Below are 56228 nucleotides of genomic sequence, written 5' to 3' on the forward strand. Positions count from 1 at the left end.
AACGACATAGTATAGTAAGGCGTTTTGAGGCCGAAAAAAACGACATGGTATAGTAAGGCGTTTTTAGCCCGGAAAAAACGACAGTATAGAAAGGCGTTTTTAGGCCGGAAAAAACGACATAGTATAGTAAGGCGCTTTTAGGCCGAAAAAAACGACAGCGTATATATAGTAAGGCGTTTTTAGGTGAAAAAAACGACATAGTATAGTAAGGCGTTTTTAGGCCGAAAAAAACGACATAGTATAGTAAGGCGTTTTTTGGTGAAAAAAAACACATAGTATAGTAAGGCGTTTTTAGGCCGAAAAAAACGACATAGTATATAGTAAGGCGATTTTTGCCCGAAAAAAACGACATAGTATAGTAAGGTGTTTTTAGGCCGAAAAAAACGACATAGTATAGTAAGGCGTTTTTAAGCCGAAAAAAACGACATAGTATAGTAAGGCGCTTTTAGGCCGAAAAAAACGACATAGTATAGTAAGGCGCTTTTAGGCCGAAAAAAACGACAGCGTATATATAGTAAGGCGTTTTTAGCCCGAAAAAAACGACATAGTATAGTAAGAAGTTTTTGGGTGAAAAATACGACATAGTATAGAAAGGCGTTTTGAGCCCGAAAAAAACGACATAGTATAGTAAGGCGTTTTTAGCCCGAAAAAAACGACATAGTATAGTAAGGCGTTTTTAGCCCGGAAAAAACGACAGTATAGAAAGGCGTTTTTAGGCCGGAAAAAACGACATAGTATAGTAAGGCGCTTTTAGGCCGGAAAAAACGACATAGTATAGTAAGGCGTTTTTAGCCCGAAAAAAACGACATAGTATAGTAAGGCGTTTTGAGGCCGAAAAAAACGACATGGTATAGTAAGGCGTTTTTAGCCCGGAAAAAACGACAGTATAGAAAGGCGTTTTTAGGCCGGAAAAAACGACATAGTATAGTAAGGCGCTTTTAGGCCGAAAAAAACGACAGCGTATATATAGTAAGGCGTTTTTAGCCCGAAAAAAACGAAATAGTATAGTAAGGCGCTTTTAGGCCGAAAAAAACGACAGCGTATAGTAAGGCATTTTTAGCCCGAAAAAAACGACAGCGTATAGTAAGGCGTTTTTAGCCCGAAAAAAACGACATAGTATAGTAAGGCGTTTTTAGGCCGGAAAAAACGAAATAGTATAGTAAGGCGTTTTTAGCACGAAAAAAACGACATAGTATAGTAAGGCGTTTTTAGCCCGGAAAAAATGACATAGTATAGAAAGGCGTTTTTAGGCCGGAAAAAACGACATAGTATAGTAAGGCATTTTTTGCCCGATAAAAACGACAGTATAGTAAGGCGTTTTTAGCCCGAAAAAAACGAAATAGTATAGAAAGGCGTTTTTAGCCCGAAAAAAACGACATAGTATAGTAAGGCGTTTTTAGCCCGAAAAATACAACATAGTATAGTAAGGCGTTTTTAGGCTGAAAAAAACGACATAGGTAAGGCGTTTTTAGGCCGAAAAAAAGGACATAGTATAGTAAGGCATTTTTAGCCAGAAAAAACCGCCATAGTATAGTAAGGCGTTTTTAGGCCGAAAAAAAGGACATAGTATAGTAAGGCGTTTTTAGGCCGGAAAAAACGACATAGTATAGTAAGGCGTTTTTAAGACGAAAAAAACGACATAGTATAGTAAGGCGTTTTTAGGCCGAAAAAAACGACATAGTAAGGCGTTTTTAGGCCGAAAAAAAACGACATAGTATAGTAAGGCGTTTTTTGGTGAAAAAAACCACATAGTATAGTAAGGCGTTTTTAGGCCGAAAAAAACGACATAGTATAGTAAGGCGTTTTTAGCCCGGAAAAAAACGACAGTATAGAAAGGCGTTTTTAGGCCTGAAAAAACGACATAGTATAGTAAGGCGCTTTTAGGCCGAAAAAAACGACATAGTATAGTAAGGCGTTTTTAAGCCGAAAAAAACGACATAGTATAGTAAGGCGCTTTTAGGCCGAAAAAAACGACAGCGTATATATAGTAAGGCGTTTTTAGGCCGAAAAAAACGACATAGTATAGTAAGGCGTTTTTAGCCCAAAAAAAAACGACATAGTATAGTAAGGCGTTTTTTGCCAGAAAAAAACGACATAGTATAGTAAGGCGTTTTTTGGTGAAAAAAACGACATAGTATAGTAAGGCGTTTTGAGGCCGAAAAAAATGACATGGTATGGTAAGGCGTATTTAGCCCGAAAAAAAAAACGACATAGTATATAGTAAGACGTTTTTAGCCCGAAAAAAATGACATAGTATAGTTAGGCGATTTTTGGCCGAAAAAAACGACATAGTATAGTAAGGCGTTTTTAGGCCGAAAAAAACGACATACTTTAGTAAGGCATTTTTAAGCCGAAAAAAACCACATAGTATAGTAAGGCGTATTTAGCCCGAAAAAAACGACATAGTATAGTAAGGCGTTATTAGCCCGAAAAAAATGACATAGTATATAGAAAGGCGAATTTTGGCCGAAAAAAACGACATAGTATAGTAAGGCGTTTTTAAGACGAAAAAAACGACATAGTATATAGTAAGGCGTTTTTAGGCCGAAAAAAACGACACAGTCTAGTAAGGCGTTTTTAGCCCGAAAAAAATGACATAGTATAGTCAGGCGTTTTTAGCCCGAAAAAAACGACATAGTATAGTAAGGCGTTTTTAGGCCGGAAAAAACGACATAGTATAGAAAGGCGTTTTTAGCCCGAAAAAACGACATAGTATATATAGTAAGGCGTTTTTAGCCCGAAAAAAACGACATAGTATAGTAAGGCGTTTTTAGCTAAAAAGAAACGACATAGTATAGTAAGGCGTTTTTAGCTAAAAAGAAACGACATAGTATATTATGTCGTTTTTTTTGGGCAAAAAATGCCTTACTATACTATGTCGTTTTTTCCGGCCTAAAAACGCCTTACTATACCATGTAGTTTTTTTCGGGCTAAAAACGCATTACTATACATGGTCGTTTTTTTTGACTAAAAACGCCTTACTATAACATGGTCGTTTTTTTTCGGCTAAAAACGCCTTACTATACATGGTCGATTTTTTTCGGCTAAAAATGCCTTACTATACATGGTCGTTTTTTTCTGCAAAAAACACATTTCTATACGTGGTCTTCTTTTTCGGCCCAAAACGCCTTCCTATACATGGTCATTTTTTTGGGCTAAAAACTTCTTACTATACATGGTCGTTTTTTTCGCTAAAAAAAGCCTTTCATTACATGGTCGTATTTTTCCGGCAGAAAATGCCTTACTATACATGGTCGTTTTTTTTTCAGCTAAAAACGCCTTGTATAAAACCCCTTTTTATACATGGCCTTTTTTTTCGGCCAAAAACGCCTTACTATTCACGGTCGTGTTTTTCGGCTAAAAATTTCTTACTATACATGGTCTTTTTTTTCGGCCCAAAACGCCTTACCATACATGATCGTTTTTTTTGGGCTGGAACGCCTTTCTATACATGTTCATTTTTTTCGGCCCAAAACGCCTCACTATATATGGTCGTTTTTTGTGGCCAAAAACGCCTTACTATGCACCGTCGTTTTTTTCGGCCCAAAACGCCCTCCTTTACTTGGTCATTTTTATCGACAAAAAATGCCTTACTATACATGGTCGTTTTTGTGGCCCAAAAAGCTTCCTTTACATGGCCATATTTATCGGCAAAAACGCCTTACTGTACATGGTCGGGATTTTTTTCGGCAAAAAATTGATCAGCGACATGGGGATGGCTTGATAAATAAAAAATAAAGCGATGCTTTTTCTTCGTCTATGGGCCATTCTGGCAACGGAAGTTTTGTCAGCATTGGTCCCGCTGTCACTCACGGGCATATCATTGCAGACTGATGAACACTATTTGAAATTGTGAAAAATATCAGTCTGGATTTTTAACTTCCTTCGAGTGGCATTTCGGAGTATGAGCCCATTACTCTGACAAGACGGTCACATCGGAACCTGTACAGTCAGAACGTGTTAACGCGTATGTTTTACCCGGACGTCTGTTTTGGCCGTACGCGTCACGCCAGTGTTTGTCATGCTCCTGGTGGATCCCGGTGTGTTCATCGGAACGGCGGCCGACCTTTGGGACAGTCCGGGGTTGGAAGAAGCCGGCATCACTCACATCGTGTCTGTGGACTCCGTGGACCCGGCGCCTCTCCTGCCTGTGGACTCTAGCTATCGCAAGAAATGGATTAACATCCTGGATGAGGTGACGTCGGACCTCTTGAGCCACCTGGATGATTGCTGCCTCTTCATCCAGGAGGCCGTGGACGGAGGCGGGGCGGCACTAGTCCACTGGTACGGGGCAATGTCATCCATGACCGGTCCTATTGCGGCCCGGGCTCAATGACGTCAACGTTCCGTGTGTATATCGTCTGTGTTGACTCGAGTCTCGATCAATTCCATGTACGGCTGGGGGATGAAACACCAGCAAAGAAGTGAGCCCTGAAAGTGTTTGTGCTTCAGCCAGGCCGGCCGGAGTCGCAGCGCCACCGTTGTGACCGCTTACCTCATGAGGAGACACAAGCTGGGCTTTGCTGAGGCTTATCACAGACTGAAGAGTGTCAAGCGGGATGTGCAGTACGTGTCTCGCCCTGCTTCGCGATGCAGTGATGAGCAATGTCACCTGGCCATGTGGCAACAAATGTGATGGGTGTTTCAGGGTCAACAGCGGGTTCGAGGAGCAGTTGTGTCTGTACGAGGCCTTGCGTTGTCAAGTGGACACCAGCGATCCACTGTACAAACAATACAGATTGACAAAGATTACAGAGAAATACCCTGGTAAACGCAAGCGCACACACACACACACGCAAACAAGTGCATTTTCGGTATTTTCTTCATTCCTACTGTGCTTTGTGCATAGAGTTGCAGCTGGTTCCTAGGGAAGTGTTTGCAGCTGACCCCGCTCAATCCAACTCATCTGAAGCCTCCTATCGTTGCAGGAAGTGTCGGTAACTGTTTTTGCTTTTGTGTCTAACGCCTCATCTCCTTAGGCTGGATTTACACTGTGGTTCAAGTGACAATTCAGATTTGTTAGGGTTTTTTTTTTTTTTGTCGCACAACTCACATAAATGGAAAGGCAAGGTGATGGTTGGGTTAGGCTGCGGCACGCCCCGCGACCCTCATGATCAGAAGCGGATTAGAAAATGGCTGGATGTAGAGTTGGGTTGAGTATTAAATAAGCAACCTGACTGAAGACGGCAGCTCGCGAAGGAAATGTGGCGGTTACCCTCATTTACATTAGTTGCGGGAAGAGACATCGGATTCAGAATGGGGCGCTTCACTGGCCGTGTAAATCCAGCAAATGTTCAGCAGATTGCACCCTCAGTTTCCTCCTCCCTATCGGAACAACAATAACAACCAAATCTTGTTTTTCCTCATTTGCAGACGAACTCTGTTCCGCAGCTCCAGTCTCCTCAGTCACCCAATGGGAGAAGGAGCGTCAGCATTCAGCCATAAAAAGTCCTCCAACCTGACTGGTTGGTTCTAATAGGATCGGATTTTTCATTCCAGTTTGTTTTTTTTATTACATTTTGACTTTTGTTTTGTTGCTTTGAATTAGTTAGTTGGTTCCATGAGCTTTTTTCTTGCACTCAACAGATAGGCCAACAACTCATGCTAATAATGAAAATAACAACTAGCAAACCTGCTCTAAAAACAAATTAAAACTCAACAACAAAAAAAAAATCAAAATGAAATAAAAACAAAGAACCCCAAAGTATTCCAACCCTAAGTCGAAATTGTTGATGATCTTTGTATAGAAGGAGTCCAGTGTACATCCTATTTCATTGAACCAGTGCAGTGGATGGAACAAGCGTTACTTGGTGTGATGGATGGACAGGTACCGTATATCACCTTTGGCTGCTCTCTCTGCGTGACACAAAATATTTCCCTCGGGTTCGCTTTTGGTTTGCAGCTGCTGTGTCCCAAATGCCGATCCAAGCTGGGCTCGTTCAGCTGGTGCGGAGATCAGTGCTCGTGTGGCCGCTGGATCACGCCTTCCTTTCAGCTGCACCGAAATCGAGTGGACGAGATCCGGCTCATGAACTTACACCGATGACTTGCGTCACTCCTCGCAGTTGGAAATACGTGACACGTCGTCTCATCTGCACATCACTTTAAATAAAGAAGAGAAAGGTCAAAAAGAGTCACGTCTTATCTGTCCAGTGAGTGAATTGTCCGCTCTAAATTGTCAGACACCATTCAGCAGATTTTTTTTTCTTAAAAAAAAAAAGTGACTAGCGACAAATCGAGCGTCTTTTTCCGGTGTTATTGGAGTCACTGAGATGAAAGCACGCAGAGTTCTCCACATGCAGTGGGTGCTTCCGTCGGCCTCTCCCCCCCGTCCCAGAACACTCACGGGTGGTCCAGTCCTCTTGCAGGGCTAAAGTGGGGAGTGGGCTGTGGGGGGTGTAACCTCGTCCAAGTCCTTTTGTCTACTACGAACAGACCGTTTTTTTGACATCACCGGTCACCCGTTAACACGGCGTACTGTGTGCTACACCTGCAAATGTTCATGCCAACCCAAAGATAAAAGGAGACGGCGTTTGTAAAAACAATAATTAGATATTTATTCAGTGACAATCAGTCAGTCAGTACAGAAGCTCAAGTTTTGTTGGAACACAAAAATCAGACATGACGGAAAATAACATTTTGTTAATGCAAGTTTACGCGGTCCAGACACGACACTCGAAGGACGCCACCGCCAGTACTTGCCGAGTGAAAACAAGCCATTACTTCGCGCCCAAACAAAACTGACCAACTCTATGGAGTAAAAAAATTGCTGTTTATACACGATCAACACACACACACACAAACAATTTACTTTCATCAAGATTTATAAGTGAACTCACTAAACGTCTATAGTATATGTTTTACGGTATAAATTAATACAAATCTCAAACGAATTGTGATGCAAATACTAAAACAAAGTGAACAGATTGAGATTGAACAGTTTGAATAGCGTGAAATAAAATGGACGTCCAGCAGGGGCAACGTTTTTTTTTTCCTCAATGTTAATCACTTGGGCGTGTCTCCTGTTACCCGGCATTGCCTGGTGGTGAATATTCTCTGCGAGTGATTTTCGTGTAGTTCCATTCACTTACTGTCTTTAATGTACACATTTCTATTTGAATCACAATTATTTTCCCTGATGTTGTCCATGCACAGAGGAAAGTTTAGTTTAGACCTGGATTTTTGTTCTCGTCGTTGTTTTCAAAGTTCGGTTTGGATGCCACTGAAAAAAAATCGAAAAGGGTGACCGCAAATGGATTTGAAACAATTCAGCTTTTGCGCATGAACTTGATCCCAATCACAAAGTCAAAGAGCACCGCCCTGATGATTATTTTCACTGATCGACCCTGCACATTTTGAGCAATGCCGCTCGCGTGCACGCCTTCAAGTTCTCCGTTGCTGTATGTTCCCGACGTACGTGTTCTCGATACACAGTACGATGTAGTGGTTGGCGCACGAGCGGGTGTGTTGACCTAACAGGCGTCCGGTCTGAAGCAGGGCGGCCTGACCTGTCACCGCCGCGTCGGCGGTCCTCCAGGCTTCGCAGTAGTTTATGGTTGCGCGGATTCCTCCAGCGCTGGAACCGTGCCAGATCAGCTTTTCTGGCCTGGAAAGGAGCGAGAGAGACATACGCGCCGTAACTGACGGCACCTGGGATAATTTCCGGACTATAGAGCGCACTTGATTATAAACCACACACACTCCATTTTTAAAGGGGGGGGGGGGATGGAAACACACATAAGCCGCAGGTGCCCACCATTTCGGCCACACTCACCACGCCGAGTCAGTCAGCACGTCGCGTCCATCGAAGGAGTAAATGGGGACGGAAGGGTCAAAGGTGCCACCATTTCCCGAAAAGATGGACATCCAGCTTTTGAAGAGCAATTCGCCCTGATAGGCGAGGACAGAAAAAAGCCATCGCAGGTTATTCTACGAACGAGCATATTTTCATGAGCTCACGGCGGCGCGGAACAGGCGTCGTCCTCACCCTGAGATTGACCACAGGCATGTGGGCGCGGTCTGCCTTCCTCACAACGGTGGCCAGGTCTTGGAGGTGCGAGGACAGGAAGGCCCTGTACGTGCCGGTCAGCCCCACAGCCCGTGCCTGCTGGTAGCACTGGAAGTCGGCCCCGCGGATCCCTCGCATGTCTCCTTTCAACGGAGCGTTGAGAGCCACCAGATGGAGCTACACGCAGCAAGGGAGATGACAGAAGAATCCAATTTCCAATGTCCAAAGCTGGATCCAAAATTCTCCCCTTTTTGTTTGACAGGGACAAAACACAATCCCCTCGCTCAGAGAGGGATTCCTTCGGCAATAGGTTTGATGCACCGCTTGATTTGATGACCCCGGGTTTTGACAAACAAGGTTGGCCAAACACACGTTCGGAATCATTTAAAGGAAACAAATCTGTCAGGACGTGGCCTTTGAAAGCGTCAGTGTGATTCCCCGAAAAAAAAAGATGCCGGTCCCCCCCCCGCAAATCAAATTCAAAGAAATAGAACAAAGCGCTCAATGTCACACGGCGAAGTCAAAGATGGATATTCACCCCGGCGACGGCATTGAAGGTCTGCGGCAGGATGTGAAAACTGGGCTGAAATCCTCTGCTGCCCTCATGCAGCTCCTGTCCGACAAATACACAGTCGCTTAGCTTCACCCGTAAACGGGACATTTCATAGCCAGATGTGGCCGGAAAAAAAATTAATTGATGTGCCAAAATACACAACCAGATGTGGATCAAGTTAGCGAAAGGAAAAAGATCCTTCATTTATTGCGAAGCAAATAAAAGGCCGAATGTGCCTCGAGTTGAAATGGCCTGGCCGCACCGTCCCTCTCTGAGCTCCCTGCCCGCTGCCTCGGGTCCGCGGACCAGAGGTACCGAGAAAGAAGCAGAGGTGCCGAGGGGATGCAGCCTTTGGCCGCCGCCGGTCCCGCTGCCCATCTTTCAAACTCGTCTTCAAACTCATTTTTAGTCTTTGGCTTCTGACTCGGCATGAGACTTGATTTTGAGTTGGGCTGTTTCGGCACCTTCCATTCTCTTCGTTATTACTTTATCGCGTAAATTATTTTCGCTCCACGTACGGCACTTTGGATACAGCGCCAGTTGTTTTCAAATTACACTTGAGTTGTGCGCGTACTTGGCTGTGGCTCCTGTGCGGTCGGCTCCATTCGCCAGGTTTGTTGTGGGCTTGAGCTGCCGATGAGGATGACGGTTCGGATTGGATCAACTCTCCAAGCTGATATGGGAACAGGCACGCGCTTACTCAAGTCACATTTCACACACTGGGGCGCCACCCGGGAAGAAAGGAAGGTGCGGAGCGCACTTGGGGCACCCCGTTGACTGGCAGGTCCAATACACACCCGAATTTTGCGCCATCCATTCTGTGATTTGATGTAAAGCTCTCCGCCGCTCTCAGACACATATGCCAAGGTTCCCTCTGGGGCACGGCGAGTCTCTCTGGTCAGAGCATAAATTGTCTCGTGGGTGCTTACCTGAGCACACACATCCGTGTGAGAAGAGGACACGTTTACTTTCAAGAATTCTGACCATGTTTCTTACCGGGTTTGAAAATCCTGGGGGGCCAGGAGGACCGGGAGGTCCTGGGACACCCACACCTGTTGACAACATATAATACACTCATCAAAGACAGCAAGCACATTCAACTTCCTCTGCAGAGGTTCAAGGTTATTTGATTTGATTTGATTTTTTTTCCATCTTCTGCGTGTTGTGCCGCTACACACCTGCTCCAAAATCAGGAAGTGGTCCTGGGGGTCCGGGAGGGCCGGGTAGCCCTCTGGGACCTGGACGTCCAATCCCAGGGGCTCCACGTTGGCCTGTAGAACCAGGAGAACCTGGAAGGCCAATGACTGACTCACCTTTAGGACCCTGAACAAACAAACAAAGAACATTCACTTTTCAGTATACATTTAACTCATTCACTCCCAAAGACGTTTTTAAACGTCTTTTCAGACTTGGTCCAGAATTGGCTGGTACTGAATGAGTTCAAGAGGCCCAACAGAAAACTGGGTCAATACCCAAGAAGCCCACAAAAGAGGTAGAAAAGACTTATTGGGTAGCTTTGCGCTTCGTTAGCAGAACTCACCACAAGTCCTGACCGCCCCGGTAGTCCTGGAGGGCCCGAGTCACCCTTTTCTCCCTTCAGGCCTTTAAATCCCCGCTCACCCTTCACACCCTTCGCAACCCACAAAAACAAACAGACATCAGCCAGGAAAAAGAAGCTTGATGTGTGTCAAACTTTTTATTCCGCTGCCTGTCATCAATTATACATCGATCTGTACTCACCACAGGTCCATTGAGAAAGTCAGGGGCTGACAAACAACAACATAACGCATTCGTGAGAAAATGTTTGCTCGGATAAAATAAAAGACAATTCAAAACAAAAATGGCTTACGAACGAGACGTGAAAAGTTCTTACCAGGTGTCCCTTGCTCTCCGGGTATCCCGACCTCTCCTTTTTCTCCTTTCGCTTTTACGATATTGACCCTGTTATTTGAATCCTACACACGGAAAAATGAACACACTCGTCATCACCCGCATGGACACAACTGAGGCACTTTGAGTGTTAAATACCGGATTTACGCAGACAAACGGTTAGGACGTTCAAAACACAGCGTCGTTAGCGGTGTGACCATCAATAATTTCAGTCCATAGTATTATTGTATGAGTGGGATTCTTCAATATAAGTAATGAGATTTTTATGAGATTAAAATTGACTTGAAATGATGAAAATTGAAACGATGATTATGTATTCTGCTATCTGTCCATTCCTTCAAATGTGTCTGTGGGCAGGCTTGAAATGCAGGAAGTTTCTAACTCACTAAAGGGGTCCAGAAAAAATCCCAAAATATGCCAAGAAAATCACAGCAACAACAACGAGCAGTCTTGGTCACGTGCTCAATCTGGCGCTGCCACCGGTCCTCATAGTAACGAAAGCGGTTTTAAATTGAGAACAAAAACAAACAAAATAAAATTACACACCGTGGCTCATTTTAGACGAGATATATTTGAAGAAGAGAATTCCGTAAAGGTTTCACATTATTTGAAGAAACTTGTTAATTATCCAATTTAGTAAGGCAAGTTTATATTTTATCCCCCCCCCCCCCTCCCCCCCACAGAGACTATGAAGAATCGTTGTTAGAATGTTTCCCCATGCACCCAACACCACCAAAACCGAGTCTCATGAGTGCAAGAAGGAAGATGAGGTCAGCAAAGGAAGTTTGGAGGAAAGGAGAGGGGAGGGGGGCAGATAATAAAGGGTGGCCACAGAGCTGCCATGCTGCTCTCTCCACTCCCCGACAGAACCATCGGATGGCACCCCATTTCAAAACGAAACGGACCAATGAGATGGTACGCCTCAGACTTACGAGTCCCTTTTTGCAATGCGGCCTGGGGCGCACTGGGAACACTGTCTTTAAGAGAAGAGCACGTTATCAGCTTTGAGTCATGGATTCATCACTCGGCACGACTCGCAAAACGGAACAAAATATTGAAGCGGAAAGAAAGGAACGACTATTTTGCAAAATGGGTGAGGACCAAGAAGAAAGTTCGAAATTTGGGGTGTAAAAATGGGCCGATTTATTGATATGTAAAGATGCAAAGAGCTAAACTTGCAATTTGCTCAACGCTGTGCACGTAACGGATATCGTGATGGCAAGGGTTTCACACCGGAACTGATGGTTTCTAGTTTGTCGTTGGATTCGGAGTAGAATTGGATTTGAAAGACCAACAAATCATTGCGAGGCCAACATCGCTGAAGAGTGTTTGAGCTCAGAGATTCCACTGGAAATACCCACGTGTCTGCAGTGTTCAACTACTAACGTCACTCATGCCAACATTTCAGGAAACTCGAGAACATTTGACTCCTGGTAAATAGGCAACATCTCCACAACTAGCATCAAGTGTGAAATGACAAAGACATGATCTGGTTTGAGTCGGTCGAATGAACAGTTCCCGATGCCTCTAACGTTGACATTTGGATCTTCCGAGTCCATCAAGAATATAACCCCCCCACCCCCAACAACTCAAAGATGAACACTTACTCCATTCAATCCAATAATTCTTCCTGGCAGTCCGGGCGTACCGGGTGGACCGGGGGGTCCCTGAGAATATCAGATTGACATCGTGTCAAAGGCACAACCCAATGGATGATCGGTTGTCCGTTTTGCAAATGTAATTGGAAATGAAAACACCTCCAAAACTGATCTGAGTTGACAGCTTGATGTACTCGTGTACAATTAAGATTGCGTAAAGGTGTAAAAACAGACTGCTTACCGGCATGCCAACAGAATCTCCTTTTTCCCCTTTCCTACCAGGCATACCAGGTCGTCCCTGTCAAAAGAGAACAAAATTTTTTTTGGGGTGTACAAACGCAAAGCTCTGTTTTAAAATCCAACATCCATCAGCTACGGAATACGTACGGAGCGTCCAGGAAAGCCATATTCTCCCTTTTGCCCGGGAGGTCCATGTGGGCCCTAAATAAAAGATAAAAGTAACACACCATCTCCAACAGTCGTCTTTGTATCTTTGTTTCTCATGAGAAATCGTGCAACATTGAAGCGCCGCTTCTGATGTCTAAAACCAAAATAAAGACATACGGTTTACCATGTGTGTGCAGCTTTCCCTGACAAAAATAAATGTCGTTGAATATTCGTTGTGTCCGTTTGGATGGACTTACCATGGGTCCTGCAGGCCCAGCCGATCCACGGGCACCCTGTCAAAAGAAAACAGAATGCGGACAAAAATGATTGATTTGGCTCTCATATTCTCCTGAAAGATCATTTTACTTATTTGGGTCCTCTCACTCTCCAAATGACAAAGATATTGCTTAAAACTCATTCAGTACCAGCCAATTCTAGACCAAGTCTGAAAAGACGTTTAAAAACGTCTTTGGGAGTGAATGAGTTTTAAAGTAGAGACTACATGTGTAGGGTCTCGGTAAATCAGGTCATGCTACTCCAGATAAGTTGAATTGAGATAACTAGAATGTGTGCAATAGATAGTTAGAGGGCGAAAGGACAACCTTGATGCCTTTGGGCCCACGGGGACCTCTTGGTGCAGATAAAAGCGATCCATCTGCAGCAATGGTCACTCCCGGCTCTCCCTTTGCTCCCTGTTAAATGCGGGGAAACAGACATTTGTAAGTAACTCTGGCAAAAAAGATTGTACATTTGAAGTGAAATGACTTGGTTTTTTTGGGGGGTTTTTTTTGCTTGGACCAGGACGCTTTTGTGATTGCAATTGTCATTAAGCGAGACTCTCTCACCTTGAGCCCTGCTGGCCCTTGGATACCTGGAGGGCCTACGTCTCCCTTTGGTCCTCGGGGGCCCTAGGAGATCAACAAAGTATGACAAAGGGTGAGTTGGAGGCGAAGTGCTCTTGAAAAGATGACAGATTCATCCATCCCTTTTCTAATCCATTTTTCATCACGAGGGTCGCGAACGTGCCGCAGCCTATCCCAGCTGTCGTCGGGCAGTAGGTGGGGGACACCCTGAATTGGTCGCCAGCCCATCGCAGGGCACACATAGACGAACAAACGTTTGCGCTCACAATCACACCTAGCGACAACTTCTGAGTGTTCCATTAACTTGCCATGCATTTTTTGGGAATGTGCGAGGCCACCGGAGTCCTCGGAGAAAAGCCACGCACGTACAGGGAGAGCATGCCAATTCCACACAGGAAGACTGAGGCCAGAATCAAAGACTGCACCACATCTACCCTGTTTTTTATTTTATTTTAAATGAGCCTTGTGGGATGTATTGAATGTCATTTTTAATATATGTCGCGGGCCACTGAAGAATGGATGGCGCGCTGCAGATGTACCACGGACCGTAGTTTGGACATCCCTGCCCTACAGGAAGCAGAATCACAGGTAACATTTATGCCTGTTGCCTCATTTTAACCGCACTGGAAGTCTAATGAAAGCAATAATTTTCTTTTGCCTTGGATACAACTATGCACAATTTGTGTGCATTACTTATTTCTTCTGAGAATGAAGTGGATATGTCTGCGAAAATGTACTTACAGGGAATCCAGCTTTACCAGGCAAGCCCTCAGGTCCCTGCAACATAACACACACAAAAAAGCGCAAGTGCACGCATCAGGATGTACACTCATAAAAGCTAAAAGAGAATCGGATCAATTATCTTTGATAAACCAAGCTTGCTCATATACAGGTTAACTGTCACAATTAACCAAAAGCGAAAGCATTTCAAACACGCATCATATGCTGTCGCGGATGCAACGTATGCACAGAGGCTTCAACCACACAGATGTAGACATTGAGGGGAAAAAAATATGTGAAAATCTAGTTTGGAGAAATGAGCATGGAACCTAATCAATATTCACTTGACATTGATATTTTCTACCATGAATTTGGCGACTAACCTTTGGCCCTGGTGGTCCTCTGATCTCTGTGAAATTGAATATACTCTCTGTGCCGTTGAGGAGCAACTGCGGATCAAATATAATCATTCACACATGTAACCGATCAATAGAGGACAATGTTGTATGTGTATGTGTTGATTGGCGAAAAATCAGGAAAAAAAAAAACTAAATGTGTCTTTCACTTATATTCATATTTCAATTTACAGGTAAGCATTTTTGGGAATTAACAAGAATACGGATGGAGAAATGTGTGCATACATCTGTCAGATTAATGACAGGGCCGGGAGGTCCGGGAAGGCCAGGTGGTCCGATGATGTCGATGCCATCCGTGCCACGATTGCCCTTGCGGGACGCAGAAAGTTTTGTTTATTGACGTGTCTATGCGGGAACACAAAACTGTGGTTGGGAAATAAAGCACGGAAGCGACGAAACCTACCTTTTGCCCCGGCCTACCCTTTTCGCCTTTAACCCCCTGCGCACATCAAGTAAATAACGTTAGCGAATGTATGTGTGTGTGGGCAGAGAAATAATGAAATAAATGACAGCACAAGCCATTGTCCGCAAAGACCTTCCAGGGAGCACATTTGGCTTCCAACGGAATCAACGGAATTTACTACCGGTGGACTTCAAGAAAGCTGAAACGTGATGCGCCTGACTCACTCTTGAGCTTCCTGGCAAGACTGTGCAATTCTTATGAACATGTGATTTCTTAGTTCTTTTTAGTTTGAATACATTTGGGAAAAAAAAATAATTGTTTGGGAAAAAAAAATAATTGTAAAAGTGAATGATGCTGTTACATAACAAAATGCGGACAAAGTGAAGCGCCGTGAATACTTTGTGGATGCACTGTATGCTACAGAACGCGATATACGTACCCTCGGACCTGGTAGTCCGGCGGGACCCTGCAAACCCTCTATTCCCGGGTCCCCTCTTTCACCCTGCAATAAACCGAGTTTTTTGAGAATTGAGTTAATAACGGCAAACGACTCTGTTTAATATCACCAACGTGAATGTCTTATCATCAAACAGCCCAACTAAGGAATGCTCGACTAAATTGGCAAATAAACATTAAAAAAAAATTCAAATCAATAAAATAATGGAGGGATGTGGGCGGTCGTAACAAGTAGGAGTTGTACCTTGACAGAGGGTCCTGGCGGACCTGGAACTCCATCCTCACCCTTCAAAAGACAGAGAATGGAAATTTGATGCCGCGATACGAGCGAACATGTGATGGAGAACTCGAGTACTGCAAAAATATAGCACAACCTTTGGACCTTGTGAACCAGGAAGACCAGGTGCACCCTAAACAACAGAATGGACATAGCGGATCGAATAAAACTCAGCACAAACTTTTACTGACCCATGAAATGAAACCGACCTGTGGGCCTGGGCCTCTTGCTCCGAGGAACGTGTCACTCTTGCCAGATCCCTCCATATCCTAAAAGAGAAGGCCCGATTTTGAAATGGAAGTGGCATGGAGCCAGTGGATACAAAAGAAAAGCAGGTCACCACCTCAACAAAGAATTTGGTTCCTGCAGGACTGGGGGGTCCCGGGGGTCCCGATGGACCCGGTGGGCCTCTCCTTCCCGGTGGACCGCTGGGCCCTTGAGGTCCCGCTGACCCCGCATTGCCTGCGGTTCCACATTCGCCCTGAGGAGAGACAGAGAAACGGAAACTTCCTTGACTTGCCGACGTTTTTGAACTCAAGTACAGAATATAGAGAATGAGCAGAATTACCTTTGGCCCAGGTGATCCGGGCAAACCTCTGTCACCCTAAAGATTTCATGGGAAAGGACAACAAGAGAGTATTTACGAAAGGATCCAAAATATGGCATGGGGGGGGGCGGTTCATCGGAGCACCGTCGTATTAAGAATATTTGCTTTGGGATATTGCATAGACGCACAAACACCATGTGGAAGTTGTGATTAGCTGACCTTCTCTCCCGCAGCTCCACGGAGGCCCGGAGTCCCATCTTTTCCTGCTCGACCCTAAACAAACAGGCGCAGACTGTCACGGGCAACGTTGCGATCAAGAAAAGACAAATATCAAGAAATAAAAGGAAGAAATAGAGCACAAGTGTCAAACTCTAGTCTTTGAGGGCCACTCTCTTGCTAATGATGGTTAGCAGACTCCTGCAGAGCTTGCTGATGAGCTGATCAGTTGAATCGTGCGTGTGGGAGGAGGCAAATGACTAAAACATGCAAAAGAGTGGGCCTCAAGGAGTTTGACTCTTGTGAACTCCATGGAGATGATGATAAGCCCTTTGCTGACCCCCTCAGCCATTCCCATTCAGGGCCAAATCCAAATGTGAGAGCTTGTTTAGAGGAATATTCAACTTCCTGGTGAAGAGATGAAGCTTACCCAAATTGTACAAAAAATCTTTGAATTCAGCTCATAAAAAAAAAAAAAAGGGAGCAAACACAAGTGCCGCATTTATATTTTTGACCGGTACAGCTCAATCGCTGCATCAAAGCATCTACAAAATAAAATCCAGTTAACGTCTCTTCTCACTGCACTTGTTGAAACGTAGCATGAAGCAGCCCATCATTTTTTTCCTTCTCATCCTTCACGGAAAGCTGACAAGTCATCCTTAAAGATTGCTCGCATTCCTCCAAAGTTTCAGAAACACTTAATTGCAAGGCAGACTGAGATATTGAATCAATAATGTCATATTGTTTCCTTTTCAGTATGCCTTAGAACAATGTGTTCACTGAGAACATGGATTAAAAAAAAAAAAAAACAACAACAAAACAGCGCAAACATGGAATGAGAGAAGCAAAATGGAGTCTCAAAGTGCGACAGCATGCGTGTTTGTGTAAAGTTCCATTCCAGTGATGGCATTGAGCAGATCATGTCAAACGAGTCGGAACCATCGCTGGGTGGAGAAGCGATGTTGGTTTGCACACATCTGCGTGGATGCAGAAGACCACTTCAGGCGAAAAAGAGCCAGCTGTCAGCCGCAGGTTAAGATACCGTTGGAGGACAGTGTACAGTTAGTAGCCAGAGTACTGAGGTCGGGACCTCTTTATTCCTCAGGACAATCTTCATACACAAATGTGTAGAAATATCACTTTTACTGTCTCAGATTAGCAAATATATCATATCATAGAATATAAGTAAATAAATGCAGACTCAGTGCACTGGCTTGTGACTGTAACATTGCATTATGGTTTGCTGTTTCACCATGCAACCCCCCCCAGAAATATATATATCAATATACCTCGCCCGATACCCAAGCAGAGCCAAAGTCAAGCCCAGACCCGGAAGCAAAACTGGACTCAGAATCAGAACTGAAACCAGAGCCAAGGTCAGAGTGCAACTCTGTGCTCAAACCTGAAGCACCAGACCCAGAACCAGAACCACTAAACCAATCCTTAAACATCTGCAACAGAGTGGAGAGGAGCAGCAAATGTTCGATGCGGAACGTCGAAATGGAGGAGGCATATCGGTGGTGGGATGTGAACAAAGACGAGCAATTTGACTGGACACAACGTAAACACGTTAAGGTCACGGAAAGCGCTTGAAGAACACAATGGCAAAAATGGATATTTTGAACAGATCAACACTTCCCTGGTATGTTCACGTTTTACATATTCCTTCATTGCGATCAATGTTCCCTCTCGCTCTCTCACACACGCACACACACACGCACGCACGCACAACTCTACTCTTGTTCCTTCAGTTTTCAAGTTGACATATATCTTTAAATTTGTGACTTACTGGTGTTCCTGGCTGGCCTACAAGTCCATTTTTACCAGGGGCACCATGTGGCCCAGCATACGTGTGAGAGAGGCCCTCGGCAATGTCTGCTGATGATGAAGGCTTAGTCCCAGGGGGACCGGGTGGTCCCGGAGGTCCAGGTGGCCCTGGAGGACCCTGGCGAGCACAGTGACACTTACGCAATTGTGTTGGTGGATCATCTTTGTAGAGTGGATATCACAGATCTCCCTTTACCCGAATGAGCTCAGTATCGCTGTCCAGATCCTCAAACCCAGAACCCAGCGCATCTTCTCCATACTACGGAACAACACAACAAAGAATGGATGCCGATTCATCATACTTCAAGTTTCTCAAGCATCAAACAGCCGTGCTATAAACTCATCACAAAACAGGATTTGATTGCATGACTACTGGATGTTAACATGACTTACAGACACACTGCGTGAACGAGGGGGTCCAGGAGGCCCGGGTAGGCCTGGTGGACCTGGAAAACCAACTCCGGGCGCTCCCTGGAGGTACGGATGTCATGAAGAAAAAAAAAAAAAAGGAGCAGCAGTAAGTCTCCCCTCAGAGAACACAATGACTGACAAAGACAATGGCCCTTCGACAACCACCCGGCACTTCTGACCATTTGGTGGCAAATATTCATTTACACTTTATGCCTGCTGGAAGTACATCTAAGTTTTGGCGCAGATAATCAAATGCAATAAAATACAGGCGTCAACATTCGTGACTCGAGCAAATCAGTTTCTTCTTTTGCCACGTCAAGGTCTATCAGCGCACCCCTCACAAACTGCATTTAAAGGGAACGAGATTGGCAGGGAATCAAGTTGACCTGTATTCACGCCCACAATGGCGCAAACTGCCCGACCCCTTTTTCTTTTTTTTTTTTTTTTTTTTAAAGCACCGGCTTGCGTGCCAATACTTGGTCCAACCCACATCCGTGCAGATTTACACAGGCAGATGATGAAAAGCAGAAATGCTTGCGCACCCACCAAAAAGCAGGTGGTGAGTGCTCTTGGTAATTACTCCCAAAGTGCGCAAAGCTTTGCCACCATTGCTAAGGTTTTCAGACGTAAAGGAAATATTTAAAAATGACTCACGTTTTTTTTTTAATACAGGCCTTCCAACCTGTTTAACTTTGGACTAAGCTGTCTTAGAACAGACCGGGTGGTGTTGGAGTCAACAAAGTGCATGAACTAAGACTCATTCTTATTATGATTCCAATGAGCTAGACCTTATCTCCTTTGACTCCAACATCTCCATCCAAACCTGGAAATCCTTGCGGTCCTCTCTGACCCTAGAACAACAACCAATGTTTCATTGAAAAGCATAACATAAAGCACGTGAATGATGACAAAAGAAAAGTAGTAATACGAATCTTACTGCATCTCCATTGTCTCCCTTCATTCCCTGTTAAATATTTGGTCGAGGTCAGTGGAATGTACATGAACAAATCCGTGTTCGATTTACACAAAGCCCAAACCTGCTGTCCATCTCTTCCTGGCTTTCCTGGGATTCCTGGTGGTCCTTGTGGACCTCTTGACCCTGGCTCAGTTTGCCTCGGAAGAAGAGTGGGCCCAGGGGGGCCAGGTAGTCCAGGCTCCCCTGGCTCTCCTTTCAAAATGTGCTGGACAAGAACCTAAGTGTTCAAAGTTCACAGATGATTTTTTTTTCTGTCCAAAAAAAAAAAGACACAATCAAGCATAGATTGAAACAATATTCATGACTGTGAACTGACCTCTTCAGATGCTTCCCCTGGCTCGTCTGTCTGCTGAGGCCCTGAAAATGGCAATTTATAACATTGTGACCACAATCATGTCAAAATTAGTACATTAACAATCAGGACGAATCCGATTTTTACTTAAAGGAAGCACTAAATTGAAATCATGTAAGGAGCTGCAACAAAAAACAAACTCCACCAAGACGTAAGATGCGCTCACTGAACCTTTTAGGGAGACTTCTTCATTGGCCTCCAGTGAGGTCAGCTGGCTCTCCGAGGTTGGAGGCTTTGCGGGTGGCGCTCGAATTGGGACGGTGTTTTCCTACGCGAAAGGGATCGGTGAATTTGCCATTTGCTACGAAACCGCATCATGCTCAAATTTACTGACGTTTATGAACAAACCGAATCAATGTAAGGCAACTACACACGTGATTCATTCAGGATAAAACACCCAAAATGACAGAAATTCAGCTTTTGAAGGATGTTTCCAGAATTTCCTTTGAGGCTTCAAGGACAGGGTGCTCAATGGGATGTTTAGGGTTAGCCTGACTTCCCAGATGTGGGAGGAAGAAAGATGACAAACAGGCACATATTTATTTGGGTCTGGGTGTTTTTGATAAACCCAGCGCAAAGTAAAAAGTCTTATTGGAAGGCATCGACGGAAACATCCACGCAGTCCTTACTCAGGCTTGCGTAAATAAGTTCAATGTCATCAAATTGCAACCGTGCTTCAGTAACTCTGGACGGAACGAAGAAGAATTGTGTTCCGCATGGTAGCTCATTTATAAATTCATATGGGGAAGGGTATGCTTGTTTGTTTTGGTTTCCTCCTTGATTTTGTTTCCCACATCCAAATCAAGAGAGACTGACCTGCCACAACCACCTGTAACACAGAGAGTAAGAATAAAAATCTTTCAAATACCTGTGCTGCTCCATGTTTCCCCCCTCCTGCTTTTTTTGTGATTTCTTCTTCTGTCTCTCGGTCCTCCAAACCATCATCGCCACTAGCATACCCAGAAGCCTTCAACCATTGCGGCATGTAAAGGGAAAACAAGCAAGAGGAAAAAATGATTCAACAAACAAGAATTACAGTGCGGTACGGATACGAGTACGGTGCTTGATCAGTTCTTGTACTACTACTACCTACCGATTGAACTTTGTTTTATATTCAGAAAGAAGAAAAAAAATTATCATCTCATGCAACCTCACACAGGGCGATGGATGATCAAATGCTTTGCATAAAACCATTCAAATAGACTGTCATTTAGGACTTGAGGAATTGGACAAAAGCATTGAATTATTCACTGTGCGATACAACGTAGCAGTGATCTTATTCATTTCAAATACACATACTGCGCTCGTACTCTTCTTGTTGAGTGAATGATCATTTTATTCATTGAGTCAGGTTGAGTCTGGCCACAGACAAAACTACTGTAAACATCGATGTGTCGCACTGTGTGTATTGCTCACATCAGGATCGTCATCCTCACATTGTTCCTCGGCTGCCCTGGGATCATCTTTGATAAGTAGCTGCTGAATGGATCCCTGGAAAAAAAAATTCAAATGCTTCAGGTATACGATGAAAATTGAGCTCCGGACTCCGGTTTTCTCGTATAACTCAACTTCTCTCTTCTAAAGAAGCAACAACTTGACTGTCACGAAAGAGTTGTGCTCTTGGTAAAGATGCAACATGCATAGCGCCGCGCACACACTCATACATGGCCCCACATTCCATACTGGATAACGATGTCGGGATGCTTTTGATCCTCAATTCTGAGTCAGGCTACATGCCACAAAAGTGGAATGAATGGACAATTACAGAGTCTTCTTTCTATGTCAACAGTTAAGCATTTGTGGCGTGTGTTTATTTTGTGAGCACTGTGCATGGAAAGCTTAACCGACGATGCCAGTCTCAACAAGTTCGTTAACTTGGAACTGGAAACTGTAGTTGGAAACTATAACATACTGTAGAATTATTTCTTGATGCTTTTTCACGAATACAGGGTATGCAGAAACAAACTAGCTAACTAACTCGCTTGGTAGCTAGAAAACTAACTACGTATCTTGGTAGCGAGCTAACTAACAAAGTGATTCACTAATACTGTACGCAAGTGCAAGGAATCGTAACCATGCTTTAAAAAACATGATGGTCTTGTTCTGTGCCAGGATAAAATTGAAAATGTGTATGTGTGGGCTTCTGAAGGTTAAGCTTCTACCACTCACGCGTTGCTCAGTACAGCTGAGCATGCGGCGCCATCATGACATAAAAGACTCCAGAGATCAGTTGTAAAAACGCTGAAAGACAAGCATTCAAGCGTACGCTAATGTGCAAAAAAACTGCGTTTTGCGTGAACGCTGCAATACAATTGTTTTTCTGATCAAAATCTAATTTGTACTGATGCATTCAAGATAATTATTAGCTTGTGTTAAATTTTCACATTTCCTAAGCGTTACAACTCACTCTCCGTGAGTGCATTAACTTAGCATGTGCAAGGTGAATCAGGTAATTCCTCACTTGTTCCTGATTGGAGCAAGTGTTCCAATTGACCCGTGTTATAGTTGTCGCCCGTCTCCCCTGCTTGTTGGGAGACACGATTCCGAATGGTAAAGTTCTTTGAGGGGATTTAAGACTTAATGGCATGTTTGACTTCCTCATCTGGTATCATGAGCCGACTCCCTTCTTCACTCCCCCTTTCCACATGAGACGCCACTCCACTCCACTCCCCGCATACTTCCTCCCTATGTTTGATTTTCAAAAATGTCAAGAAATCTACGCAATAGACATTTGCATTCCTGAGGATCTTTGGTGGTCACGACGTATTTTGGGTCCTGTACAGTTGTAATGGACATGCGCTATGACTGGCAGCACACCCTACATAGTTCATGCAAACCGTGAGTATCAACAGTCCATTAAACGTGTCTATTTTCCACTTACCACAAAATTCTGAAAACCGGTGCTTCCTGCATTTGCGACGAAAATGCCAGAGTTATGTGAGAAAGTGAGTCTTTCTGGCCTTCGACGGAAGGTCGTCCTCTCGGCTTCACCGCAGTCCATGTGGAGACGCACCTCATTGTGCTCCACCACAACCTATCAAGTCAAAAAGACACAGTCCTGACTTACAAATTGCATCCATGGCCTTGAAAATTAAAACCATGTCACCACTTATTAGATGATGCACTCATGCAATACAGGGATTTTTTTTATTTTGAACCGAATAAAGTCCAGAGTGTGCCTGCGTGTGTTTTTTCCGGGTACTCCGGTTTCCTCCCACATTCCAAAAACATGCATGGTAGGTTGATTGAAGACTCAGAAATAATCAAAGCATTTGCTTCAGCAAGTATTAGTTGATAGAATATTAATAGCCGTGGCAACAGGTCTGAGGCATTTGTCATAAGTTTGCATGCAGTTGTTCCAGTGGTTTCAAAGTGTAATTAGTTGAAGTAGATTACAGATTTGATGTACTTGAGAGTAATTTCACAAATATCTTGGTGCGCGACTTACAGTAAAGCGTGTCCACTGGTCCGTCATGTCTGGGACACTGAAGGCAGCGGCTTTCTGGCTATGGGATGGCTGCTCGCTGTCAGTGTAGTATAATAAGATACTCTGCAGACCTGCGTGAACTGGAGTGAGGGCTAAGCCCAACTCAACCACCTTTTGAGGGGCATCTGTTATGGCGAAGAGCATGCCTCCATTCTGGCTGGCTGGGCGGATCTATGGGGGGAAAAATAAAAAAGACGTGTGTGCATTTGATTACCGTTTCACCAAATCAACAGTACACTCAATGACACTAATACAATGGGAAAAGTACCAGATTGATCAGTAATTTCTGCATGTACCATTATCAAACGTTTGGACAAAGTAGAGCTAAGCAGAGAATACAAGAAAATTAACAAAACTAAACTAAAATGGAAGACAATAAAGATGCAAAGAAAATTCAAGAGGGAGAAAATAAACATACAATACCACAAGAGGGCGTAATTTTTTTCAACGTTAAATATGGCATTCGGTTTTGTTAGGGAGCGTTTCAAATCCATACGATTCTGTTCAAACTCTTTGTTACCGTGACAATGATGGCAAAGTCGATGAAGAATGAGCCTGGCACGAAGGTCTTGGTGAGCCTGCCTATGTTAGCTTCGGGCCCAAAGTTGTACGCCGGAAAGCCCTCAAAGCCGGGAGTGAAGGAGACAGAAGGCGGAAGGGGCACGCCAATTAACTCGGTCAAGTCCAGGTGACTTCCGGAGCTTCGCTCTGATAAGACAGAAATTTTTAAACTTGAGGGGTGGTGTTTTTTTTTTTAAGTGTCGAGGTGTTTACGTATTCGTGCAGAAGCGATCGTATCAGTCCATGGCTGACTCGAAGCGTTCAATTTGACTCAGCGGCGGCTCGTCAATAGAGGGCGCTACAGCGCCGCCCTCCAGCCCAGCTGACTCACTTCTGAAAGGCGCACACGTTCATATCATGAAGGGCCAGTCAAACTGTATACTGTACACGATTTATACCTGCAGTCATGCGCACACATTCTCTTGGAGGACTTATTGACATAAAATATTTCCTAATCCCCCCCTTCACCCTTAACAATCACAAATGAACAATTGCAATGAGGCCAATGTTAACCCCGAAACTCCTCTTATTCTTCAAGTCATTATGCGAGATGGGGGTGCCACACACTTTTTTTTCTCTCACCCAAATGAACAAACACTACAGATTACACCGGACACTCCAAAGATTTGGGGCTCTCTAATTTATCAGCCTGACCAACTGGAAACATACCCGATTAGAGGCTTGAGTGTGAATGTGTGTGTCGGTATGTGTTGGAAGAAGAGAGAATGACAGCCGATGTGTCGCTCTACTAACACAGACCATGGTGCACTATACTCTAGTTTACAAGCTTTGCATTTGTAAATGTAATGTTGCAAACACAAAAGGGATGGTGCGCAGTCAATAAAAAAAACGTAAACACAAAGCAAAATTCACTCACTGAATGTCATCAACCAATGCGCTCATGAGTGCTCTGATCTCTGAATAAAACTATAAAAATGTGTCCAATCTTCAGAGGATCTTGCATTTTTCTCGACAGTGGGGGCTAGTCGTCGCCCCCCCCCCACCCCCCCGCCGTCGGGATGGTCATGAAATTCATTCTTGACGTTGGCCCAGCATGAGAGCGGCTTGGATGAGTCGTGCTCATTTCAATCTTTCCCACCAGCACTTGCGCCTGACTGAGGGCATTTGGGTCCACGCGCGTCTGTCTCGATCACACACAACTGTTCCAATGAAATTTGCTTGATGCGCTTTACATTTGTGATTTATTATATTCATGATAAACGCCTTTTGCCAGCAGCCAGGAAGCCGATTGGCAACTTTCAAACCACGAGTGTCAATTTATCCGCAGCGGGACATGAACAATGTGAATTGAAAAGCCTAAAACTAACTTTTGAACGCGTTTCAGTCATCATAAATTGCATCACAACGCCTTCACCGAGACCCGTGCATGTCCATTGACCAATTCAGTTCATTTGTGACCAAAGCTAAGTACTTAGCCTGTCCTTTATGTGTACCAGTGCAACATTTTGATCTTTCGGGAGACTAATTAGGACTCGTACTCCGTCAACCGATGTCAGCTCCATCAGAATCTTTTCATAAATCTGTCCACCATGGAGCTAACTTTGTGCTACAATTTCTCCTTCAAATCTCCACGTAATCCTCATCATGTTGGCCGCATGAATGCTTGAGCAGCTTGGCGAGACTTAAAAAAAAAAAAATCCAGCCCCAGCCCCTCTGTGTTGCCGCGCGTAACCTTTTAAACCCACCTCGACCCTGTCAGACCACACAAAAGCTTCCCGCTGTTTGGCCCACTCCCCCTGGATTTCTCAGGTTCTCAAAGATTTAGTGCAACGCAAATGAGGGGACCTCGATGTCACATACCAGCATGCTACCAGAGCAAATGCGAGAGCTTCGATAAAGTCATAGGTGTGCTTGAAGAATCATTTCCCTCACAGGGCATGGAATCCGTCACAAGTGGACTGTTGCAGCGGTCTTTCGTAGACGTTCCGCCTCTCGTACTAACTGGCTTCATCAGTTCACGCACAAGGCCAGTTAGTACAGCACGAGCCACAACGCTGGCACTCGTGCTGGCCTAACTGGCCTTGTGCGAAAATTGATGACGTCTGTTTAGATGAAAGGTGGAACATCATCAAGGCCAAACAAAAGAGTCCAGATTGAGTCGTTACCCTGAGAAATAAAGCTTGGGAAATTGTGAAAAATTCTGATGTATAAATTAGTGTGTGCTGTGTCTGGAACATAATATTACCCCATGATACAATTCATTTAAAGGCTGCAGGGGGTGGGGGGGAATAGCAATACCAAAAAATACCCCCCCCCCCAAAAAAAAATCTGGAGATTAAGGATCCTGGTTCAAAATGGAAAACACGCTGAACACCACATAAAGGACTTGCCAGAAGGCAACCAAGTTATAAAAAGCATCGAAAAGTTGTCTTCGACACTCCGGTTTGAACACTCACCGCTCTTCCAGCGTTTCAATGGTTTGAAATGGGATCTGGCGTTCGTGATCATCACCCCCGGAGGTGGCGTCCCCCGGAAAGACCCTGCCGGGCCAAGATATGACATCTTGGTGTGGATCACAGGAGTGAAAGCGCTCCCTGTTGTCTTGTCCTCAGGTCCCACCCACGCTGTTGTCCCTCGCATATCCAAAGGGTTCGGTGAAGTTACAGATGGAGGAGAGGGGTGAGGGCTGCTCTTGGGGCTTGCCCAGAAGAAATTCCACCATTGAGCTGGTACGGGTGTGGACAAGAGCAGGCAAAGAGCGAGAGAGGTGCAAAGAGTTCCCATGGTCCTCTGCTGGTGTCACAGACCGATGTGATCCTGTCAAGTGTAGCGATCACCTAGCTACCCGACGAGCCGCACGCGCTGGGGCTCACAGGTGCAGAATCGAGAAAGAGTGAACGGTCTTGTACCTTCTCACTGTCCTCGCTCCATCCACTCGCATGGTCCCGTTTGCCTCTCCCCCTCCGCCTCTTGCTGTAATTAGTGACTCCCCCTACTCTGGCCCTCCACAATGCGGCAGACCTGATTTTCACTCCCTTGTCCCTTTTACTCGGATGGACGGGCAGATTAGAGAGTGTGCTCATCACTACTTCCTTTCGCTCTTTCTAACTTGAGCTACTGCTCTCCCTCCACCAAAAATGAATTACACCGTCAAATTAAAAGAGTAAGTACGGTGGGAACCGAGTCTGCCTTCTTGTGCTGTTCAAAAACCCTTCAAAATATTAGACACGGGCAATTTAAGCCTGCCGCACCATCAAGCCAAAGGTGACCCAATGTCTCGTAATGTGTCCCGTCAGGCAACTACTTTTCGTGAGTGACGCTGGCATGTAACATCATGTCACAACCAATCAGAAGATTTGAGGAGATTAGTTAGCTAGCTAGCTAGCTAGATCTTGAATTGATGCAGATTTTCTTCTGTGACTGTGTCTACCTACTAAATGTACACTTTGTTACGACCATATTTCACGATTAAAAACGCACAAACAAAACAGAAGAAAAACTGTATGTTACAGTACAATAACAATAATCCAGCTATGCATTTTCTAATACGATTATCCTCATGAAGGTGGCCAGCGTGCTGGAATCTATGCCAGCCGTGTTTGGGTACTAGGCGGGGGTGAACTGGCTGCTAGCCAATCACAGGTCACACAGACCAACAAATCACTCACTCTCACCCTCACACCTCGGAACAATTTCGAGTGTTTCGTTAACCTGCCATGCATGTTTTTGGAATGTGGGAGGAAAGCGGAGTCCCCAGAGAAACCCCCACAAGGGCACGCGGAAAACATGCAACACAGGAAGGCCGCGGATGGAATCAAACCGAGCACCTCCGCACTGCGAGGCGGACGTGCTATCCAGCCAAGCACTGTGTTGCCCTAAATGAGTATCATTCATTATGACTTAAATGTACAGTAATAATCTTGCTAAACGTAATGTAATTTTCAAAATGTCAGGAGTGTGTCTCAAAATGGCAATTTGGAAGTAGGTTTGGGCACTTTCCAAAAGGTTGATGGCGACCTCTGCTGGATCGTGTTGCACACGAGAACGCAACCAGAACAAAACGGACATTTTGTCAACCTCTCGCGTTCACCGAAAACAGTGCTAGCAAAAGTTCAATGACGTGATGCAGTATTAGACTATGACATACTAAATACAGGACCAACTTGTGTATACGTATGTATAGAGTACTGTAATCCATTTTGGGTTATATCGTTGCTTCGATTTGTCATAGATTTTTTTTTTTAAATTTGCCTAAAATATGCTGTTTGAAGAGAGGGATACATAACTACAGTTTTATTCAAATGTAAACAATATCTGACGTTACTGTCGACTCTATGACAGTAGGAGGCGTTTTATGGCACACTTAAAAAAACGTAAATAACAACACAGCTCAACTAACTTCCTGCATAGTGTCGCGCAGGAGAGCAAAGCCTACACAGGAAGGCCGGAGCCGAGATTCGAACCACAAACATCTGACCTGTGAGGCAGACGTGACAGCTGCTGTCACTGAAGAGTCAAAAATATGTCAAACAATGCAGAAACATGGGAGGACGGGTGCAAAGGTCAAACAGAGAGCTTCTGTTCTCAGGTAATGGGATACCTCACACTCTCTCTCTCTGTCACTTCTACACTACACACACACACACACACACACACTGTAGCCACTAATCAATGAAGCTAGTGTTGAAACTTTTTCTCATGCACTTCCCCCAGCTTCCTCTCACTTTCTCACTCCCCCTACGATGTGTTTTCATTTCATATTTCTAGGCCATGTTCAGTCAGAAAAGGAAGAACAGCTCTTTTTGGGAAGCCCAGTCCGAACAGACCATCCAGACTTAGAAGAAATCATCTCATCGCGTGGAGTCGGGCTACACATTAAATAGAAACAACTAAAACCGGCATCAGGCATGTCTACAACCATTTTTGGTTTTACTGAATGACTTAAACCACTTTCGGAAAGTCCTTCAAACACATGCTGGCCACAAGCTCAGAGTGACCCGTCCGTCACACCACAAAACAATCAGCTTAAGTTTGGAATCGTCCACGGATGGCTTTCTGGTTTACTTGGTGGAACTCTGCCTCTGGAACATCTGCAACAATGTCTTTCTTGAAACACGAATTATCTCTTCTCACTGGCTTTTCATTATTTGCTCTGTTGATTTAAATATGCATTTTAAATATATCGCCATCTTGCTTGCATCATCCTGAGGCACCGTGACTTTCTGCCCGCCACATTAAATGTGCCAGACAAATTATGAAAACTGACACTGACAAAATGAGCACGGGACGCCATTTTGCCTCTAACGCTCGATGAGACTCTGCGTGATTCATCAACAATCAATTTGACAACATTGACAGAATTCAGACCGATCAAAGAATTTTAATCCATTATGACGGGCGCGTGCCTTTGGAACCCACACTCCAACCAAATCCTGAAAGCAAAACCTGGTGTTAGATGGGAGCAGCTCAAAGACTCGTTTTGGGATACTTTTCAGGTTTTCATCGCTTCCCGGCAGCCTGAGCGACGGGCCACAAAGACAACAGTCTCGGTTGAGATGAACATCTTGTTTGGGACACGTACCGGTCCTCCTTTGCCTTCTCAAAAGGAATAAAGGAATGCGCTGTTTGGACTTTGGAGATCAGAGGTGACCATCTGCAGAGGGCTCGTTTCCGTGACACGGTGTGTCTCGGACGTTGACCCCATCCCGCTTCGCAAATCGCCTGCCATCCTTGCCGTCACCCAAATCTCACCCCCCTGAAGAGCACAAAGAGTCGAGCCGGGGAGCGTTTTGGCCTTGGCTCGTGGCGATGAAGAAAGCCCAGCATTCTGCTTGGTGACAGACATTTACTGTGTGGAATGAAAGACAACCTTCAGAAAAAAATGTCACAGGAAAATATTATCTCATATTTGCCGCAGAGTGTCACTGGCAGAGCCCCATCAGCAGTGTGCTCACTTGACAACGCTCGCCATTGTTGAGAGATCCCGACAGTGCGATGAAACGGTCGCGGGGGCCGATTCAAATGCTCCATCTACACTCAACTGTTTCATATTCTGGCACTTTCGGAAACAGACACCGGAGGCCGGCTGATCCGCTTGGTCCATTTCATTTTCTTTGTTTCCCCATCGTTAAGTTATTCTCCAAGACGGTCTGCTAAATTGTCAGCGTTGGAATGGACAGAATTTTGGGAAACCAATATTGTTGATTTGCCCCCACTCCTCGTTTGGTCTTTTTCATGAAAGCATGAGGTGCGTGAATCCAGCAACAGATATGCACAACCAGACCACATTATTAGGAGTCTTTTGTCATCTGCCCATTTCTGTCTGTGAGCAAGCGGTCCGGCACTTCCGCCCCGCTCTTACGTAACTGTCACACTTCAGTCAGGGGTGTCCGAACGTTTTCCTTTGAGGGCCGCGTACAGGGAAATGGATGAAGCAGTCTTTTTACATGCATTTCATTGACAGTGTTAGACTACTTTCGTGCCAGAAATCTATTTTACGAAAACATTTGCTTCTATTAAGCAGCCATACAGCGCACACAATGGTGAGGTCCATCTAAAAATGACTGGGACGCATCAAAACACGACACTGCATAATTACATGCAGATTCTATACGGAGTCCTTCAATTAGTAGAGCGACATTCTTTGTAGCCATTCTGCCCCGAAGCAGAACTTGTGTGACACACAATGACAACGATTCACGGTTAACTTTTCAAAAGTAACCATGGAAATGCAGATACAAACATCCGCGGCTCACTTTTGGGATTGAATGAACAACATTCAGCAACCAACCTTTCAAGCAGCTGTGGTCAAAACCCTTTTCTACTACTGTACATCTGAAGGTTTAAAAAAATAATAATAATAATACTAATTTCACAACGGTGGGAACTAAGGTTCTGCTTTGTCACATCCCATCATGGAAAACTGTCTTTTCCAAGTCCAGCCTTGAGGCGTTCAAGTTTTCCAGCGAATATGTGTTCCCCTTAAAATCTCACACGGTTGGCCGTAATGACCATTGTGCCTTGGACATTTGTTCCACGGTGCACAACTGTGTTCCGATCAAAGTCAATGTTGCCACATGATCACATTCTCGAGTCCGCCCTGAGTTACTCCGATGCTAATGCTCGGATACTTTCGGCATTGCGGGCGCAGCCTCTCTCATCTCATACGTGACCGTGTGGTGTTCAGAAACCAGGTTGGAGCTGCTACGAATGATGTCAAGGGTGGAAACTGGTTGAAAAGCAGACGGCAGGCGTTCTGTTAAAAAACTGTTCATGAAGGAGGACGGCGATCGTTGGTCTGGTAAAAGCGAGGCAATGTTTTCAACTGCTTAACATGAATTAAAAACGTAGAACGCAAGCGCTGTGCCCTAATTAACCAAAATATCAGTTGGATTACAAATGCAACTGCAGAAGTCACGAATAAATCACGTAGAGTGGCTACAAGTCGAATCCCCTTCATAGCGAGTCAGCCAAGTGCTAATTGAGTTGAACGAGTCAGCGAGTGGAAAACAGAAACAGCAGAATCAAGCGGATACGAGTTTGTGAAAAGGGAATGACTGTCAACCTTCGTGGAGACCTGACGCGGAAAGCACGGGACGCACTTTTGCAGCGTCTTAACTATTGTAGCTCACGTGTACGGTTTAAAAATGCTTCTCCTGTTTCTCCAGATTGCCATTCTTTGCCAGTGCCATTGGTGAATTGCAGATGAAACCAGCTTGGAATGAGAATGAAAACAAAAATCAAAAACACACGTCGCAACAACTCTGATCGCAAGCTGCAATTCTGCTTACCGCTAATAACATCCGGTGATGTATGTCACGGTTAAAATTTAATTTTTAAAATACTTTTTGGCGAAAGTGATATGATTGTATAATGCTTAGGGTGGAGGTCACACCAACACAAAAAAATTGAAGATTAATAACACCCAATTTTTGTTTCAATTCTTTTCCACACTACACTCGTCGCGATTGACTTGGGACCCGTGCGCGGGCGACCGATTGATCGCGATCCACTGGTTGGGCACCACTGGTCGGTAACGACATCCACAAGACCGAAATGAACAAAGAGCATCAGCGGCAGCATGAACGTTACCTTCCAGGAGCTGTGAAGCTGCAGTATGACAGCACAGGAGGACGAGATGCAAAACTAGAGGCCACCTGAGGAGACACATCAGACATGACCTCGAGTTTGTTATCAAGTTGAGAGTTGATCGAAAAGAAAAACGTGGTTTTGAAATTTGTTCGACGAGGGAGCCGCATTCACTATATGATGAGAAAGGTTCGTTTGAATGACGAGTTTGCCAAAGGTGCACTCATGTATGACTGAGGGGCTTTGAGAAGAAATGGGTGACGTCATTGTGATGCAGCTCGGTTAATTTGGATGAATCCATGCTAGCAAAATTGTAAGTGTCTTACCTTTGCAACATTTTCGAAGGAAGGGATTTAAAAATCCAGGAGACAAATCCAAGTGCATGTGTGCGAGGAAATGTGGCTAAATTTGTGCTCTCCCCGCCTGTCTCCCAGATCCCTCTCTCCCTCTCGGCAGGACAAAAGCTCTCTCAGTTCGGAGCCGAGTCTTCAGGCCCGCAGAGTTGGGAAATGTGATTCCCTCGGTGAGAAACCCCACCCTTAACCCACTCAATTGACCCTCCCGCCCCTCACTGGGTGAGCGCTTCGGTCAAATTTTCTCCATTAATTTGAGCCGAATAGGTCCTGCTTCTACTTTAACATGTGACACTTTAATTGTACCGAATACGAATTAATGACTCAATGATGGATACATTTGTGAGGAGAATACGACATCAGTCATGATCCGGAAAACTAGTTTCAGGAAACAATCGGGCCTCCACCCGCTTGCACTTGTTGTGGTTTTCATGTGGCGCAGTGCAAGGCAACACATAACGCCAAACTCGGGATGCTCCTCAAGGTAATTGTAGTACAACTTTAGGTGTGCAATCATCCAGAAAGTCCGTGAGCGCTTTAAAGTGTCTGATGCTTGTTGTTCAAGTATGTAGAGAGCTGGAGCTACTGCTGTAATACTGTCCCACAGGAGCCACTACAGATTTGAGTCACTCTTTAGGGAGTTAATGGCGGAAGGGATGAAACTGAATGTCTGCTGGTTTTGGTGCGCATGGGTCCTTAGCGCTTACCTGAAGAGAGTAGCTGGAAGAGGTGGTGGGCAGGGTGTGCGGGGTGCAGTAGAATTTTCAGTTTCCTTGTCTTGGTTCTTGCAAGTCCTCGAGAGTGTGTAGGCCGGTACCAAAGACTTTCTTCCCCCACAATCTTAACTGTTCGTTGCAGTCGGATTTTGTCCTTTTTGTGTGGGAGCGTTTGACAGCAGCCGAATCCCATCTCCACATTCAGAACCCCTCAAAAAGTCGAACTGAAGCGCAGTCGAAGTAAGACGACGTCACATGTGAAACGCTGCAATCTGACATGACATCGGCACTTTGAACATTAAACCTGATTACTGAAATTTAAAAAAACAGTTTGACAAGATTCAATAATATGCAAAATATATATATTGTAACATTGGATTTTGAAATGAATGAACATTGAAAAGTCAACATTTTTTTACAGTCACTTTAAGGCAACTCGCAAACTAATTCATTGCTCAGGCGGATCCAAATGCAATCAAACTCTATGCGACTTTAAAAAAAAACACCCAAAATGTGTCTACTTCCCGATGAACATGCTTTTGTGCCAGAGGAAGCCAAAGGGCTCAACGGGTTCAGAGGGCGTCGCTCTGAGAATGCCCATGCTGTGATGTGAACAGCCCATTATTAGCAGGAGCAGGAATGATAATGGGCCCTGAAGAAAATCAAACGTGCCCCCCGCTTCCTCATCCTTTGGCTCTCTTCCTCTTTGTGGAAAACATTCCCTCACCGGGCACACCACTTTTGTTTGACCTCTTGAGCTCTTCGCCGAGATGCAGCTGTCAGATAAACAGTCTCCCTCAAGGAAAACGCTACTTAGCCAAAGCATCACACGCTTCACAACAATCAACACCAAGACACCACCTCCACTTTGGTATGCCGGGGCATATTTCCCTTTCCCTTGGCATCGACAACCACTCTCGATGAAAAGTACTCCGTAAGAAACCGTTGCAAGTCATTACCTGAAAGGAAGATCACAATATGCAGTTGTAGGATACGTACCTGGTGAAAGAAGATGCCACTGCAATGCATTTGAGAGGTTTCACAAAAGGCAGGCGTTTTCAATGGACAATTTACAGACACTTTGCGTATGCGTGTGCATGGTTGCGCACCCGATCGCAGGAGGTCAGGGGCTTCACAAGGCGATCTTCGGTCAAAAAGGTTGTGCACCCCTGATCTGAAGAATGGGTTCCTACTAACTAATCACAAACAACACAAAAAGGGCACTTTGATTGCAAAATGACAGTTCATTGCAAGACTAACATTGCACTGATGCATGAAATATGCATGGTCTTGGTATGAACGTTGAACTTTGTGTTTGTGTGCATGTGTGCGTGTTCACATAGACCCTTCTAAAAGTTCTTTTTTGTGTGGTGAATGTGAAAGCAGCTCCTTTGTGCCAGAGCACACAAGGATGACGATGGGATTTTGCCATCTTTTCTTGATTTGAAAAAGCTCCGTCGTCGAGTTACCGACGGTACTCACCACCACACTGCTTTCGCACGCCACATACCGTCTCCGCGCCACATGTGGACCAAGATCTGATCAAAGCCACTCCTGCCATCTAGTGGTGATTTATCATGCTCAAATCATTTCCAAAGTCTTGATACTCACTCGGGAGCTGCGCAAAACCCTTCAACTTTTTTTCCATTTAAAAAACACACACACACACACACAAAAAAAAATACACATTTTGGCATGAAATGAGCTCATCAGTACCCAAGAAGGTTGGTAAGAACACCATCTCTCCCTCATCGGTGATATTGCTTGTTTTTCACCGTAGATGTGCTCAGTTTAATGTGGGAGCAAATATACTCTGGAGTGAGCGAGAGAGAACAACAAAGGTGCAGCTAGATACCGATTACTTTCATCAGACGACTGCTGCCACATAGGTTTTTGTGTTCTGCACTTGCTGACCCAGCAAACTCCATTCACGGGCAGCCAACTGTCAGTGAACAGACAAGGGAGATTTGGGGAAATAATTGATTTTTGGAAACGGGGCTTGCTTGGGCTTGTGAGGTAAGAGAGGACAATATTTGGCAGGGACACATCCAAGAATGTTAGAAAGTGATGACAACCATGAAGCTCCCGATTTAGCCAATACGACGCCAACGTGCATCAAAGAAACAGGAAGGGGAATCACTACGATAATCCAGGCATCTTGTTGCCCTAACAATGTCCAACCATTATTTTGATTCATTTCCTTTGTATATACTGTACACTTCCTGTTGAGCCGTTTCCCGCCTTTTGTCCAACGCAGGGACCGATTGAAGGTTGTCATGCCTAAAAGGTTCCTACCAGGCATGAACATGCTCAGCTACAAACCATGCTCACTTAGAGGCTACGCACTCACTTTGGTACTGGTCAAGTTGGATCAGCAAGACTCCTATTATCCCAAGTGGTCCGACACCCCCACCCGCAGTAGCAAAATACGCCCCATTCCCCAAACAAAAGCCACAAACAGTCCCCTTTAGCGCTGTCTTTGGAGCACCCCGAAACATCTGATCCAAGAATCTGGTGTGAAGGATTAGAATTACGATTGACGTATAGGGCGCCCCTGGCCTAGCATGTCGTCTCATGCTTCCTGGCAGATTCTTGGCTAGTTTTGGCAATTTTCCAGCCACTCGTGGTAGCCTGAGACATATCTGCGGCTCGTGTAGCTTTTCATTCCAGTTTGCATCAAGAATAGCTTTGTGAGATCTCCGAGCAGAGCGTCGATGAGACGCCACCAATTAGGCCAGTGCAAGAGAGTTGCCGGGGGAGGGAGACAACCCGGCGGCAGGACAATTATCTGCCGCTTTTGTGAAAGATGAGGAACGCTGCCAGAGCCTCCCAAATTGAGCTCCACTGTGTATTTCTGCCCTAATGGTAAGAAACAGACATCATGAGGATGGCACGAGTGGCTGACGTCAACAAACGGGACCGTGAAGTTCCTTTCGCATTTTCCAGGGAACACCAAGAATCTCTTCACTGTTGAGAGCCGGGTCACGTTGGGCGACAGGCTCAAGTTGGTTGTGGGAACGGGTAGAGATTGCTCGACTGTTTGTTTTTTTTGGGAAAATGAGAAATGTGAATCCAGAATCCAGTCCTCAGGGGGTTCATGATTGAGGTTTTCATTTATTGTTAATTTGTCCTCAACAGAAAGACTTTATGCACATATTCAAACACTTTCAACCAGAATATTCAATTGATTGACATCTGCAGTAGGATACGTGATTTAAGCCTTGTTGTTGTTGGTTGAAAAGCACCTGGCAGTAAAAGGCACAAGGACAATGTCAAAGGAATGAACATTTTTGCTTCTCTGCATCCAAGCCATTTGTAAGCGCTCGAGACAAGCTGCATTCTGAGGAGAAGTTGTACAAATAAATACTTAAAAAAAAGCTATTTTCAAACAATATAGACTAACATTTGACTAATTCTGATTGGCACACTTGATGAATCCACAAGACGATAAATGGGAGCGTACGCAAGTCGCTCAAATTGCGTGGCCATTCAAAATCCGTTCATATCAAACACTCAAAATAAAATCACAACTTCCAAAGTTGCATGATGGACAAGGTTTTACACAGACATACATTTCTACTTTTCAAAAGGATCTTTCTCACTACCAACAGAGGTTCGGCACTCATTTCTTTGTCACGGTCAGATTTTTGCAGGAAATACATCGCCGTCGGCCAATTCAGATGTTACAAAAATGCCTCTCGAAGGCAAAAGAAGAGTTTGGCCGTTATGCTACTTTTGCGTGATGACATGTAAACACGCAAAATATACTGCGGTTGGGAAAGGGTTTGAAAACATGTGAGCAACCTTTACTGCTGTCGTTTCCCTTCAAACCTCATCTTTACCTTTCAGGACAGTGACATGACTCAAATGAAACCACACATCCCAAGATTGCACAATCGGTACTTTCAAGAAAGGATTTCGCCATGTTGATTCCTTGTTGGCAACAAAATAACTCATCAAATAGACAACAAGTGACATGTAAAAATCAGAAATTATGTGAAGTGAAGTTTGAATTTGTAATCTTATAGTTTACAGCAAGGGTGCTCAACCAGTCGATCGCGAGAGGTGTGTGTGTGTGTGGGGGGGGGGGGATTTGTGTGTCTGTGTGTGTTATTAATATTACTTCTTTTTGTGTTAAGTGTACACTGGACTTGAAGCATCCTCGCCGGAAATTGTTGGGGGGTCAGCAGTCTGCAATTGGAGCTTGCGATATCTCTTTTTTGTCATTATTATTCTCATTCAGTTTGCTTCATGTACAAGTCAGCGATGGCACTGGCAAAGAGTGACGGTCTGGAGCACCAGGCATGTTCGAATGGTGCAAGCGAGCTACGATAGTGATGTTCCTATGGCACAGAAGACGCGGCAAAAGCGCATCCCGTGCCTGCGTGTCAGGTCTGGAACAAGGTAGGCAGCGATTTCCTTTTCACCCACTCTTGTATCTCCTTGATTTTTCTGTTTCGCTCGGGTTCGGGGGCCGTTGTGGCCGTCGCTTATCAGTGCATGCGTGGCGTGCGCCCGTGTATCGGCGTGCAAGTGCGGTCATGGGTCGATCGCGGGAGGTCGGTTGGCTTGGGCACACCCGGTTCACAGTATCGATGGTTCAACAACATCTGCAGAATGGGGCCTTGAGGTGATGCACTGACCTGACTTAGTCCGATTTTCTCATTTCCACAGTCTCTGACACGGATGAGACTCGCGATGTCCATGTCCAACATTGAACCCGTGGACTTGTTTGTCCCCAAACTTGTCACTGTCCTCCACGGTGCTCCTTCCAGTTCAGAACCGCTTGGCACTAGGAGTAGATGGTGATGACCTCCCGGCCACCTCCGCGAACCAATAAGACGCGATCCAGTCCTTCCATGAGCACTTCCAGAAATTCCATATCTTGCGCGCAGTCTCTTAAGGAACGCCACAGTGCACAACACGACGATGCGCAAGCCAGTGCATTCCTTAGCGTGGGAAAAATTCTCTCTGTGAAAAATTGTGGTGTTTAACATAAAATGTGTGTTTTGGAAGCCGACACTAAATGCACAAATTTGACGACAAAAACATTGACTCTGGCTTATACTGTACAATGAAGGGAGACAAGAATGATGTTGCGGCAGCAAACTGCAAGCACAAATGATGAGATCTGTCCAGTAATATGTCATAATCACGGCTGCACATCCAGATTTTCACGCGGTTTCTCAAATGAGCAGCACCAGACGACGCTTGGTAGAAACCTATTCATCAATTTGAGGAAGCTTCAACTCCATGTGACTTTTCAGCATTGCTTCAAGGTCGAGTGAGGCCGTGAAACATCACATCAAGAACCGCGATGAAAAAGCGCTTGGTTTCTGTGCACATTAATCTGTGATTTACACTATCGCCGCCTACAGTAATGGGGTGGAACAGCATTATCTATACATCGATGAAGAAATAGCACCTGTGTGTCTGTTTCTTTTTTTTGAATCAAACAAATTTTTCTTCTTTAATGAAGGAATTAATTGTTTGAAATCAAACAATAGATATGATTAATAGTGTTGGGCTTTGGGGGGAGTCATCACTGTAGAGTTGACGACGATACTACCTCAAGGTATGTGCGATCGTATTTTGGTTCGACAATTGAGCGACGCAAGGTGTCATGTTCAAAAAATGCAAAGAACAACCACGGTCCAAAAATACGAGAAAGTAGCAAATAAAAAGATGACCGCAGCGAAAAAGGATACAGTTTTCATCCCCTTTTTTGTTCTTTGGCGGGCCTGGCATGTTAAGCAATACCAGCTGTGAATCCTGCGATTTCTTCGCCACCACCTCATTCAGTTTTACAGCCGTGTGCATCCTTCTCACGTTGGACTGGTTGCTAAACGAAATCAACAAGAGCAAGATGAGAGAACACGTGACAATATCGGGAGAGCCTTCTATTCTACCCAAGAAGTAAAGTAGCCAAATCCCCTCACAGCAAAGGTTTTGGACATTCATGCAAATAACAACAATGGCATTGAATGATTCATGTCGGAGGGATTGGAAGGATACGTTGCTCAGTGTAGCTTTGGTTTGCAGCGTTGGGTTGTTAAGATGTTTTGTCAAAACGGGATTGCTTTTACTTAAGGGATTCCCATTTGCCCCCCCCCCCCCGTCTCTTTTTCTGTATTTTGGATATGACGAGTATTCTAGACGTATGGAAATCACTTGTGAGTGCTCTCTGTAAACGTGCTACGTACTTTCTTATCAAACTGCAGCTCATCTTATCAAAAGGCCTCATTTTGACGTCATGTTTTTTCCCCCCCAAAACCCTGATTAGTCGCGCTCTGTCACTTTGTGCCCCGTAGTTTATATTTTGGATCTAGTTGACATCTCAGCGGCTTGAAGCCAAGTCTCCAAATCTCCCGTCTGCATTTTTTTACTCTTGTAGAGTTTCCCTAACCCAAGTGTCATGGCTCTTGTTTGGGACACAGATGTTGGTTCATAATCGCTGTCGGTTTCATGTCAAGTGTATTATTGGTCTCTCTGCGCAGTTACCAGCGATGACCATAGTTTTAAACTCATACCTTTCACATCATCACTTGACGAAATATGCTGCGGTATCATCCAGCCGTAGACATTTCTGTCGCGCTCGTCTTCAGCGCAGTCGCGGTTCACCCGCAGGCCCTGCCACTTGGCGGGTTACACTAGGCCGGGCCAACCGCAGGGCTAAATAATACGCGTTTTCCACTTCACTTATTTGTAGTCTCGCCATTTTCTACGTTGAATTTCGGATTGAAATGAAGCTGTGCGCAAGTATTGAGCGTGCAAATCGACAACATCATGCACTTGGGACAGGGTGATTATCATGCACACGCATACACAGAGGGTCATGCTCATGCCAGGTAAGCAAAGTGAAATCCAAAACCACTTACAGATTCTCCCACTCACTAAAGGGCGGAGAAAAAGACAACGTTAATGCCGTTTAGTGTTCTCTGGCAACGGTCAGATAGATAGTAAGATGCTTCCATTGAGGTTTGGAGGTGCAATTCTAAACAATTGAATCCAAATGTTGAATGCAAAGAGTTCGCCACGCTCCACGTGTATCACGACAAACGTACTTACGGTTTCATGTTAAACATGTCTTTGACACCCATTCCTTCCCGGTGTTTATTTCTCTCATTAATGAGTTTCTCTTTGGTCCAGGTCATGTGGACGCGATCAGGTTTGTCGGCTGACGCTTTGGCTTCTTTTGTGGAATGAGACGCTGTATTACGATCATGGATTAGTTGAGCCTAGTAAAATAAAAAAAAAATAAAAAAGTGTGAGCATGGAGCAATTTTCTTGAGCTATTTCAAGACATTTTTTCATGTTTATCTTTGCACAGGCTAGTGTACCTCTCTCTCCCGTTCTGTGCGGGATAACTGCATTTGTTTGAGCATTTGAGATCTCTGCTCCATCACCAGCGTCTTCTCATAGGTGAAAGCCGAGATGTCGCTGTCGTGCTAGGGCGGTAAACATGTTTTAACGTCGGCAGACGCTTCGAGATAGCTACCGTGCACTCGCTCACCATCTCGACCACCTCCACCACCGCGTCCAGACGTAAATGGTACAGGAACATCTGGAGATCTTTCTTCATCTGGATTGAATTGTCATCCATCTGCGCCACCGTGAAGATGCGCATTTTACACTTCCTCCATACCTTCAGAAGAAACATTCTCAACTCAACTCAACTGTATTTATAGAGCACTTTTAAACAGCCATCGCTGCACACAAAGTGCTGTACATGGAGGAATTTAACATATACAATAAAACAGTAAAACAAATCGGCAATAAAGACGGTAGAAAGCACCGAACAGTAAAACCAAGATTTTCTGGTTACTTTCAGTTTGCAACGACGTTATACCATGACGGCATCATACTAGTATCAAGATAGTAGTAGAAAGATTGGGTCCATGGACCTGTGCCACAGTTTGGAATGTGCTTGAACGACAGCAGTTTCATATTAAAAAAAAAAGAGCCAGACAATCACAGTGGAAAATACGTACCGTCATGATAAATATAATAATAACTGGTCGACTAATATTACACAACAAACAAACAATGCCGTGCATTTTATCTCAAGTTAGAGATCGTCATCGGGCAAATTGACCCGATGAAAAGGTGCAAACCTTGTGTTGGCTGATCAAAAACGGGAGCAGCATGAGCAGGCCGCCGTCATGGACAATCCACCAGACATCGATTGTACCTTCCTTCAGCCGCTCCTGGTTCCCCGGAAAGCGGTCGATGTTCTTGGCAACAAGCAGAGCCTGGTGGGCCTCCGTTGTCTCTCTCACGGTCTCTGCAGTTCAAGGTAAGTTTAGAGTTGAAATGATCGAGCAGACATTGTGACGTTTGACCCTGTGACGCTCACCTATAAAGTTCCTCCTCGAGGAGGAGTCTCGAGCCTGTTTCCAGCCTGCTGGCCAAGCCATCAAAACGGCATTGTGCTTCATCCCGCCCAGTCCCGCTGACTGGATGAGCAGGGAGAAACCATCGCGCAGATTAGAAGACACGACCACGTGGGAGAAACCCTTGGTCCGTTCCGCCGTCATGGCGGCTTTCAGGTTCTGCGGGTTGGAAATGGAAATGGGTCCATGACTGGTCAGAAGGGATCGTGACGCGAGGGACGGAATTTGGAGCCAGAAGCGGACTGGGCACGAAAGGGGAAAAACAGAGAGTCTTTCTATGCAAATATACAAAGTAACAACTGAGAGCGGGGCTGGATGCAGAAGGCATGGAAAAAAACTTGACGTTCTAACAAACTCCCTCAGCCCATTGTGCATAATTATTGAGCGATATCAGGCCATGCCCGATTGTCCATGACAAAATAAAGAACCATAGCAACTGACAACAAAGACTCGAGCCAAAACACAGTCACGATCAGTGACAACACTGTCTTTGTAGCACTGTGTAGGAGGAGAAGGATTTTATTTTTTTTTGACTCGAGTATCCTTTTATTTAATATGCACCGTCGGGAAGTTAAGGCAAGCTAGCCACAGCAACAACTGTTCAGGCTATGCATGACGGTAGACTGCCGCCAGCATTACCAGCTAGTGGCTAACAGCTAGCCGCTAAGCGCTTACCCCACATAGGCTGGCAAGAGCTGTCGGATTATTTTTCAAAGGCAGTTTAACAGGCGAAAATGGCTGCACACTTTGAGACCAATAGTTTGAAGCAGTTGCTCCTCCTGCCGATCAATTTTGAACAAACCAGGTGAACTCGAATGTGCGGTTTTAGCTGGCAAACCCCTTCCTGTGGTTCTGACATCATTTCGTCTCAAGGCCCCAAATCTCACTGATGTTTCTCAAGAAGGAATGAGTTTGCTGCTATGCACAGTTTAAATTCAAGTCAAAAATGTTGCTTATACAACAATGAAGACCAATTGGTTATTCATGTGGGAAAACGTGTTCGTTATCCAGGGTAGTCATATTTTGTAACCAAGCAAAAAAAAAAAAAAAACCAAAACATTTGCTTGAGTTACCTTTTGAGATGGAGCATGGCAGACAGACAACAACAACAGGTGGCCTGAATATGAATGGGAATGACAACTGTGCGATCCTTGATGCCAAGATGTGAGTGAACCAGAACCAACTCTTCTGTTTTGTCGACATGCATTCTTCATTAGTCGGAGTTGTGCATCACCGCATGCCTGAGAATCTGCAGGATCTGTGTGCCGGTTCCCTGGGTCAACGATAACCGAACAAAGAGTCAAACCTGCTCTCCGGTCTTGGCATCAGCCCCTCGCGTCATGTAGGTTCCCTCCAGTACGGAACAGACGATGGTCAAGCCTTTGCCTGCTTTGAGCTGTGTCGTGAAAGACAGGAGGCGCGGATGTTTCACCGCCAGCCGTGAGTCCAGCTTGCACAACACTAATAGCTGCGGCCTGAGGGCATGACAAAACCCAAATTGTAGCAACTGCAAGGCCCGCCTCCACAATACACAGAACTCACCTCCAGTTTTTGGTGTGTAGTGGTGTTTCCTCAAGATGGATTAGAGCGTATCGTGCTGCATTTAAAGACAAACCTCGGAGGCCGTCTCCCCACTCCTTCTCTGCCCTGTGCACAATTTGAAGTATCGATGTTGGTGCCTTGAGAAAAATGTGGTATCGGAGCATGTGCTGTGACTGCAGTTAGTCCTTTGAGGCGTTTAAATGCCGTAACACGATTGTTGCACTGCAGGACCAATAAGATGTACTATTTTTGTGGTATTTAAACAAGTTTCATAAATAGCTGTTCCTGTTTCCAAATTCATCGTTATATTACAGAAAGGTCCATCTTTCAGAAAAAAACCCCCAAAAACAAGAACTCACCCTCTATATTCGATGTACTTGTAGATGCAACCTGCTATCACCATGGCAACCAGGGCGTAGTACCAGGAGGAGATAAACATGAGAGACAAACAAAGACTCATCCCCAAGAAAGACAAAGTCCTAGGACGTGCAAGAGAAAAAAAATATTGTACATGTATTCATACTGGGTTTTCATATGACAGACTGGAGTGATATCATAATCATTTGCGAAGCACAAGGATGGGTTTAACGGTGGCGATATCCTCACCAGTGATAGAATTTGAAGCGGGGTCTCCAGTTGGGGGTTCGGAGCAAAGTCTGCACCGCACAGGCCAGGTTTACAAACAGATAGCACATAAGAAAAAACCTGCGGATATGCAATGACACTTTAAGAAAGAGACAGGACGAAGGAAAATCGAATAATTTCAATTTGAACAATGCAGTCAATACATGGCTGCAGTACAGTTCAGTCCTGTTTTTTTTTTTTGTAACTCAACACAGCCCCTATGGATTTGGAATAAACCTCTCAGCATGTAATTCAACAGTGTACATATTCAACTCCGAGTCTGAAGAATAAAGACAGTAAAAGCATTTTTGCAACTTGTATTAGAATGGCGGCTGGATGGATGATGGAGAAACAACAGTGTTTAGATCTCAGTCGACTGACAACATCCGGTACGTACATGGAGAGAATGGGAGCCACGGCATCCAAAGAGGCAATGAGAATTCCGATTTCACAGATCCCGACTGTCAGCAACAGAGCCCAAGTGGGTTCCCCATTGGCTTTGCCATGACCGAAAATCTAAGAGAGATAAGACAAGGAGAGAAAATGTTCATGAGGTCTTCATCTTGGGCATCAAAGAATTGGAACAAGACTCTTGGGACCGTCGGAACGACGTTTGTCTTGACTTGAAGACAATTTGCAACCATCAATTTTCTTAACTGCTTCTCTTTGCAGGTCAGCTCAGGCCCATCACAGCTGATGAAAGGCGAGAGGCGGGGTGGGCCCCGGACCGGCCACCAGCCAATGAATTACCCGGCGCATCGAAACAAACAATTCCACGTTTGCATTCACATCTATTCTTATTGCGGCGAACTTCAGAAGCATGTTTCTGGAATACGGGAGGAAAGCCGAGGACCTGAAGAAAACTCACTAACTGCACACAGGCGCCTCGGCAAACCGCCCAAGATGCATTCATTGCTGGCCACTTTTGAGACTTCTGAATTTCGTGTCATGCCGGACGGCGCTGACCTGTAAGAATGGGATGATGCCATCGCGAGCGATGGCCTGAAGAAGCCGGGGGGCCCCGGTCAGGCTTTGAAGCCCCGCCCCACAACAGGAAAAGAACGATCCGATGACAATAACCCAAGGCGACGGCCAGGCCAGGATTCCAATCACTGGGTTTTTCTTGACCGAGTCCCCAAACCTGGAACGGGCACAGCCAAGGTTATGTTGATCCTCGACACAAAGCGCAAAGGTGTCAACCATTCGAAGTTGTCGGTCAGGATCCAGCTCAGTGACGAAAACCTCTCTTGTGGATGCCCCACACGTGAAACGGGTCGTAAGAACCACTCACTTGTCCCTCAGCACCACTCCCTCGATACATGCTCCAAACAATAGCACACATGAGATGTCTGATATTGGAATTGAGATGAAATTCTTGACCATACAATGGATACGCGGCACATAAAGGACATGACATACAAAATAGAAATCAATTCCCTCGCAAAGGCTAAGAGATAACGCAAAGTTGTTGTTTTGGGGTTTTTTTTAATGCGTGTTTATGAACTTCTGGGTCATCTTCCGGGTCAATGAAAGCAACAAAGATGGAGCGTTTTCACCCGAGTTTAATTGAATTTTACTTTGAAATTGGCTTGAAATACAAAGACATAAAATCTGTTCTTGATCTTAAGCACGATTTCCAAATAAGCGAAAGACATCAAGTGTACTGTCGTATCTGAAAAAGCTGTGCATTAAAGGATACAGTAGCCAAATTGACCTGGTAGTACATGAACGCGCATTAAAAAAAATAGCATTCCCTTGGGAGGGGTGGTGGCTTTATCTCGCAAAACTTTTCCAGGCAATGCAAAGTTTGTGTGTGTGTGTGTGTGGGGTTTCCCCCTTCCATGTCACCTTTAGGGGCTCCGTCCCCTATAAATACAGTGGCTGTTCATAATGGAATGATAGAAAACTCCGTAACTGATCCCGCGTGACTGACAATTTTTGAAGACGCACTTAATGTCCTCGGGTTGAAATGTTGACCTTTTGCGGTATTCATTTGAATGAGACGCACGTGAAGGATACAGAAGAAAGAAGTGGTGAGAATAGCCATGATGGTCCCAACGGGGATGGACCTCTGGGCATCTCTTAGATCGCCGGATCGATTAGAGCCAGCCATGATCCCTGCAACGAACAAGACAAAAACGCAAGCCTTCAGTTTTAATGGCAGCTGAAGCAACATTCTGTGGCCTTGGCTTTCTCGCCATATCACGGTATTCACCTGTAACTGAGGGGAAGTAGATTCCCACCAGCAGCGTGAAATAGGTGGCCATGTCATTGAAGACGTAGGGTTTATAGACATCGCCGGAACTGTCCTGAGCCGCTACCGATTCCTGGTTTTTCTTCTCGATGACCGTATGAGCTGGACCGTAGTCACCCCATAAGTTGTCTGCGTCGCCGACAAAAGCAAGGAGAGAAGAAATCGACTTTTCGCCCACGTCTATCGCGAACCAAACAGTTTGAAAGGTAAAAATGTCACCTCTCAGTACTCCGCTCAACAGCCCGGGAATAGCCGGGAGCTCCGTAACGTTATTGAGACTGAAATAGTCATCGCAGGTGGCGTTGAGATGTTCGCCGTTACAGAAAAGTTTCCAGAGATCGGTGGTCACAGTCTGGTTGTTCAGCGTCTCGGTCTTGGCACACACTTCAAACTTGTCATTCTTCAGAGAACGGTTCCCCAGAAGACACACACTAGATGACAAGCCACCAGTTAATAAGGAAAATAATTAATACAGCCATATCGGAAGACATCTTTAGTGGAAAAAACATGCTTGTGAGAGTTGTATAATCTGTCTACATGTTTTGCTCCACCGTTTCAGTTCAAACATATGTTTGCTTCAGGGGTTATATCACAGGTGTCAAACTCAAGGCCCGGGGCCAGATCTGGCCCGCCACTTCATTTTATGTGGCCTAGTATGCGGCCTGCCTACTATCTATATGATTATATCGATTGCTTGCTGAGAAGTGACTTAAGTCTGCTGAGAGCATTCACGGTCGATCTCTGAAAATCATGTCTTTTAAAATCCCGTTCGCCGTGTCACCCACTATTTAGGAAAGCGCGGCGCTAAATAAGAAGCGCTTATTTGGCCGGTTACTCACGTAAACTCTGGCGGTTCAATGGCAGTCCTGATGACTCCTGCATAGGTGGCCATGATGGAGAGCATGACACAGGCCAAAAACACCAGAGCCAGTTTGTTCACATACCTGCGCACCAGAGGGCAAAACCATCGAGTGGAATACGTCCGTGTAGCCGGGTGCTTTCGTGTGACCGTGGATACATACTTTACCCCGACAAACACAATCAGCGCCATCAGAAGCAGACAACAAGTTCCGTAGACGCGCATATTGTTGAGGGCGGCCGTTCCTTCCTCCTCGATACTTTTGGCCTCAAACACCGTTGCTGTCGGCACAATGTAGGTCTGACGAGGGAGAGTCAGCGGGAGGACACGTCTGAGTGAAAGAGTCCGAGTCTTGCCACGCAACCACCACCGTGGCCACATACCAGCAGAATCTCGATGGTGCCGAGTATGTACAAGGATCCGGCAAAGGTGGTCCCCAGGTAGAAACAGAGACCGACCGCTCCGCCAAACTCGGGTCCCAGTGATCTGGAGATCATGTAGTAGGAGCCGCCCGCTTTAGAGAAACTTTATCCTGGTTAGATTTCGGCAAACTCAAAAGGCTTTGTTTTGCATTGCAACGGTCTGTTTGTAGACAGATCAAGACATTATGTTTTGACATTCATTTGGCAGCATATTAGGAAACATCCCAACTATTTTTCCTGCTACAGCAACATCTGTAAAGTTGTGTCTGGAAAACTAGGAGAGTTCTTTTACCTGGGACAACTCCATTTGTTGCGATGGCGCTCATGGATATGGCTGTGAGCAACGTCTGCGGGGCAAAGAAGAACCCGCTTGAGTTGACCTGGAATCAGGCTGCATGGAGGTGAGCTACAGCTGCTCGAAAAAGAATGCGAAACCTTTGGAATGACACCATGTAAACATTCCCAGTGCGGGTGGGGAAAAAGTAAGTGAATATAGATGTGTGTGTGCGTGTATGTTTTCGTGGAACTGCATAGGACAAGTTGTGAGGGGGGGGGGGAGGTGGCTCAGGTCAAAATTGCTGTCTGATCATGATCACTAATTAAGTGAGATTGTGCTGGGCCTCTTTTCCATTCACCAATTGTGAAACTGATAGCGACGTGTTCTTTATCCCAGCATATTGTTTGGCTGAAGCATCCGAGTGGATAAACATCGGAGGGGAGTAGCGCGACGAGTGCCGATTGCTCACATCACGAGTGTTGAGAAACAATCCTCCCTCTGTCAAGCGTCCTCGAGCTGCCGACATACTCAAACTCACCGAAGCACATCAAAAATATTCAATGTCGCTTCTCCGAAACCCTGACTGATCAGGCACCAAAATCAATTGGATGTGAAAAAAAAAATATCAATGAAAGTAACCCGTCATTCTTTCTTTGTTGAGCGGCTCACTTTCTGAACATCGCCTCCCATCATCCCGGTTGTTTGATGAAGTGTGAAGCGACTCACGCAAATGCAGCACATGGACACAATGGCGAAGGATCCGAGGATTCCCGCCGTTCCGACAATCCAGGTGAGACGCAGGAAAAGGATCACACCCAGAATGTTCTGCAGGCAGGGCAGGTACACCCCGATGAACGTTCCCATTTGGTGTACCTTGAGAAGCAAGAGACAAACGGGTGAGACCAGGCAAAGATCGGGATTCCCTCCATCCGTCCGTCCCTCCGTCTCTCGCTATCGAGCTAGCTCACTCTCTCAAATGTGTCAGATTTTTTTCAAACATTCAGATTGGACATCGGAAGATGAGGATGAGACAGTGATCAACATCATCGCTTGGATTTCCAGGCATTGAAAGCGCCATCCGATACACAACCAACAACAGTCAAATGTTCTGCCCGTAATGCATATGGCTCCTCCTTGTCTGCATTCAAGGACCCAAAAAGTGACTTCCAATCTGAAGCATATTTTCAATGAATCATCAGATTAATTTGTCATCAGAATTTTTAATCCGGCAAATATTAAAACCGCAAACACTGTTGTAGAACTAACTGTACCTAAACCTTGCTATTCAGCAAAAATTCTAATCATCTTTGTTGCAGCTGTTGTGAAAGCCCTCGATTAATAAAGATGTATTGCATTGTATTATAATCATCATCATACTACTAATAATAATCAGCATCATTATAATGCAGTGCAATTTAAGAAATGCATGAACACAACATGATACAAGAGAAATCTATGGAGACTGGGGTCACTTGTGCAAAATGGCACCGAAAGAATCTCCAAGTCCAACGCGGTCCTTTTCCCTCACTGGGCAGTATCACGACGTGAACCCTTAAGTCGCAACTCATAAGGCAGCGCAACAGCTCCGCTCTGCGTGAAACGCGCCATCATGTCTGGCTCCTGAATGAAAAGCCGCATGTACGTACCATTTTTTCTGTCGTCCTAAAAATGCGGTTCTGCACTTTCTCCATGGCTTTCAGTTGTTCGTCAACACGCTGCAAGGGTCCTGATGTCGACTTCCAAATCTCCCACATCTCCCGTTTTGTGCTTAAGCTCTCTCTTGACTTTCTTCCCTGCAGCCGGCTTGCATCGCTCTGCCCTATTTCTGAGTACCGAGCCCAAGAACTCAAGACGACCACAGAAAGAGCGAGGCTATGACTTGGGAGGCGGGATTTAGCACGGCACCATCGAGGTCACTTCACAAGGCAGCGCTTTTTCAGCGTTTTATCACCTTTCTTCCAGCCGCCTGAGATCATTTGCGCGGAGGCCGCTGAAGAAAATGTCATTGGTCACACGTATCATATGGTGGAATACCTTCCGGGAGAAGGAGAATCGGATTTTCCAATCGTTGCTTTGGCGGCGAAAGATGAGAATGGGATTGTGCACGAGTCTCAACAGAAGAAATGTATATTGGCAATCATACCGGTTTGACCTCAATTTACATTTAGACACGGCACGTACAACTCACGGAAGAAAAAGAAGAGGTGCCCAAACTTTAGCGGGAAAAAAAGCCAATGAAGAGATTCGTTCTGCTCTACAAAGTAATCGTTATGAGCTTGCTGAATTAAAAAAAATAAAAATAAATAAATCTCTTTGTGCAGTGTCTCCAGCATGCCCCCAAAACCTTTTTGGACATTGGATGAATTGTTTGACATAGACGCCGGCTTATATTTGATGAGACATACTGCTGTTTTTCTCTTATAACAAACAAATTCGACCAATGCCCGTAAGTAACTGAACAAATCTTCAAAGCAACTTTTTGAATGCGATGCAGTGTGTCAAAATCAATCTATTGAAGGGGGGGGGGGGGGGGGGACAGTCTCAATGGACAAATTGAAAGGTGTTTTTGCTCAGCGACCCGTGTGACTTAACTGACAATCCAGGCCAACTCAAGAAGCAATTTTTCCATTGCAAATTATCGCCTTAGATGAATGCATTCCCGTTTTTGGCAAACTGGGAGAGCCATTTTTGACCATTTTGCTTCATTTTTCAAGGCCTACAGAGTTCTCGAGCTACACAAGAATGGAACCGACCAAAAGAAAGCTTGAACATTTCTCCCTTTCACCGTTGTTAGGCAACAGCAGTTGAACATTGGTAAGTTTCTTGGAAGTACTCATATCCGTCTATCCATATCTTTTTTTTTTTTGAAAAAGCCCTGTTGTAGAGTTAGCTGCCGGTATTTCTCCATGTTCTCAACACCACACTGCTTCCACACGTCACCTCGCGCCGTCGGATTGCCGTACCGCACCCCACACCCACTCACACTGCCAGTCCTTCAGAGCCAGTCCTGCCATCTATCGGTGGTTTATCATTCCAAAAGATAATTCCTACAGCCTCGATACTGACTGAGGAGGTGCCCGAAGTTTTTTATTCATATTTTTTACTGGTGAAAAAACAAACAGACAAACAAACAAAAAAAAACGGATTGACACGTTTTCACACTAAATGATTGTTTTTTTGCAAACAGATTTTTACATTGTGGCATGAAATGAGTTAAAAGTTCTTACTATGATGGTGACCCTTCTAACCCCATCTTCGGCCTCCTCGTGTTCCCGAACACCTTGGGTGAGGTTGGTGTAGTTGGCGAGCTTGTTTAGGAGAGATGACACCATTGGGTTGCTGTCCATTTCTTCCTTCAAAGGAGCATAGAAGAAAATGGATATTAGAAACCATTTTGCTCTTTTTTTGGTTTTGCCCTCCCGAGCTTTGCCTCACATATCTGGAACCACAGTGATGGTGGTAACATAATAAAACGGTCAAGTTTAATAGAATAATATGTATTTATTTATGTATTTTACTGGTTAAACGCCCTTATGGGACAAAGTCAATGTACAGTACACACAGAGGATCCCATATGCAGACATGATGAGGTGCGCAAACGGCGACGCGACGCTAAGTTCAAACATAATATTTACAGTGTCATTTTGTGCCACACATCAAGTTCGAACGATATGAATTTGCAAGTTTAGTTGACTGACAGAATGGGCGAACGTGTTTTTCAAGCCTTACCTCAAACAAGGCCATGTTTTTGCCATCATACTGTTCCACCTCACGGGCCGAGTTGATGAATGGGCGTGACTCCCTTTGAATGTCATCCCCTAAAGGGATTCACAGATAAAATCACGAGTGTTATGCAACACATGCAAATAAATGACACAACTGTAGGCGCAAACAAGTAAACAAATGCTCTTTGTATCCGAGACGTTTCTATTCTACATTGTAACAGAACAATTTGTCATCTGTGAATTCAACATCCAGAGGCCACACAAACACTCAAACTTTGTAGTGCGCATTGCTGTTGACCGTGAGCCTCAGATGTCTGCTCCGGTCCGTTGTCACAATAGATCACACTGTTGTCTCCTGATCATGAAAGGCCTCGCAGAAACCAAGGCCCTTCATTCGCTCGCACATTCATGAAAGCCATGAAGAAGGAAAGGAGGCAGTGGATGCAGCTGCTTGCCAAAAGCCAAAAGCACAGCTCCAGCCCGCGTGCTCTGCTTTCCACATCTTTACAGAATGGAGGGGTTGCTATTTTTCAAGTCACCTTTTTTTACCCCAATCCTAATTTATGGATCGGATTTATTCGAAAGCCAGGTGGTGAGCACATCTTCCTCATAGTCGAGAGGTGCCATGTTCCAGGTTTGGATCCCCACGGTGTGGAGTTTACATGCTTGCGTTTTGGCGGGCGGGGGGGGGGGGGGGGGGGGGGGGGGGGGTTGGCCGTCTGTAAATCTTGCTTTCCTCATTTTATTGGAGTCCACCAGGAAGCAACAGGATTATTCTAGTTTAAGTTAAGTGATTTCACTTTCTCTGCTAATTGAGTGCAAAGTTAGTTTTGTCTCTTCCAACATTGATTTGTTTTTGTTTTGTTTTTTTGTTGTGCCACAATACCGTCTGGGAAAATAGCCATTATAAATAACAAAGCTGGCGGCAGCCCAAGACTTTTGAAAGCTGCCGAGTGTACATTGTAATGTAACCTGCTGCCAGATGATGGAAACAATGCTGGCCAAAGGAGACGGTCATGGAAAACGCACCCATGTTATTGTTTCCATATAGTTATACAGGTTTCCCGTTATGTAGGAGTAGGGTGAAGTTTCATGGTTTGCACCGTGCTTTCCTTGGATCTATCAAGTTCTACTAGAATTTTAAAAACATGATTTTACCACAATTGCTAAATATGCCTTTTTGACAAAGAATTCATCTTCGCTTACTAGTTCTTCAGAATGATTTCAATCAGATTGACAAAAAAAAAAAAAGTCTCCATGTAAATCCAGCTTCTCTCTAACTCTTTTACATTTGTTTTGCCTTTGTCACTCAAACCGTTTTAATCGTTAATGCAGACTCTAAGGGCCTCATAACTTATTTGCGTTACACCAGAGCGATCCGTGCGCTCAAGTGCCAGGATGAGCTAGACATTTTGCATTCTTAGCAGGTAGCAAAATAAATGATGTGATACTACTTGCACGGTTAAAAAGGACTGCTACATTCACATGCAGATTGATATGCCAAAATGATGCGGCATGTACTTATCTCACGGGTCCGTGACACAGAAAAGGTTGGGGACCACTGCGGTTAGCTCACCGAGATGGCCAGCGGGTGAATCGTGACGAATTTCACGCCCGCATGCCTGCCGCAATATGTGATTGTTTGTGCCTGAAGACTTTTGCTCGGGCTATTCAATGACACACCGATGCAATGAAGTGTAACCGCCTTGGGAAGCCTCGAAACCCCCCGTGACCCGCAGCGCAAACGGGAGGCGGACCTCTCTGAGCACATGGTTGTATTCACAAGCCAACATTTCCACTCATGCGCTTCTCGTTCCTACCTGACTGGGATCCATCCGAGTTATCATCCTTATCTTCATCCCGAAAAATATTGTTGAGGCTCACAGGTTTGTCACCTGCAGTTGCGGCCGCTTTGTTGCCGTTGTCCTCGTCATCATTCACTGGCACCACGGTGAAGTTGGTGGGCATCTTGACCCCACCGTTGCCTGGAGAGCGGACAGAGTTGTGTTAAAGAAGTCAGCAGGTAGAAAACAATCCACGCATGACCCAGTTAGACACTTCAAGCTGTTGTTTTGGTCAAGCGTGATCGAATTTCCTCGAGGCTCGGCTGAATGCGTCTTCCCGCACGTAAGAAAGGCCAAAGTGTCTTTTTTCCCCTCCCTCCCTCCTCCTTTCTCCTTGTTGTTTTCTCTCCCTTTCCCTCCAGTGCCTCAAGAGCGTGGCCCCATGTGACACTGTTTAACATGAACAGAACTGACTGCAGACATGGAGCGAATCCCACAGCTCCTCCCCCGCTCTCTGTCATTCTTCTCGCACTCTCACCTTGGGTGAAATTCCGAAAGGTAGAGAAAGAATTCCCATGAAAAAGAACAACAGAGGTAACGGAAGGATCTGCCTCAAAGATGGCGACAACTCAAAACATGACTCACGTGAAAGGTTGGGAATCTAACCCCAAACTATGTTCTTTTCTTGCGACTTTGCCTTTTGTTGCCACTTCTCTTCAAGCTGGGAGCGTCTGCCTCGGATTTCCTACGAGTCAACAAAATGGGTGTTACCTTTCCCACAGTGCATTATGGGTAGAGCTGAGGTGTTGAAGTTCAAGCTGGGGCGGTAACGCACCCGAGCACAGGATAGACAATTTAGCGGTCATAAAAACCTTGGACTCTGGCAGATGAAATCGGAGGACAATCGGCAGCCCAAAAGGAAAGAAGCAACGGGAGTAGGAATTCAATTCTTTTGAATGGAACAGCGGCCTCCCAGAGTTTACCTGGGATAAATAGTCAGGCAGAAAAAACAGGGATTACTTTTGGACACTTATAAGACTCTAACAAGTACAAGTACAAATGAGTACGTGAGCTTATTTCAGGGAAGTACATTAAAGTTTCGCAGCTGCTTATGAAAGCACACCAGCTACAAATAGATCCTAATTTCAGACTAATCATAAATGCCGTCATTTTTCTTCTGGTATGACTTTCCTGTCAGTGTGACGTTGGATTTATGCAAAGCTCCACTTTTTTAAGCAAAATGTTACACAATGTCAGGTCAAATGACCCGACGACTCCCGATGACACATTTTGTTGAGTGTGCTGCGTGAATTTGGAAAAAACAAACTCATCAGTCATTCCCTAACTGCACGTTTTCTTTCACAGGTAAATTCGAGCCTATCCCGACCGGCAGGAAGCAGGCCACCCCTCCGAGAATGCATGCCAGCCAATCTCAGGGCGCATGTAAAGAAAACAAAAATCACCTTTCACACTGACGCCAATTGATAATTGAAGGTCTTTAAAGAACGGAGCAGCTTTGCTCGGGATGTGGCATACAAATGACTCACTTTCAAAATAATCTATCAGCAATCTTGTGGCTGTCATTCTCCTTTCGATTTTCGTGCTCATTAACTAGTCGAAAAGTTGGTCGTTTGCATGATATTTTCTTTGCCTTAGACTACACCAAAAATGATAGACCAAGGGTGCCCAAGCCCGGTCCTCGAGACCACGTATCTGGCCTGTATGACATGTTTCCCCTCCTTCAACACACCTGATACAAACGATCAGGTCATCAGCGAGCTTTGCAGAATCCTGATAACGATTCTGATCGTTTGAATCGGGTGTGTGAAAGGGGGGAAACACGTCGAACAGCCTGGAGAGGGGCATTGCAAATGAGAGCTGACTGCAGCTCTCATTTGCAATGTCACTAGATGGTGCTGTGGGTACGTAAGGGATACAAAATGACTGGAAATTGATGCATCCACTCACTCTCTCCCAGGAACTGTTGTTTTGCCTTTTTTTGGCAAGCAACAACTGAAGATGATTGCCAAGAGAGTTTCAGCAAATGACCGCTGCGAGAATCATGCATGAGATGATCTCGCAGTCACATCTCAAAGGAAATAACAAGGAAATAAGGAATCAAATAATATTGCATCGGGTATTGTCAAACTGAATTGTTAAACGATTACGCCGCAATACTCAGAAGCCTTTCGGAATTAGAGAGAGTTGCTATGATTTAACTACAGAAAAATCCAACACAAAAACAAACATTAAGCAAAGGCGTGTTTCTGTCATAGGTGTTCATTTGTGAAATAATTTTGAAACCGACCTGACAACGTGTGAATCACTTTCTGTGTTCAGAAACGTGTTCTTACAAAAACACTTTATAAAAGATTTAAATTGGTAAGGATGAGAGTTTAGTGAGAGAGAAATGTGCCAGTGTGTGCTTACGTCTCCCTGTACATCCCCATAGTTGGAGGCATATACATGTGCAAATGCATTTGTATACTTGAGTGAGTCTTTCTGTCGACTTCTTTTCCTTTCCTTTTCAGATTGAGATATCCTAAATGAATGATTTACTATAATATCAAACACGTTCAAATTCTCAAAGGACAAGGGGTAGGACTAGACACGTTTTTTATTTCGAAAAGTTTCATTGTGCTGAATGAAGACGATTTGTTTTTTCTATTTTTTTTCCAACTTCCCTACACATCCTGACAAATGTCTGATATCTATTTATATGTTCGATCAACAAACAAACAATTCAGCGACACAGGTGACAGAGTGTTTGCACTAAGAACGACGCAAGAAAACCCCCATTTGGAATCACTCTGTGAACGGAGCTACGAAGAATTTCCCACTCATGCGTCTGAAGTGAAAATTAGAAAGAGGTAAAATGAAAATCCCTTGAGCAAACAGTAAAAAGGTCAGTGCTGACGCACGCTGGGGACAGGCTGCCCACCCCTCAAGACCATCTTGTTAAGTGACCTAATTCTATTTGTAGAATTCTTACCTGTTTACAGTGTCCTCTTCCAAACCAGGTAGCTGCATAAACACACGGCGGGGTTTCGGTTTGGCCAACCTCGTGTGTCATCAAACAGGACAAATTACAAATGGCTGCACTGTGCTCTGCCGCCGCAATATGACGGCAAGATGGGGCCCACTTTCACTTCACCGTCAGAGAGTTGAATGAGTGGCATGTGTAACACACTCGAGGTAGAATGGATTTGTCCTGCACTAAACTATTTACCTAAAACCGACAGCACTATTCAAGCCAACCAGATATTTTATACCAAGCTCATT

General features: G+C 44.9%; 3 protein-coding genes across 8 annotated transcripts; 1 reads left to right on the top strand and 2 right to left on the bottom strand.

Moving 5' to 3' along the window:
* The first annotated feature begins 3980 nt into the window (after positions 1 to 3980).
* On the top strand, positions 3981 to 6131 carry dusp12 (dual specificity phosphatase 12). 2 transcript variants are annotated; one of them, XM_086130185.1, is made up of 7 exons: positions 3981 to 4284; positions 4453 to 4566; positions 4649 to 4767; positions 4850 to 4937; positions 5374 to 5465; positions 5748 to 5827; positions 5903 to 6131. In XM_086130185.1, the coding sequence occupies exons 1-7, from the start codon at positions 4022 to 4024 to the stop codon at positions 6044 to 6046; spliced, it is 900 nt and encodes a 299-aa protein (XP_085986311.1). In that variant the 5' UTR covers positions 3981 to 4021; the 3' UTR covers positions 6047 to 6131. The 2 variants fall into 2 exon arrangements, with proteins under 2 accessions (XP_085986311.1, XP_085986310.1); XM_086130184.1 differs by having other exon boundaries at positions 5748 to 6131.
* A 401-nt stretch (positions 6132 to 6532) lies between these two features.
* col15a1b (collagen, type XV, alpha 1b) lies at positions 6533 to 32476 on the bottom strand. Of its 4 annotated transcripts, XM_086129729.1 has the most exons (44): positions 26366 to 26822; positions 23908 to 24095; positions 23349 to 23558; positions 22782 to 22934; positions 21317 to 21391; positions 20769 to 20867; positions 20072 to 20168; positions 19865 to 19905; positions 19610 to 19765; positions 19510 to 19536; positions 19361 to 19423; positions 18555 to 18632; positions 18358 to 18420; positions 18124 to 18279; positions 17624 to 17785; positions 16338 to 16391; positions 16140 to 16175; positions 15915 to 16052; positions 15781 to 15840; positions 15669 to 15704; positions 15539 to 15580; positions 15278 to 15340; positions 14839 to 14874; positions 14661 to 14744; positions 14403 to 14468; positions 14041 to 14076; positions 13282 to 13344; positions 13039 to 13128; positions 12694 to 12729; positions 12437 to 12490; positions 12291 to 12347; positions 12059 to 12118; positions 11384 to 11428; positions 10435 to 10516; positions 10302 to 10327; positions 10102 to 10191; positions 9740 to 9884; positions 9558 to 9613; positions 9359 to 9490; positions 9136 to 9234; positions 8547 to 8621; positions 7988 to 8185; positions 7775 to 7890; positions 6533 to 7606 (listed from the first exon to the last, which is right to left on the bottom strand). In XM_086129729.1, exons 1-44 carry the CDS (start codon positions 26691 to 26693, stop codon positions 7384 to 7386), a joined length of 4194 nt encoding a protein of 1397 aa, XP_085985855.1. In that variant the 5' UTR covers positions 26694 to 26822; the 3' UTR covers positions 6533 to 7383. The 4 variants fall into 4 exon arrangements, with proteins under 4 accessions (XP_085985855.1, XP_085985854.1, XP_085985856.1 ...); XM_086129728.1 differs by lacking the exons at positions 11384 to 11428; positions 17624 to 17785; positions 26366 to 26822 and adding exons at positions 32001 to 32065; positions 32324 to 32476; XM_086129730.1 differs by lacking the exon at positions 17624 to 17785.
* A 3684-nt stretch (positions 32477 to 36160) lies between these two features.
* On the bottom strand, positions 36161 to 56083 carry LOC147194882 (solute carrier family 12 member 7-like). Of its 2 annotated transcripts, XM_086128395.1 has the most exons (29): positions 55939 to 56083; positions 53819 to 53929; positions 53592 to 53691; positions 52983 to 53147; positions 51167 to 51255; positions 50665 to 50790; positions 48164 to 48310; positions 47453 to 47507; positions 47122 to 47252; positions 46902 to 47038; positions 46719 to 46823; positions 46099 to 46310; positions 45841 to 46008; positions 45645 to 45743; positions 44917 to 44974; positions 44592 to 44766; positions 44023 to 44141; positions 43608 to 43706; positions 43361 to 43480; positions 43002 to 43106; positions 42766 to 42934; positions 41423 to 41618; positions 41181 to 41350; positions 40580 to 40711; positions 40407 to 40514; positions 40135 to 40304; positions 39945 to 39959; positions 38775 to 38908; positions 36161 to 37950 (listed from the first exon to the last, which is right to left on the bottom strand). In XM_086128395.1, exons 4-29 carry the CDS (start codon positions 53128 to 53130, stop codon positions 37859 to 37861), a joined length of 3279 nt encoding a protein of 1092 aa, XP_085984521.1. In that variant the 5' UTR covers positions 53131 to 53147; positions 53592 to 53691; positions 53819 to 53929; positions 55939 to 56083; the 3' UTR covers positions 36161 to 37858. The 2 variants fall into 2 exon arrangements, with proteins under 2 accessions (XP_085984521.1, XP_085984523.1); XM_086128397.1 differs by lacking the exon at positions 39945 to 39959.
* Between the last annotated feature and the right edge of the window lie 145 nt (positions 56084 to 56228).

Source organism: Hippocampus guttulatus, chromosome 14, assembly GCF_054856545.1.
Source record: "Hippocampus guttulatus isolate MCC_2025c chromosome 14, RoL_Hgut_1.0, whole genome shotgun sequence".
Lineage (NCBI taxonomy): Eukaryota > Metazoa > Chordata > Actinopteri > Syngnathiformes > Syngnathidae > Hippocampus > Hippocampus guttulatus.

Excerpts from the sequence above, each read along its gene's own strand:
- dusp12 (XM_086130184.1), top strand. The coding sequence starts at position 4,022 with ATGCTCCTGGTGGATCCCGGTGTGTTCATCGGAACGGCGGCCGACCTT. Across the intron at positions 4,567-4,648 it reads AGTGTCAAGCGGGATGTGCA|GGTCAACAGCGGGTTCGAGG; the intron begins GTACGTGTCTCG and ends TGGGTGTTTCAG. Across the intron at positions 4,768-4,849 it reads GATTACAGAGAAATACCCTG|AGTTGCAGCTGGTTCCTAGG; the intron begins GTAAACGCAAGC and ends CTTTGTGCATAG.
- col15a1b (XM_086129729.1), bottom strand. The coding sequence starts at position 26,693 with ATGGGAACTCTTTGCACCTCTCTCGCTCTTTGCCTGCTCTTGTCCACA. Across the intron at positions 16,176-16,337 it reads GTGGAGCTGCGGGAGAGAAG|GGTGACAGAGGTTTGCCCGG; the intron begins GTCAGCTAATCA and ends TGAAATCTTTAG. Across the intron at positions 15,341-15,538 it reads CGCCAGGACCCTCTGTCAAG|GGTGAAAGAGGGGACCCGGG; the intron begins GTACAACTCCTA and ends GGTTTATTGCAG.
- LOC147194882 (XM_086128395.1), bottom strand. The coding sequence starts at position 53,130 with ATGCCCACCAACTTCACCGTGGTGCCAGTGAATGATGACGAGGACAAC. Across the intron at positions 46,009-46,098 it reads GTTGAGCGGAGTACTGAGAG|ACAACTTATGGGGTGACTAC; the intron begins GTGACATTTTTA and ends TCGGCGACGCAG. Across the intron at positions 45,744-45,840 it reads CTACTTCCCCTCAGTTACAG|GGATCATGGCTGGCTCTAAT; the intron begins GTGAATACCGTG and ends TGTTCGTTGCAG.